The sequence below is a fragment of the Eleutherodactylus coqui genome, chromosome 4, assembly GCF_035609145.1.
Source record: "Eleutherodactylus coqui strain aEleCoq1 chromosome 4, aEleCoq1.hap1, whole genome shotgun sequence".
Taxonomy (NCBI): Eukaryota; Metazoa; Chordata; class Amphibia; order Anura; family Eleutherodactylidae; genus Eleutherodactylus; species Eleutherodactylus coqui.
Window position 1 is genome coordinate 273,805,727 of NC_089840.1, and position 72,089 is coordinate 273,877,815.

At 46.0% G+C, this 72,089-nt stretch overlaps 3 protein-coding genes across 3 annotated transcripts in view; all 3 read right to left on the reverse strand.

Moving 5' to 3' along the window:
• Positions 1-3,689: 3,689 nt before the first annotated feature.
• On the reverse strand, positions 3,690-12,101 carry LOC136626706 (zinc finger protein OZF-like; the record flags this gene model as incomplete). The annotated part of the gene is made up of 3 exons (XM_066601719.1): positions 3,690-5,127; positions 11,025-11,127; positions 12,009-12,101. Coding segments are annotated over 3 exons (1,206 nt in total), but the record flags the coding sequence as incomplete, so codon positions are not given.
• Positions 12,053-20,472, reverse strand: LOC136624471 (gastrula zinc finger protein XlCGF66.1-like). Its single transcript, XM_066598450.1, has 4 exons — positions 20,415-20,472; positions 15,747-15,879; positions 12,369-12,548; positions 12,053-12,279 (listed from the first exon to the last, which is right to left on the reverse strand). Exons 2-4 carry the CDS (start codon positions 15,822-15,824, stop codon positions 12,139-12,141), a joined length of 399 nt encoding a protein of 132 aa, XP_066454547.1. The 5' UTR covers positions 15,825-15,879; positions 20,415-20,472; the 3' UTR covers positions 12,053-12,138.
• Positions 20,473-35,187: 14,715 nt separating this feature from the next.
• LOC136624367 (oocyte zinc finger protein XlCOF7.1-like) overlaps positions 35,188-72,089 on the reverse strand; it is a 160,077-nt gene continuing 123,175 nt past the window's right edge. The window contains exons 6-9 of the mRNA XM_066598333.1: positions 49,822-49,924; positions 45,709-45,860; positions 44,321-44,423; positions 35,188-39,771 (exon numbers count right to left, since the gene is read on the reverse strand). Of these exons, the coding sequence (XP_066454430.1) occupies positions 38,849-39,771; positions 44,321-44,423; positions 45,709-45,860; positions 49,822-49,924 (1,281 nt within the window). The 3' untranslated portion in view covers positions 35,188-38,848. The remainder of the gene's footprint in view (positions 39,772-44,320; positions 44,424-45,708; positions 45,861-49,821; positions 49,925-72,089) is intronic.

A 72,089-nucleotide genomic window follows, 5' to 3' on the forward strand; every position in this document is an offset into this window, starting at 1 on the left:
TTGTGGTTTGACACCTCTTCCATTTGACTTAATAGTAAGATTTCAGTTTCTTCTGTTACTTTTGGCCAATAGAAAACCCCTATCAGTATGGCTCAGTGGAGGTCTTCCCCCTAAGCTTGGATCCTAGGTCCCTGAAATCGTTTTTGAGGGCCCTCCATTGACCTCTAATTTGTTCATTAGTGCCAATGTGCACCATGACCGCTGGATCCTCACCAGCCCCTCCCACTAATCTGTCAATCCGATCCATGATGTGTCGAACTCGAGCACGAGGAAGACAACACACCGATCGACGATACTGGTCTTTGTGGAAGATTGCCCTATCTATCCCTCTTATAATTCAATCTCCCACCATTAGGACCTGTCTATCCTGCCCTGCACTCCCTGTCCTGTACTCACTAGAGCAGTCATCTCCCTGGTGTTCCAGAGGTCATGTCGGGCTGCAGCGGTGCTGGCTCTGTAATGGCATTCCCCTCATCTGCCAACTTTGCAAACTTGTTGTTCAAGACTAGCCTCCCTGGTTCTTTTCCCCTTACCCCTTCTATCTGTCACCCAACTAGCTGCCTGCTTTTCCGAACTACCATTCTCCCCAGCCTCTATCCCAGCGAGTGCCTGCTCAGTGAGCAGCAAACTCCTTTCCATGTTGTCAATGGCTCTGAGTATTGCCAGCTTCACATTTAAATCCAGGATTTGGGCTACCAAATGTGACAAGCACACATCTTGCATAACAGTATGCACCCTCGATCTGCTGATCAAGGACTACATACATTGCACAAGCAGCACACTGGACGGCATTGTCAGGCATGGAACTCATCCCAATGGGGGATTTACGATTTACTTCTGGAAGTAGTGAAGATAGATTAGATCACACTCCAAATGTACCTTTGCCTTTTTTGCAATCACTCACCCTGTTTTTTTTAAACGTTCACACTTTTACTGCTTGGTTTCACTCAGTCACTTGATTCTGTGTCACTTGGAACTTACACACTGACACTTACTGACAGGCACTTATCCACGGACACTTACTGACAGGCACTTATCCACGGACCCTTACCGACAGACACTTACCCACAGACCCTAAAAACAGACACACGCTGGCACATGTATTGTGATTTTACATTTTTACATACATGCAAGATCCTTTTTTTTATTTGTGTGCAAAACCTACATGGTTATTATTCTGACGAGCTTGTTCATGTTTTCTCTGTGTAGTAGAATTACCCTCTCTTCCTCCGATACCCGGCGCAGCGCTCCTCTGTGTTCTGCACATCCTCAGGGTAGGTAATCCGCACCGGAGCTCTCAATGGGTTTCCTTGATGATGGAACTACAGCGCCCAGCTAATTCTTGTATAGGTTCACACCACATACAGCATCTGCTGACTATCACATGGTGTGAGGAGCGAGGAGAATCTTCCAGAGAAAAGACTGGTTTTCAATTACGACCATTGTAGCAGCAGTAAAGTGACTCTGGATTGGCTACATTTTGAGGAGCACCGGACCCTCTTTATCTCCTCCAGATTATAACTGCAAGGTAGTGTGCTATGGGGTCTTATTGATGGATAAGTCGATAAGTTTCTTTACACTTTTAAGCCTTTTTAGCCTCGGTGGAGTTCCTACATCACAATGTCATTGATAACAGAAGATGGGTGCTGAGCTTATGCTGCTTAAATGGCCCCGTTCCAGAATTTGTACCTTCTGGACTGAGTTAATCTTCTCTGTGAAGTGGTCGCCCTCCAGCACCATCTTTGGGTATAACTGTTGGCTCCTCCTAATGAGAAGTAGTGGAAACATCACACCTATATATTGTGATACACATAACTACAGTGATGAGATGGATGGAGAGGAGACTCTGTAGTCGGTCTCAGTGATGTAATAGGTTTAATTATCCCCAATGAAATTATCTTTTTGAAAACCAGAAAGTGTCCCAACTAGTTCCACAAAGTCCAGGATCATTGGTGTAATTCTCTCCTAAGGCCGCCTGCATACAAACGGGTCGGATTCCACATGCAAAATCCTGCAATGGAATCTGGCCCTGACTGCAGCATGCGACGCTGCGTACCCGTCAGTCATCTTCATTTTCTGTACTGTGGATTGTCCGGACAACTTGCTGTCGGATACGTGCAGTACAGATTTTCCCATGCTGTCACTATTTGATGACACGGTTTCCGTAACCTTTTCTGCAATGTTAATTGGGCCACAGGTCAGACGGCTTTCGATCACTTCAATAGAAGTCGTCCGTTACAGACACCACATGAAAATGGATCATACTGCGATTTTTTTTTCCCCTCTGCTTGAGGAAACAAGCACAGAAACTAGGCACGGCCTGGGAAATGTTAAATCTCCCTGATCCTGGCTACTAAAGGTAACTGAGAGCCTGCAGCAGTGACCGAGGTTCGCGATGAGCGGTCCCTGGTCATGTGATCACAGTTATCCAATGCATAATGGCGATAATGTAATTTTAAAAAAAAGTTGAATTTAATCTCCCTCCACCGATGCAATCAGTGAGGGGAGATGAAACTTACCGGAGGCCTCCACATTTGAACCTAGATGCGATCCTCCTCTACGAACCTTTCCCGCTTTCTGTGCATGTGCCTGCCGGACACATGCACAGGAGCCGGAGAGGGCCCAAGAAAAGTAAAATCTCCTTGCTCCTGGCTACTACTTTGGATTCCACATACAGCCGTGTGAGCCTGGCCTTATTCAGATCGCTACCTGTAATATGTAATTTAAAAGAAGCCCCGGGAACGCTCGCCTTCCTGTAGTTCCAGGAGCAGCTTGTTTAGCTCCTTCTGTGTGAGACCGCTGCACCTCAGCAAACTTAAGCCTCACAGAGCGACACTTTTAAAACACCCTATCTCTGCCACTGAGGTCAAGAAGTACTGCCCAAAAAAGTTCATGGTTTGCAGGAAGCATTAGAGGAGGAGGGATACCCAGTTTTTTTGCCCCATGTGCAGATCCCAACCGGGCCTCCGTAATTATCCCTGTTTTTAGACATATCACACAGTTTACATTATTACTTTTGTCTAAGACTTAAGGAATGCTAAAAAGAGGGGAAGGGCGGGGTTGAGATTATTATTAGGGAGTCCACTTTTTTTCTCTGCACAAATTGGGCCTGGAATTATTCATTTGTGCCCTGAAATCCAATGGAAGTTCCCTCCATTACAGGCCTAGCCATGTGTCTAGTAAGAAAATTGGGGCTACAATGGGTATGTTTCTGAACACGGGACAAACAGGGGTATCCATTTTGGGGTGCAAGTCTTCATTTATACGTGTGCTGTACAAAAAAACTGTTTTTAAAATGACACAATTGCCCCAAAAATGTAAATCATATCTTTTCCTTCTGCTTTGCTTAGATTCATTCAAAAACTGTGCGGCCAAAATATGCAGTAAACCCCTAGATGAATTCGTTACGGGGTCTAGTTTTCAAAATGTGATCATTTGTGGAGGTCTGTTTTAGCCGCTCAAGGACTCTACAAGTGGGCAATGTGGCCTAAAACGCCTTCAAGGAAAATGTCTCTTCTGAAAGCCAGCGGCTGATCCTTTCAGTTTGGGTATGCTTCTGAACACAGGACAAACAGGGGTATCCATTTTGGGGTGCAAATTCTAATTTTCATGTGCATTATAAAAAATAAACACTGTCTTTACAATAACTCATATGAAAAAATATGAAATTTTATTTTTTCTCCTCTAGGTGTTTGCACATATTTGACATATTGCAGTTGAATATGTAAAAAAAAAGGACAATTTTTTTTCCAAAATGTTCCCAATTTTGCCATTTTTAATAAACATACACAAATTTTATTGGTTTATTTTACCACCTAAATGAGGAACAATATGTGGTGAAATACTAGGATCTGCAAAACCTTTATGGAGTTATTCTATGTTAATGTGACATGTCAGATTTTCCAAAATATGGCCTGGTCATTAAGGCGCAAACAGGCTTTGTCACTAAGGGGTTAACAGATGAGATTTGCGTGTGGAGCATTTGCCAAATTCAAAACAGGATTTGAGTAATATATTCCCAACATTCAAGATATAAAAATGGTTTCTGCCCTGAGTGACTTCTCTGATATCTAAGAAGCTTTAATTTAGCTGTAAACATTTCCCACATTCAGGACATTTATAAACTCTTCACTGTGTGCATTTTCTGATGTGCAGCAAGATTTGATTGATTGTTAAAACATTTCCCACATTCAGAACATGAAAATGGTTTTTCCCCTGTGTGGATTCTCTGATGTATAGCAAGATATGATTTCAGCCTAAAACATTTCCCACATTCTGAACATGAAAATGGCTTCTCCACTGTGTGTATTTTCTGATGTGCAACAAGATTTCTTTTCAGGCTAAAACATTTCCCACATTCTGGACATAAATATGGCTTCTCCCCTGTGTGAAGTTTCTCATGTTGAATAAAAGCACTTTGATGTGTGAAAGATTTCCCACATTCAGAACATGAATAAGGCTTTTCTCCTGTGTGAATTCTCTGATGTACAGCAAAATATGATTTCTGCTTAAAACATTTGCCACAATCGGAACATGAATAGGACTTCTCCTCTGTGTGACTTTGCTGATGTGCAAGAAGATCTAGTTTATAGTTAAAACGTTTCTCACATTCCGAACATGAAAATATCATCTCTCTTGCGTGAATTTTCTTATGTAGAAAAAGAGCAGATCGATGTGCGAAAGATTTCCCACATTCAGAACACGAATACGGCTTCTCCCCTGTGTGAATTCTCTGATGTGTAGCAAGATATGATTTCTGCTTAAAACTTTTCCCACAATCAGAACATGAATATAATTTCTCTCCTGTGTGACTTTGTTGATGTGTAACAAGATCTGGTTTATAGTTAAAACATTTCCCACACTCAGAACATGAATATGGCTTCTCCTCTGTGTGAACGCTTTGATGTTCAACATCTGTTCTATAAATTTTATTTTGATTAACATTCTGTAATGAATCAGAAGATGGAACCTGATTAGAAGGATCAGAGAATAGATCTTTGCTGTGAATGGCTGAGGGTATATTTGGGATAATAGCAGGCTCCTCATATGTATGTTGTATGATACCAGTATCTTCCACTTTACAAACTGTTGTTATCAGATGTCCCTCTGAGCTCCTGGTGTCGTCATCTGTTAAGGATGAAACAGATTTGAATATTTTTGAATATAACATTACAATTATACTGATAGTTTATGACATAAAATGTTCATACAAATTCTAAGGCACACATTAAAATTCAAACAATAAAAGGTTTTCCCATTTACAGGAGCCACAATGGTTTTTGGAGCACCAAATCTACTGACAACCATCCTAATAGACCCATTATTTTAGCGAATAAGGTTACTTTTGTATTTTTCATTTCTCCATTGAAACTGAGTATTTACGTGCCGATTTCCTTCCGTGCGGTGACGGTAATTTAGTACATACAGCTGGAGCTCTCAGCTTCTGCTCTTATCCTCGGCTCATACAGCTAGTAAGGTTACAGAGAACAGGAGCTTTTAGGAGAAAGTATCACATATTATTCAGGTTTCTTGGGAGAGAAGGAACACCTTCAGTTTTCATTCCATGGACAGAGGACAAACCGTACAAGAATCACAGAGAAGTGCAATGTATTTTGGAGGGCTTATAAACAGATTTGCCTCCTTTTTCAAAATGAAAAAAAAAAAAAGGTTTGAAGCTATTAAAAATGTATGTTTCCCAAAATGGTACCAATACAAACTACAGGTCACCCTGCAAAAAAACGAGCCCTCATACAGTCCTATCAACTAAAAATTTCAAAAAGTAATGTGGGTAAAACATAGCGTTAGAAAAATTCTTTTTTCAAAAAAGTATTTAATTTTTAAGTATTGCTACATATAGAAGAATTGTATACATTTGGTATCACTGTACTCATACCTTTTAATCTGTGGGTCAGTAAGTCATTTTACTGTATCAAGAAAACCGTAGAAATGAACCCCCTCACACACACACCAAAGTTGTGCAGCTGTCGTCTTTTTCCACTTAAAGATTTTTAAAAGTCTAACAATGCATTATACGGCACATGGTATAGATAGGTCACCAAAAAAATAAGAAAAGTTATGATTTTTTTGAAAGTGGGAGTACTGGAACTGCAGAATGTGTCCTGCACGCAGGTGCATCAATGACTCCAAGTCCCAAAAGAGTTACTCAATATTAAATACCAGACAGTCCCAAACTGCAGAAAGACTGCATACTCTATGATGCTTTTCAGACCAACACTTCGTCCTTAGTCATCTCCCGTGGACAACCATTTTTAAAAAGAACATGACCAATGTTTTTTTTTTGCCTTTCTCTGGATCAACAAGGGGGTGGCAACAGGCTGAACTAGATGGACATTGTCTTCTTTCAGTCCAACGTACTATGCTAATAAGAGAGTATGTTACCAGGCAATGAGAGGTGAGAGTCTGACCCTTGGCTGCAAAGGGAATGGAAAGATCCCTACCTACAAGCAAGGTGATCGCCCTGATAAAGACAGTCCTGTGCTCGGGTCTGACTATCCTTGAGAGACTGACAGCAGACAGACGTTCATGCAATATGTTGCCATGGAGCTTCAGGTTTGGGCAGTAGACATGGCAGGCCTGCAGGCTTTGACTCCGCAGTCTTATTCTGGGCACAGAGGGAACAAGACAAGTCATGAATATCTCTTCCCTTGGCCACCAGTATTGCCACCGAATGAGTTCACTGGTCTTCCATTGACCACAATGTCTGGCCAACTTGGAGCAGTGACCCCAATACAGAACACCTTTTCTTTTGGCCCACGGAACAAAGTTTTCCCCAGAGGTAAATCTTTCATGTGAACAGGGGCTATGGTTATCAATTTAGCAGGATCAATAATGAATTGTGGGCTATCCTCAGCATTGGTACATTCAAATGCCCTGGATAGAGCGTCAGCTTTAGTATTCAGACTGGCAGGACGAAAATATAATGCAAAATTGAAGCGTGCAAAAAACAGAGACCCTGTGACAGTCATTGATTGAGCTGCTGAGTGGTCTGCAGGTAGGTCAAGTTCTTATGATCGGTATAAATTATAATGGGATGGCAAGCTCCCTCCAACAGATACCGCCAAAATTCTAAAGCCATCTTGATAACCAGCAGTTCTCGATCCCCAATAGAATAATTCCGCTCAACTGAAGAGAAACGCTTCGAGAAGAAACCGCAAGTCTTCTTGCGGCCAGCTGCACCCTTTTGCAACAAAACTGCTCTGGAGCAAGACGAGGACGTATCAATTTCCAAAAAGAATTGACTCTGATCATCTGGTCGGTAGAGTACTGAGGCAGGCGAGAAGGCCTCTTAAAGCGCCTGGAAGGCGGACTCTGCCTCCGGCGGCCAATGCTTGGCATCTGCCCCTGTCCATGTGAGGGGAGAAATTGATAATTGGATTGCCCAGAGTCCTGAGGGATGAGGCAAATTCAGATCCGCAGAGAGTTTTTCAGGATCCATCTCCAACCCCTGCTGGGAGACAATATATCCCAAAAAGGGGAGTGAATCATGCTCAAAGCAGCATTTCTCCAGTTTGGCAAATAGGTGATTCTCTCTCAATCGCTGTAAAACTGTATGGACGTGCCTCTGATGGGAATGAATATCTGGGGAAAATATAAGGATATTGCTCAGATACACGATCACACATATATGAAGAAGGTCCCGAAAAATATTGGTAACAAAGTCTTGAAATACAGCTGGAGCATTAACTAGCCCGAATGGCATCACCGGATATTAATAATGGCCATTGCGAGTATTAAACACAGTCTTCCACTCATCTTCCTTGCGAATACAGATCAAATTGTAAGCACCCCTCAAGTCGAGTTTGGTAAAAACTCAGGCACCCCGGAGACGATCAAAGAGCTCCGAGCTCAGCGATAATGGATATTTATTTTTTACCGTGATCACATTAAGTCCTCGATAGTCAATGCAGGGGTATAAAGATCCGTCTTTCTTCTTGACGAAGAAAAACCCAGCCCCAGGTTTGATTGTCCCTTATGTATTCGGCCATAGCCTGAGTCTCAGGAAGAGACAGAGAATAAACTCTTTCCCGAGGTGGAGTAGTACCAGGCATAATTTCAATAGGGCAATCGTACCGGCGGTGTGGTGGAAGACATTCAGCCTGCTTTTTATCAAAAACGTCCCTAAACCCCTCATAAGCCTCAGGTAAACTCTGTAGTTTGGGACGTGTGGATTCTGTACAGATTGGACGAACCGGGTGCAAATACCTAGTGTGGTATGCATTACCCCAACTTGTCATCTTGCCAGTAGTCCAGTTTAAAAATGGATTTGGATCACGGAGCCACGGCAGTCCTAAGAGCAAATCACTGGTGAGCCTAGGTGGAAGCGTTGCCCGGCTGGCATGGACAGTTATGCACCAAGTGACCAGAGGTTCCGCAATAAAGGCACATCCCTTTGCAGAGTCTGAACTCAAGCTCCCATTTAGACAGGCCAAGACGATCCACCTGCATGGGATCTGGCTCAACAGATGGAGTAGCAGACCGCATTGGAGAAATCGGACGCTGGAACTGAGGAGTCGAGTAACTAGAGCTCCTCTGCTGCTCGGCTTCCCAAGATCTTTCCTGAAAACGAAAGTAGATTCTAGTAGCCAACGAAATCAGGGAGTCTAGGGTGGTGGGTACCTCCATCCCACCAGCTCATCTTTGATACGGCCAGTAAGCCCCTCCCAGAATATGCCTACCAACGCATCATTATTGCACCCTAATTCAGACGCTAAAGTGCAAAATTGAATAGTATATTCACCCACCGTGCGATTATCCTGATGAAGGACAAGCGCCCTGGTTCATCAAAAACTTAACAAAATGTTTCCATGAAGAGAGCCAGATTATTTACTAGTGGATCACTACACTCCCAGAGAGGATTAATCAATGCTAGAGCCTGACCAAAAAAATGGGACATAATAAAAGCGATTTTAGCGTGATCGGAGACAAAGAGGTGAGGCAACAGTTCAAAATGTAGAGCGCACTGATTAACAAAGCCCCGACATTATCTGAGATTCCCCTCATAGTGAGATAGCGCCGCTAGTCGAGGACCTGAAGCAAATGCGGCGCCTATAACTGGAGTTGGTGCAGCGGCAGCCGCAGCTCTGGGATTCTGCGTCGATGTTGCAATAACTGATGCAATGCCAAGATGAGCGTTCACATTGTAGATGTAAGCCAACATCTGATCCTGCCCCCGTCGCTGAACTGACAGTTTCTGAAATAGTTCAGACAGACCTGCGTTTTTTAGGTCAGCGGGATCCATGGCTTCTGGGTACTGTTAAGTATTTTGGTGTGGAACCACTGTGTCATTCCTCCGAGCAGGAAAACTACTCAGCAGGACTGATAGCCAACCCAGGGACCAGATGCTCAACCCTCGGCACGAAGCTTTGTATGAGGCAGAGACTAGAACTGAGCTATCCCTGAGCTGGTGAGGGGTAATGAAGTCCCTGCCCAATAGAGCAGAATGATCGTACCGACAAGGACGGCCCCGAGTTGGAACCCGGGCACTGCATAACCCTGTCAAGGTTGTAACCAGAACAGGAGGTACCAAGCAGAAACCGGAACCAATGATGTGAGCAGAAACCTAACATCAGGAAAAATCACAAGTAGCTTACAGCTACAGAAGACTTCAGATCAGTTGTAACAGAGATACTGCAGGAGCAGCAGCCATGAGCCGTCATAGAAGAACAACCAGACAGAAATACTGGATAGCAAATCTGGGGAAGCTATATAGTGGAGTGATTGGCAAACAGCCTCCAGCTGAGTGGAGTAGTGAGGAACTGTTAACTCTGGAGATGATGGAGCAGAATAAACATAAACTCAGATAACAGGGCAGAGCAGCAAAACCCGTCTGCTATACTTAACACTTATTAATCTCCTGCTGGACGGTATTATTTGTGTTTGCAGGCATTTTACTATATTGCTGGTACATGGGCCGCCCACGGATCTGTGATTGTATGATGTGGGGTGACTCCATTGTCAGAAATGGTTGTTCAGGGATGGTTTACATACACTATGACTAAAGACTGAGTGTTGGTCTGAAACACGTCATGGGGGGGGCGGCATTCTTTCTCCTGTTTATCACTATTTTTTGAATATGAATTTTAAAAAAGCTGGTATCTGGAGTCTCCATGCGCGGGATTGATAGTTTTATACTTCATGTGATTGAAAAGTTCCTTTAACCCTTTCCAATCCATTTATTTTTTCTCACCCATTCTCCCCAGCTCCAAATAAATTGGAGCTGGGGAGAATGGTTGAGAAAAAATACATTTTCTCTGCACCCTCCTGAACTGACAGAGTTCAGGAGGGTGCAGGGAGGGACCTGCTTACCTGTCCGGCATCTTCCGCATTCTCCTTCTGCCTCCCGGCTCGGCGATCATGTGACCGCTGGGGTCAGGTGGCACCTGGCGGTCACATGATCGCCGGGCCGGGAGATAGAAGGAGAATGCGGAAGATGCCGGTCAGGTAAGCAGGTCCTCCCACAGTGCAGGCTCCCAGCTCGGCGTTCATGTGACAGCCGGGGGTCAGGTAACACCGGCGGTCACATGATCGCCGGCCAGAATCTATGCATTGCATAGAGCTAATTGAGCGCTACGTAATGTGTAAAGGAGAAGGCAGAAAGGGTTTTTAACCCTTTCTGCCTTCTCCTCAGGGGTCCTCGATGAGGATCAGTGTAGGAGTGTATCTGCACCCGATGTGTCTAACGATCGGGTGCAGATCCACTCCTGCACTGCAGTGTTGGGCCTGCCCCGACATCGGAGCTGTGGAGGGAAATTAGGATTTTATCAAAGAAGTTGAATCAGCAGCACAAAAAAGACATCCCAATAGGGGTTAGACCTATGTGCAATCGCCAGTAAGGAGATCCAAACCAATACCTCCAAATGGGAAATGATGATGTCGGGGCAGGCCCGACATTGGACTGGAAAGGGTTAAGCATTTTTTTTCATTATGTACTATTCAAAAAAAATTTCCATTTTCTTTGGCTGAAAACCCAGACAACACAGACTCTTCTCTACATGTAGTCTCACCTGGAGGCTCATCTGTAGTAATCTCCTCCTTACACGGCTGATCCCCCCTCACATGTGTCTCTGTAGCATCAATAGGGATCTCATCTTCCTCTAGTTTCACCAGCTGTGAAATAAATATTGTAAAAGTCATCAGACAGTTGGAGAAGTCGTGTTGAAACACCTATGAGTAAGAGAACCTCAGTAAATGTACGATACAGCAACACTGATACATGTCGGCTCGTTGCTTTTGCATATGAGCTTCATGTGATTTATGAACTTCAGCAGCTCGCTAAGGAGACATGTTCGCCTGTTGATGTTGGCGGCATTAGCACTGGAGATTACATGATATCCTGTTCAGGAGATGTGAAGATAGTGGTGAAGGACTGAGCTTCAATGTTGTTGGTCAGTATGCACCGCCAGCTACGTATGTGGACATTAATGATGTGTCATTTATTGGAGTCTCCACACAGGTGTCCAGCTGTCTCACAACCAGCTACAAACTGCCAGACTGAGTACTGCTGTATCTACAGCAACTGCGGCTGCGTGGGTTTGCTGTGGGATGCAGTCTGCCTGTAATCCCTCATTTAGTGACAGCAATGAAAAACCTGTGGTGACATCACCGTCATATGATATGGGGTGGAGCTCCGAGCCCCGGTGAATATTCACATAATGGTGACATCATCACATGTAACTCACACAGTCACTCACAGACAGGTGGTCGTTAGTATTTTGATTTAGTTATATATAGTGGTTGTATAAATAGCATAAAATCAGTATGAGTAGCCAATGACACTGCTTATAACTTGAGAACCCGACGTCCTAGGCAAAATCCACTACAGATTTGGAGTCTACACACTCAGTTTAGTGTATAGGACACTTGAAATACCCCAAGTAGCACATCATTTTTTTCCCCCTGTGATCCAATGTAATAAGCCTGAACACAAGACCTTCCCAGCCGTCCTACAGACCAGAGGAGAGATTTCATGAGACCTTCTCTCCATCTACCTGATCATCCTGTGGAAGAAGAGGACAGGGACATCTCTCTGCTGCTATTCTCTTACTGGATCTACCTGCAGAAAACACAGACAGCCACTGAATTCATTCTCTACATACTAATAATAAAGGCTGTGTGGATTTAGTCCCGTCTATTACCCGGGGATGGGGGGGACTGGTGGTCCTCCATCATGGCGTCCTTGTACAGATCCTTGTGTCCTTCTAAATACTCCCACTCCTCCATGGAGAAATAGACAGTGACGTCCTGACACCTTATAGGAACCTGACAACACAATGATACCGTCATCACCCAGACACGTTATACTGCCATAGTGTTACTGTATAATGTCCCAGCATTCCCAGCAGTGTCACCTCTCCAGTCAGCAGCTCAATCATCTTGTTGGTGAGTTCTAGGATCTTCTGCTCATTGATCTCCTCCAGTATCAGGGGGTGAGGTGGAGGCCCTGTGATTGGGCTCAGGGGTCTTCCCCATCCATCAGACACCGGGGCCTGACAGCCATCACTAGAAGTCTTCTTCACTACCGTGTAATCCTGTTTATGGGGAGATACATCCAGAAATATCATTGCAGACATTCCAAGAGTCCTTCATGTCTCCAGTTACATCTAACAGTTACCGTATATACCGGCGTATAAGACGACTTTTGAACCCCGAAAAATCTGCTCTGAAGTCGGGGGTCGTCTTATGCGCCGGTAATACAAAAAAAAAAAAGTGTTAAAAAAAAATAATTCATTACTCACCTCCCCCGGCGTTCTGTCGCGCTCCGGCAGGATGTCGCTCGCTCCTCGTCCCCGGCGCAGCATTGCTTTCTGAATGCAGGGCTTGAAATCCCCGCTTCCAGAAAGCTAATACACACGCCGGCAGCCATGACAGCATTGAATGGCTGTGATTGGCTGAAGGCGCACGTGTTAGCAATCACACCCATTCAATGATGTCATTGAATAGTGTGATTGGCTGAAGCCACGTGTGTTTTAGCCAATCACAGCCATTCAATGATGTCATGGCTGCCGGCGTGTGTATTAGCTTTCTGGAAGCGGGGATTTCAAGCCCCGCATTCAGAAAGCAATGCTGCGTTGGGGACGAGGAGCGAGCGACATCCTGCCGGAGCGCGACCGAACACCGGGGGAGGTGAGTAATGAATTATTTTTTTTTCTCCACTGTATACCGGCGTATAAGGTGAAAGTTGGGGGGTCGTCTTATACGCCCCGTCGCCTTATACGCCGGTATATACAGTATTTAAGCTGTTGTCTATATCAGGACAATAATAATAATAATAATCTTTATTTGTATAGCGCCAACATATTCCGCAGCGCTTACAGACAGGGGGAATAAAGAAAGACAAAAGTACAAAAATTTCAGAACCACGGTTACATAGTAATCAGTTGATGGAAACAATAGGTGTGAGGGTCCTGCTCCAATGAGCTTACATACTACAGATAATGGGACGATACAGAAGGTAAAGGGGCTGGAGATGTGCACGGTATGGTGAGGTGGAGAGTGAGGGATACTATACACATAGACAATGGTCAGACGTTCAGCTGTGTGACGGCAGAATTGGTATGACGGCAGGGGCAGTTGATGGTGGCTACCAGGGATTGCAGTCAGTAGGTCAGGGAGCGTGTTATCAGGTGGAGTATAGAGGGGTTTGGTTTAGGGGATACGGTATGCCCCCCCTGAAGAGGTGTGTTTTTAGAGCACACCTGAAGTTTTGTGAGTCCTGGATTGCCCCGGTAGCCTATAGTAGTGCATGTCAGAAGACTGGTGCTGCTCTGGAGAAGTCTTGGAGGCGGGAAGGAGAGGTTCGAATTAAAGGGGCGCTCAGTCTGGTTTCGTTAGCAGAGTGGAGAGCCCAGGATGGGTGATGGATTTAGATGAGGGAGGCGATGTAGGGGTGCGCTGCACTGTGGAGGGCTTTGTGGATGAAGGTAGCGAGTTTAAATTGAATTCTGCATTTAACGGGTAGCCAATGCAGTGACTGGCACAGGGCAGAGGCATCCGAATAGCGACTGGACAGGAAGATGAGCCTGGCTGCCGCATTCAGGATGGATTGGAGAGGGTAGAGTCTGGTGCAGGGGAGGCCGATCAGCAACGAGTTGCAATAATTGAGGGAAACAGTGAGTGTTTTTAGCGTGTCCGCTGTGAGAAAAGAGCTGATTCTTGCGATGATGAAAACAATGTAGGTAACTGAATAAAGCAAGCCTTAACCCTTTCCAGTCCAATGTCGGGCCTGCCCCGACATCATCATTTTCCTCCACAGCTCCGATGTCGGGGCAGGCCCGACACTGCAGTGCAGGAGTGGATCTGCACCCGATCGTCAGGCACATCGGGTGCAGATGCACTTCTTTACTGGTCGTCATCGAGGACCCCCGAGGAGAAGGCAGAAAGGGTTTTTAACCCTTTCTGCCCACTTCTTTATACATTACATAGCGCTCAATTAGCGCTATGCAATGCATAGATTCCGGCCGGCGATCATGTGACCGCCGGTGTTACCTGACCCCCGGCGGTCACATGAACGCCGAGCCGGGAGCCTGCACCGTGCAAGGACCTGCTTACCTGACCAGCGTCTTGTGCATTCTCCTTCTGTCTCCCGACCCGGCGATCATGTGACCGCCAGGTGTCACCTGACCCCAGCGGTCACATGATCGCCGAGCCGGGAGGCAGAAGGAGAATGCACAAGACGCCGGTCAGGTAAGCAGGTCCCTCCCTGCACCCTCCTGAACTCAGGAGGGTGCAGGGAAATGTATTTTTTCTCACCCATTCTCCCAGCTCCAATTTATTTGGAGCTGGGGAGAATGGGTGAGAAAAAATAAATGGATTGGAAAGGGTTAATGACGATGACCCACCAATACTACTTATCCCCATATTTATAGGATAATTTGCCGATTGTGAGGGTCAGACAGCTTGGACCCTCTCTGATCCTAAGAATGGAGCCCCAGCATGTCCTAAAGCAGCGATTCTCAACTCCAGTCCTCAGGGACGCTTAACAGGTCATGTTTTCAGGATATCCTATAGTAAGAACACCCGTGGCAATGTCTGAGGCACCAATGATCATTACATCACCGGTGCAATACTGAGGAAATCCTGAAAACATGACCTGTTGGGAGTCCCTGAGGATTGGAGTTGAGAAACACTGTCCTAAAGTATGGGCAGCGGAGAAGCATACACTCTACTGATTCATTCACTTCAACTTGGCTATTTCTGGTGGTCCTCTTGATGATCAGCGAAGCGGCACTTCAGGATCCGCAGGTTTTGATTATCAGGATCAGTTGGGGTCCCTGTGATTAGACACCACCAATCAGCATGCTATTGCCTATCCTGTGTTACCGGCTAACTTGTTTGGTGGCATAACATCTTTAAGACCCTTTTCAGGGACAGATCATCCGGCTGTGTTACAACTGCTGATCGGCAATGATCATGTTAGTCAGTGATTGTTAATAATATTTAGATGGGCAGATGATCTCTGGGTAGTGCAAACAATCATTAGTAATTTCTTTTCTTCCCCATAGAGCTAACATCGGTTGGCTGCACATCTCCCTGATTACACAGGGCAATGTGCAGCAACCAACTGGTATTTTATGCAGAAGAGACAACGATCAGCCAACACACAAGCGTTCATAGTTATGTAAAGCTTATTTTATTCAATTTCCCAACATTGCACCGTTTGAAATCGGAGAACCCCTGTAACATAGATAAGACTGATGGAACGTGATGTCACCCCCAGAATCTCTCACCTCTCCTGTAAGCTGGAAGAGTATCTCTAGGGTGAGGGTGAATATACTCTCCGCCATCTTGTCCCTCTTCCTATCCATCCCTGTCGGGTCAATCAGGAATATTATCTGATATAGAAGATATCACCTCAGGTTCCTGAATGGAGAGAAGACGACACAATGTAACATCATACAAAACCCCCATAATAATACAATTACTGGAGAGAATAAGGGGAAACCGGCGAGGAGGTAATAAAGTGTAGATGTTGTGTTCTCTCTTTTATGAAAAAACAACATCTTGTATATGGAAATCAAGGCATGTCGCATCTTCACATGGCGGCTGCAGCAAATCAGGGGCCACAAAGGTGATGTTACTATATAGCAGTAAATCTGGAGCTCAGACAGCGATTTCCCAAGTCCTCTAAGCTGGAATCACAAGAGTTAATAAGAAATCTCTATTCCCCTCTAGGAAGCTGAAGATGCAAACGCCAAGAGTCTTCAGGTGATTTCCTACATAGGAGTAGATTTATGAAATGGTCTAAAAAATCAGAAGTGCCCTTGTTGCCCACAGCAACCAATCAGAGCGCAGCATTCACTTTTCAATAGCAGAATATGAAATGAGCTGAGCTGTGATTGGTTGCTATAGTTGTTCTTTTAGACATCTTAATGCATCTCCCCCATAGTGTTCCAAGGAACATTCTGTGTGTTTTGTGAGGTTCTTCACGCCTGCAGCGGCCAGATGTTAGTTTTAGGTTAACGGGGAGTTATGAAATAATCAAAAATACATGCAGTTTTGCTTGATGAAATATATATTTCCATTATGTTTACTTTATTGTGGAAGCACATTGGAAAAACGTTTAGGTTTTTTTAAGCAAATTAGGAGACGTACAAATGTAACATTATTTTTTCAGAAGTTAATGTAATTTAGTAAAAATAAAATGTCAGATATTTACAAATATGTCATTTTAAAAACAGTATATTTTTTTATAGTATACATGAAAATGAAGACTTGCACCCCAAAATGGATGCCCATTTGTCCTATACGTCGTATATCGGCTCGGTTTTCACGATATACGTCGTCCTCATGTGCAGGGAAGGGGGGGGGGAGGATGGAAGAGCCAGGAGCAGGAACTGAGCTCCCGCCCCCTCTCTGCCTCCTCTCCACCCCTTTGCACTATTTGCAATGCAAGGAGGCGGGACGGGGCGGGGCTAAGGTCCGAGAATTAGCCCTGCCCCCGTTCCGCCTCTCCCCATTGCAAATAGTGCAGAGGAGCGGAGAGGAGGCAGAGAGGGGGCGGGAGCTCAGTTCCTGCTCCTGGCTCTTCCTTTCTCCCCCCCCCCCCCCCCCCCGCACATGAGGACGACGTATATCGGCTCGGCGTGAAAACTGAGCCGATATACGTTCGTGTGAATGCACCCTAAGGCTGCATTCCCTTCAAACGTATAACGGCTCGGTTTTCACGCCGAGCCGATATACGTCGTGCCCATATGCAGGGGGGGAGGATGGAAGAGCTAGGAGCAAGAACTGAGCTCCCACCCCCTCTCTGCCTCCTCTCCACCTGTATTATTTGCAATGGAAGGAGGCGGGATGGGGTGGGGCTAATTCCTCGGAACTTAGCTCCGCCCCGTCCCGCCTCTCCCCATTGCAAATAGTGCAGAGGGGCGGAGAGGAGGCAGAGAGGGGGTGGGAGCTCAGTTCCTGCTCCTGGCTCTTCCACCCCCCCCCCCCCCACCTGTACACGAGGACAACGTATATCGGCTCGGCGTGAAAACCGAGCCGATATACGATCGTCTGAATGCAGCCTTATCTAGAGGAGGCAATGGTGCTGTTTTAATCATCATTAAGTCGCTCATCATTTAATAGCTGTGATTGGCTCATTGAGCGCTGGCTGTGATTGGCTGATGCAGCACTCGATGAGCCAATCACAGCAATCTCTTGCTGGAATGGGCGGTATTCAAGTTACCTTACCAGGAAAAGATCGCTCAACGCTGAGGAGGATCCAAAAAGCCTGCCGGAGCACCTGAAGAGCAGCTAGAGCTCCTGGGACAGCGGCTGCAAGGTGAGTGGTTTTTTAATGTAGTGTAGCTTAGAGTTTATTCTTGGGGGAGGGCTTATATTTCAAAGACCCCCTCCCCTGAAAATCAGGGTAGGCCTTATTATCAGGGTAGGGCTTATTTTGGGGGAAACAGTATATGCTCAAAACAGACGAAGAGACTAAAATTGAGGAGTAGGTGGCTGAACTAAAACTTACTGAGTCCATAAATGAACTAAATAAATATATATATATATATATATATATATCTTGCTAGGCAGGCTGTGAGGGCAATGGTCTTTAGCCACTAATATATTCACACAGCATGCAGTGCTTGGGGAAATGATGTAACTGCTGGCAACCTGTAATGGGATACACAGGGTGTCAGTTAACAGAGGTGCTATGAAACAGCTGAATTATAAGCTTCCAGTGAACTGCTATGGTGATTATGCCTCAATCACACTTGTGACAGAGGCTAGAGATGTGGGAGAGATCTCTATCAGACCACAAAGGACGGCCACAACACCTAGCTATTTATAATCATTGTTTGCATATTTGAGCCATTCCTAAACCTAATCTGAAAAACACCCAACGCCTGCCCTGCCGACACCTAACACGAGGGTGGGACCATTAGAGTTCTAGCCAATAAGATGGCAGGAATCACAGCTCAGGGGGAGTAACCTACCCAATAGGATATAGTACCAATATGTGTCCCAAAATGTATTTTTTTAATTAATGTCATGCGATGAAGAAGCCAAGATACAAAATCACAGAAAATAATAACGAAGATGAATGTACAAGAATTATGGGGGAATTAGACAATGACGACGAGTTTGGCGCTGTGGTAACACGTACACCTTTTACAAATCTTAAGCCCCTTTCACAAGGACAACAAAAATGGCAGAATTTTCTCGCGATGCTACAAATCGCATGTATGTGGAGCCCCTGCGTCCCTTCGGGTTCCTGCACATTAGCGATGTTTTCTCTGATGCCGAATTGCAAGAAAAAAATTAAAAGCGCTGCGTGCGCGATACTGCTGCGATGTGCGATGTTTTGTAGCACCTGTTTCTCTATGGAGCCTCCTTGTTTATCACATCACAATCACGCGGGATTCATGAATTGGCCAAACAATGCCGATTTATAATCCCGCCTCCTTCAAATTCTGCTCAACCAATCAATGCAGAGCCGGATGAACTAATCGTAGCCCTTGCTTTGGTTTCTTAAGCTCTGCATTGATTGGCTAAGTAGCGCTGAATGAATCAATCAGAGCCATTGCTTCCTATAGGCAGGATTTTTAAAGCTTGAAACCAGGAAGTGATCTTCTGTGCGCGAACGAGGTAATGTATTTGGGTTGTTTTCAGGTAATTTAGCTAAAGCTTATTATAGGGGCGGGCTTAACCTTCTCATGATTAAAATATATATATATATATATATATATATATATATATATATATATATATATAAAGCTGAAAGCCCTCACTGACTCACTGACTGACTCACTCACTCACTCACTGACTCACTGACTGACTGACTCGCCAAAAGTTCTCCAACTTCCCGATATCGTAGAAACATGAATTTTGGCACGAGCATAGATTATCTCCAAAATAGGAAAAGAAATTGGGTCCCAACTCGATTATTCAATTCTAGCGCAAAAGAATTGGCATCGAAATATGTACATAATCTAAATCTGTCACTTCCCAATGCCTTAGAAACTTAAAATTTGGCACGGGCATTGATTATGTCATAAATAGGAAAAGCTAATGGGTCCCAACTCAATTATTCAATTCTATGCGCAAAAGAATTAGCGTCCAGATTTTACGTATGGAATGTAATTTTTTCACTTTCCGGTGTCAGAAACGGGAAATTTGGCACGAGCATTGATTATGTCATAAATAGGAAAAGCTAATGGGTCCCAACTCGATTATTCAATTCTATGCGCAAAAGAATTAGCGTCCAAATTTAACGTATGGAATCTAATTCTCTCACTTCCTGATGTCATTTTATATAAAGGAAATGTCACATGGTTACCTCCCCGTGGTGTTTCCTGGGTAACGCAGAGAATTATGCAAAATGGTGAACATATGTTTTTTCCTCAGTATCTCTAAAGTAACCACGACTTCATAAGATTTTCCGTGTGAACACCAGATAAACACCAGTACCAAATTAACTCGTGCGAAGCCGGGTATATCAGCTAGTCTATATGTATATATATATATATATATCGCTGTGATTTTGTAGCACCGAAATCGCTTTTGCCCGTGAGAGAGCCCTAAGTGTAAGAGCGCCCCCTCTCTTACGCTATTCAGTTATCTCAGTAGGTTTACGGGGCGCGTCCTAGCGGACATCATGAAGACCCGTCCCAATAAAGGATCGGTCCGTTCTAATCTCCCACCAGAAGACCTGAGGGGCGCGGGGCGGCTTCACAAGGCACAAACGTGATGGACTCACAAACTAATATTACTGACAGCGAGAGGAAGAATCAGCAGCTTGTAGTATGGGGAGCGGTGAGGAGAGAAAACACAGGAGGCGATTATACCAATTATACCAGGAAGCAGAAGAGCGAAAGAACAAAATACTGGTCTTACAATGAATGCCCAAAACTGGAAGGTGCTGAAGGGGTTAATGATACCTGCCCCCCAGTGGTGGTGACCCCACATACCTCCACCTGCAGCCGGACAGGAGCCGTGGGGTTGTTCTGTGCTTACAGGACCTGTGATGATGTCACCGTCATGTGATCAGTGTGTGGGAGGAGACAAGGGGTCACATGACCAGGTCTCTGCTCAGTGGATGCAGGACTCTGCTGTGTGACCTGCAGTTTATGTGTCCCATCAGGATGTATTCAGGGAGTGGATGGAGCAGAGCCGAGTGTGTGCAGGACGGAGGAGCCGAGCCGAGCGCGAGCGAGACGGAGGAGCCGAGCCGAGCGCGAGCGAGACGGAGGAGCGGAGCCGAGCGCGTGCGAGACGGAGGAGCGGAGCCGAGCGCGTGCGAGACGGAGGAGCGGAGCCGAGCGCGTGCGAGACGGAGGAGCGGAGCCGTGCGAGACGGAGGAGCGGAGCCGAGCGAGACGGAGGAGCGGAGCCGAGCGAGATGGAGGAGCGGAGCCGAGCGCGTGCGAGACGGAGGAGCGGAGCCGAGCGCGTGCGAGACATGGCGGAGCCGAGCGCGTGCGAGACGGAGGAGCGGAGCCGAGCGCGTGCGAGACGGAGGAGCGGAGCCGAGCGTGTGCGAGACGGAGGAGCGGAGCCGAGTGTGTGTGGTGACCCACACTGGACACTATAAACTAGTACAGATAGTCCCCGACTTGCGAACATTCGACTTACGAATTTCGCTAGATACGAACTATCTGTCCTGCACAGTATGATGTAATCCTATGGCATTACATCATGCTGTGCAGGGACCGGACAAGCTTCTACCAAGCCTGATAAGAAGCCTGTCCGGTCAGATCGCGGTTGCTAGGCAGCACGGGGCCTTCTGAAAGGCCCTAGGGCTGTCTATGCAGAGCGCCTATCAAGCCGTGCGCTTGATAGGCACTCTGCATAGGCAGCCCTGGGGCCTTTCAGGAGGTCCCCGGCTGCCTAGCAACCACACAGCGTCCCGCGATCTCATCATGGGACGCTGTACGGGCCCCCTAAACGTCGGGTGCAGGTTGTTTCTTACAGTGGGCACCCGGCGGCAGCAGTTCCGACGAGCCGTGCCGCTCGGCGGAACTGTTAACACTCTAAATACCGCTGTCAGAGCGGTATTTAAAGTGTTAACAGTTCTGACAAGCGGCGCGGCTCGTCGGAACTGCTGCCGCCGGGTGCCCGCTGTAAGAACAGCCGGCAACCGACGTTGTATGGAGCGGGATCCACCCGCTCCATACCATTTGTTCGACTTGCGAACAAAACGGACTTGCGAACGGGCTCCCGGAACGGAACCTGTTCGCAAGTCAGGGACCACCTGTATACTGTGTATGAGGTGATATTAGAGAGGTTTTATTGCAGGTTATATGTAATGTACATGTGGGTTGCTATATATGTATTGTGTGTGTGTAATGTACATGTGGGGTGCTATATATATATATATATATATATATATATATATATATATATATATATATATATATATATGTGTGTGTGTGTGTAATGTACATGTGGGTTGATATATATGTATTGTGTGTGTGTAATGGACATGTGGGTCGCTGTGTGTGTGTAGTGTACATGTGGGGTGCTATATATATATATATATGTGTGTAATGTACATGTGGGGTGCTATATACATATATATATGTGTGTGTAATGTACATGTGGGGTGCTATATATATATATGTGTGTAATGTACATGTGGGGTGCTATATATATATGTGTGTAATGTACATGTGGGGTGCTATATATATATATATGTGTGTAATGTACATGTGGGGTGCTATATATATGTGTGTAATGTACATGTGGGGTGCTATATATATATGTGTGTAATGTACATGTGGGGTGCTATATATATATGTGTGTAATGTACATGTGGGGTGCTAATATATATCTAATGGACATGTCATGGAATATAAAGTGTTACGTTTCAGAGTGCAATAAGTGTATGTTTCTTACCTTCTATTGGACTATTGACCCTTAAAGGGGTTTAGCCATTTAAAAAAAAAAAATCTAAACTTACCTATTAGAGATGAGCGAACGTACTCTTTTCTGGTGTTTTTGCACTCAAGCACCGCTTTTTCCTAAAAGCTGCGCCGGGGGTGAGCGGGGGGTTGCAGAGGGGAGTGGGGGGAGAGAGAGAGCTCCCCCCTGTTCCCCACTGCTACCCCCCGGCGCCCCCCGAATCTTTTCGTCCGAGTAGTCTGAAAAAGCAGTGCTTGAGTGCAAAAACACCCTAACCGAGTACGTTCGCTCATCTCTATTACCTATCCCTTCCCTGTCTGTCTCCTTATCACATCTTCTCCTGGTTAAAGGGGTTGTCCCGCGGCAGCAAGTGGGTCTATACACTTCTGTATGGCCATATTAATGCACTTTGTAATGTACATTGTGCATTAATTATGAGCCATACAGAAGTTATATAAAGTTTTATACTTACCTGCTCCGTTGCTGGCGTCCTCGTTCCCATGGTGCCGACTAATTTTCGGCCTCCGATGGCCAAATTAGCCGCGCTTGCGCAGTCCGGGTCTTCTGCTGTATTCAATGGAGCCGCTCGTGCAGAATGCCGGCTCCGTGTAGCTCCGCCCCGTCACGTGCCGATTCCAGCCAATCAGGAGGCTAGAATCGGCAATGGACCGCACAGAAGAGCTGCTGTCCACGGAGGGAGCAGACCCCGGCGGCCATCTTCAGCAGGTGAGTATGAAGAAGCTGGACCGCCGGGATTCAGGTAAGCACTCTCCGGTTTGTTTTTTTAACCCCTGCATCGGGGTTGTCTCGCGCCGAACGGGGGGGGGGTTAAAAAAAAAAAAAACCCGTTTCGGCGCGGGACAACCCCTTTAAGCTTCTCCAGTGCCCCAGATCAGCTCACTGCAGGCTGCGCCCAGCTTGTTATGAGGGCTGCATATCTCAAATTCCTTCTGGCTGGGTCAGTGAAGGTCACATTCCTGTGCTGTAGCTTCACTGCCTAGGAAGGAATTGTAATCTATTCCAGAGACAGCTCGCTTGAACAATCTCTGAAGAAGATAGGCAGTCCCCCTGCTGGCCTGTGAGCTGTGACGTAATATTCAGTGGTTGGCAGGCAGAAGACTGCCAACTAGAGATGAGCGAGCATACTTGCTAAGGACAATTGCTCAATCAAGCATTGCCCTTAGCGAGTACCTGCCCGCTCGGGAGCAAAGATTCGGCTGCGGGCGGGGGAGAGCGGGGAGGAACGGAGGAGAGATCTCTCTCTCCCTCTCTCCCCACTGCTCATGGCCGCAACTCACCTGTCACCCGCGCCGGCACCTGAACCTTTTCTTCCGAGCGGGGAGTTGCTCGCTAAGGACAATGCTCGATCGAGCAATTGCCCTTAGAGAGTATGCTTGCTCATCTCTACTGCCAACCAAATGTATGTAACCTCATAGGAAGGAGAAGAATCAGGCAGCTGGAGGTGAAGTGACCCCCTGGACTGCAGGAGATAGCGGAGGTGAAGGTCTGGTAAGTAGACTGACGGGAGGAATAGATAAGTATAGAATTTTTCTTTTTTAGTGACAGAACCCCTTTAAATAAAAGATTAGGACTAGAGATGAGCAAACGTACTTGTCCGAGCTTGATACTCGTTCGAGTATTAGCGTGTTCGAGATGCTCGTTACTCGTGACGAGTACCACGCGATGTTCGAGTTACTTTCACTTTCATCTCTGAGACGTTAGCGCGCTTTTCTGGCCAATAGAAAGACAGGGAAGGCATTACAACTTTCCCCTGCGACGTTCAAGCCCTATACCACCCTCCTGCAGTGAGTGGCTGGCGAGATCAGGTGTCACCCGAGTATAAAAATCGGCCCCTCCCGCGGCTCGCCACAGATTTGTTCTGACATAGAGGACGGAAAGTGCTGTTGGTGCCGGAGCTGCTATAGGGAGAGTGTTAGGAGTATTTTAGGCTTCAGGAACCCCAACGGTCCTTCTTAGGGCCACATCTAACCGTGTGCAGTACTGTGGAGGCTGCTTTTTGCAGTGTTGCACAATTTTTTTTTTCGTATATCGGCCGTGCAGAGCATTGCGCCCTGCAGTAATTATTCATACTCCAGGGCCAGAAGTGGTGGTTAGGCAGGGACAGAAGACATATATTGTGAGGCAGGGACAGAAGACATATATTGTGAGGCAGGGACAGAAGACATATATTTATGGAATATAGGCAGTGGGCCTTAGCAAAAACATTTGGGGAAACAAAGTCTATTTGGGCTGCCTGTGACTGTCCTCAGTGTACTGGGTCTGTGCTGGGTGTAGTTGTCCTCCTAATTCATACGCAGCCAGCTAAGTGTTACAGCAGGCTTGCGAAAAATTATTTCCTGGCTCTGTGTTGGCTGTTAAATCACCGCTGTATTCCAGTCCACAGTGCAACAGTCTGCAGTTATTTGACATACTCCAGGGCCAGTAGTGGTGACGCAGAGAAAGAAGACATATACAGTGTATATAGGCAGTGGGCCTTTCCAAAAACATTTGGGGAAAAAATCTATTTGGGCTGCCTGTGACTGTCCTCAGTGTACTGGGTCTGTGCTGGGTGTAGTTGTCCTCCTAATTCATACGCAGCCAGCTAAGTGTTACAGCAGGCTTGTGGAAAATTATTTCCTGGCGTTCCGTAAGCGGTCAGCCTCCAACCACAGGCCAATAAGCGGCACATTTAATTACAGCGTTCTGTTTCTGCATTACTAGTAATACAGCATGCTGAGGGGTAGGGGTAGGGCTAGAGGACGTGGACGCGGGCGAGGACGCGGAGGCCCAAGTCAGGGTGTGGGCACATGCCGAGCTCCTGATCCAGGTGTATCGCAGCCGACTGCTGCGGGATTAGGAGAGAGGCACGTTTCTGGCATCCCCACATTCATCTCACAATTAATGGGTCCACGCGGTAGACCTTTATTAAAAAATGAGCAGTGTGAGCAGGTCCTGTCGTGCATGGCAGAAAGTGCATCCAGCAATCTATCGTCCACCCAGAGTTCTGCGCCGTCCACTGCTGCAACTCTGAATCCTCTAGCTGCTGCTCCTCCTTCCTCCCAGCCTCCTCACTCCATTACAATGACACATTCTGAGGAGCGGGCAGACTCCCAGGAACTGTTCTCGGGCCCCTGCTCAGATTGGGCAGCAATGGTTCCTCTCCCACCACAGGAGTTTATCGTGACTGATGCCCAACCTTTGGAAAGTTCCCGGGGTCCGGGGGATGAGGCTGGGGACTTCCGGCAACTGTCTCAAGACCTTTCAGTGGGTAAGGAGGACGATGACGATGAGACACAGTTGTCTATCAGTGAGGTAGTAGTAAGGGCAGTAAGTCCGAGGGAGGAGCTCACAGAGGATTCGGAGGAAGAGCAGCAGGGCGATGAGGTGACTGACCCCACCTGGTTTGCTACGCCTACTGAGGACAGGTCTTCAGAGGGGGAGGCAAGGGCAGCAGCAGGGCAGGTTGCAAGAGGCAGTGCGGTGTCCTGGGGTAGAGGCAGGGCCAGACCGAATAATCCACCAACTGTTTCCCAAAGCGCCCCCTCGCGCCATGCCACCCTGCAGAGGCCAAGGTGCTCAAAGGTCTGGTAGTTTTTCACTGAGAGTGCAGACGACCAACGAACAGTGGTGTGCAACCTTTGTCGCGCCAAGATCAGCCGGGGAGCCACCACCACCAGCCTCACCACCACCAGCATGCGCAGACATATAATGGCCAAGCACCCCACAAGGTGAGACGAAGGCCGTTCACCACCTCCGGTTTGCACCGCTGCCTCTCCCCCTGTGCCCCAACCTGCCACTGAGATCCAACCCCCCTCTGAGGACACAGGCACTACCATCTCCTGGCCTGCACCCACACCCTCACCTCCGCTGTCCTCGGCCCCATCCACCAATGTCTGTCAGCGCACCCTCCAGCCGTCGTCCAAGTGTTGGAGCGGAAGCGCAAGTACGCCGCCACGCACCCGCACGCTCAAGCGTTAAACGTGCACATAGCCAAATTTATCAGCCTGGAGATGCTGCCGTATAGGGTTGTGGAAACGGAGTCTTTCAAAAGTATGTTGGCGGCGGCGGCCCCGCGCTACTCAGTTCCCAGTCGCCACTACTTTTCCCGATGTGCTGTCCCAGCCCTGCACGACCACGTCTCCCGCAACATTGTACGCGCCCTCACCAACGCGGTTACTGGCAAGGTCCACTTAACAACGGACACGTGGACAAGCACAGGCGCGCAGGGCCACTATATCTCCCTGACGGCACATTGGGTGAATTTAGTGGAGGCTGGGACAGAGTCAGAGCCTGGGACCGCTCACGTCCTACCCACCCCCAGAATTGCGGGCCCCAGCTCAGTGGTGGTATCTGCGGCGGTGTATGCTTCCTCCACTAAACCACCCTCCTCCTCCTCCTCCTCCTACGCAACCTCTGTCTCGCAATCAAGATGTGTCAGCAGCAGCAGCAGCACGTCGCCAGCAGTCGGTGTCGCGCGGCATGGCAGCACAGCGGTGGGCAAGCGTCAGCAGGCCGTGCTGAAACTACTCAGCTTAGGAGATAAAAGGCACATGGCCCACGAACTGCTGCAGGGTCTGACAGAGCAGACCGACCGCTGGTTGCACCGCTGAGCCTCCAACCGGGCATGGTCGTGTGTGACAACGGCCGTAACCTGGTGGCGGCTCTGCAGCTCGGCAGCCTCACGCACGTGCCATGCCTGGCCCACGTCTTTAATTTGGTCATTCAGCGCTTTCTGAAAAGCTACCCACGCTTGTCAGACCTGCTCGGAAAGGTGCGCCGGCTCTGCGCACATTTCCGCAAGTCCCACACGGACGCTGCCACCCTGCGCACCCTGCAACATCGGTTTCATCTGCCAGTGCACCGACTGCTGTGCGACGTGCCCACACAGTGGAACTCTACGCTCCACATGTTGGCCAGGCTCTATGAGCAGCGTAGAGCTATAGTGGAATACCAACTCCAACATGGGCGGCGCAGTGGGAGTCAGCCTCCTCAATTCTTTACAGAAGAGTGGGCCTGGTTGGCAGACATCTGCCAGGTCCTTGGAAACTTTGAGGAGTCTACCCAGATTGTGAGCGGCGATGCTGCAATCATTAGCGTCACCATTCCTCTGCTATGCCTCTTGAGAAGTTCCCTGCAAAGCATAAAGGCAGACGCTTTGCGCTCGGAAACAGAGGCGGGGGAAGACAGTCTGTCGCTGGATAGTCAGAGCACCCTCCTGTCTATATCTCAGCGCATTGAGGAGGAGGAGCATGAGGAGGAGGGGGAAGAGACAGCTTGGCCCACTGCTAAGGGTACACATGCTGCTTGCCTGTCATCCTTTCAGCGTGTATGGCCTGAGGAGGAGGAGGAGGATCCTGAAAGTGATCTTCCTAGTGAGGACAGCCATGTGTTGCGTACAGGTACCCTGGCACACATGGCTGACTTCATGTTAGGATGCCTTTCTCGTGACCCTCGCGTTACACGCATTCTGGCCACTACGGATTACTGGGTGTACACACTGCTCGACCCACGGTATAAGGAGAACCTTTCCACTCTCATACCCGAAGAGGAAAGGGGTTCGAGAGTGGTGCTATACCACAGGACCCTGGCGGACAAACTGATGGTAAAATTCCCATCCGACAGCGCTAGTGGCCGAAGGCGCAGTTCCGAGGGCCAGGTAGCAGGGGAGGCGCAGAGATCAAGCAGCATGTACAGCACAGGCAGGGGAAAACTCTTTAAGGCCTTTGACAGCTTTCTGGCTCCCCAGCAAGACTGTGTCACCGCTCCCCAGTCAAGGCTGAGTCGGCGGGAGCACTGTAAAAGGATGGTGAGGGAGTACGTAGCCGATCGCACGACCGTCCTCCGTGACGCCTCTGCCCCCTACAACTACTGGGTGTCGAAGCTGGACACGTGGCCTGAACTCGTGCTGTATGCCCTGGAGGTGCTTGCTTGTCCTGCGGCTAGCGTCTTGTCAGAGAGGGTGTTTAGTGCGGCTGGGGGAATCATCACAGATAAGCATACCCGCCTGTCAACCGACAGTGCCGACAGGCTTACACTCATCAAGATGAACAAAGCCTGGATTTCCCCAGACTTCTCTTCTCCACCAGCGGACAGCAGCGATACCTAAACAATACGTAGGCTGCACTCGTGGATGGAAGCATCGTTCTCTATCACCATCAAAAACGGGGACCTTTTAGCTTCATCAATCTGTGTATAATATTCATCCTCCTCCTCCTGAAACCTGACGTAATCACGCCGAACGGGCAATTTTTCTTAGGCCCACAAGGCTCAGTCATATAATTTTTCTAAACAATTTTTATACGTTTCAATGCTCATTAAAGCATTGAAACTTGCACCTGAACCAATTTTTATTTTAACTGGGCTGCCTCCAGGCCTAGTTACAAATTAAGCCACATTAACCAAAGCGATTAATTGGTTTCACCTGCCCTCTTGGTTGGGCATGGGCAATTTTTCTGACGTACATTAGTACTGTTGGTACACCAATTTTTTGGGGCCCTCGCCTACAGCGTAATCCAATTAATTTTTTGCCCACCTGCATTAAAGCTGATGTTACATCAGCTGTGTTGGGCACTGCACTGGGATATATTTATGTACCGCCGGTGGGTTCCAGGGAGCCACCCATGCCGTGGGTCCACACGGAGTTGTAACTGCATGTGTCCACTTCTAAAGAACCCCAGTCTGACTGGGGCATGCAGTGTGGGCCGAAGCCCACCTGCAGTAAGCACGACATTACCTCAGCTGTGATGGGCAATGCAATGGGGTATATTTGTGTACCGCCGGTGGGTTCCAGGAAGCCACCCATGCTGTGGGTGCACACGGAATTCCCATTGCGGAGTTGTACCTGGCTGTGACTATTTATAAAAAAACGCGGTCTGACTGAATGAATAGTGTGTGGCACATAGGTTCCCCATTGCTATGCCCACGTGTGCAGCTCCTGATGGCGGTGGCACAGGATTATATTTCTCATTGCTTCTGTACAGCATTGTCGGCTATCGCCCCGCCCCTTTTAAAGAGGGTCGCTGCCTAGCCGTGCCAACCCTCTGCAGTGTGTGCCTGTGGTTCCTCCTCATGGCAGACGCACTTATAAATAGACATGAGTGTGGCGTGGCATGAGGGCAGCTGAAGGCTGCGCCGGGACAGTTTGGTGTGCGCTGTGGACACTGGGTCGTGCGGGGGGGGGGGGGGGGGGGCAGCATGTAACCCAGGAGAAGTGGCAGCGGAGTGTCATGCAGGCAGGGATTGTGCTTTGTTGGAGGTAGTGTGGTGCTTAGCTAAGGTATGCATTGCTAATGAGGGCTTTTCAGAAGTAAAAATTGTTGGGAGGGGGCACTCTTGCCGCTATTGTGGCTTAATAGTGGGACCTGGGAACTTGAGATGCAGCCCAACATGTAGCCCCTCGCCTGCCCTATCCGTTGCTGTGTCGTTCCCATCACTTTCTTGAATTGCCCCGATTTTCACAAATGAAAACCTTAGCGAGCATCGGCGATATACAAAAATGCTCGGGTCGCCCATTGACTTCAATGAGGTTTGTTACTCGAAACGAACCCTCGAGCATCGCGATAATTTCGTCCCGAGTAACGAGCACCCGAGCATTTTGGTGCTCGCTCATCTCTAATTAGGACCTATGCTTTGTAGTGCCGGTAGCTAGGATTCTAAAATAGTTGGTCAGCAAAAAAGTTAAATAAGACTAAGCTGTGTTAACAGAGAAGACACACAGCTATAGCAGAAATAGTGTATAATACGATAACAATATCCTGACTGCACTGATTTCCATGTTTAAGACGGGCCTTAAGAACTTTGAGAATATTTGGTAGATGTCAATAAGCCTTATGATCAATAAGCTTTGTCACTTATGTAACACTAATCTTTGTCCCAAGTAACTTTTGAATCCGCCTTCTTCTCTCTGTATAAGAGTTGGTAATGTTGATAATAAAGTAGAATTCATTGAGATTCTCACTGGAGAAATGTCTTGACATAACATGGAGTGATTTCATGCTATTGATAGATAATTGCTAGCAAATCTTCTCATCACGGGCTTCCATATCTACCAATTTGGCACCTGGCAACGAGGTCATCAGATCAGTACCGGTGTGGTCTGATAACAGACATGTGGGGTGCCATATATATGTAATGGACATGTGGGGCGCTATATATCTACAGTATGTGTGTGTAATGGACATGTAGGGCGCAATATGTGTGTGTAATGGACATGTGGGGCGCAATATATATATATATATGTGTGTGTGTAATTGTAATAGACGTGGGGTGCTATATATACGTGTGTGTGTGTGATGAACATGTGGGGCGCTGTGTGTGTGTGTAATGGACATGTGGGGTGCTATATATATATAACAATTTCTTTATTCCTTTAGCCTATAGTGTTAAACACAATACTGGATTCTAATGGAATAAAGTAATTATTATTCACAAAAATCCATGACAAATCAAAAAATTCCATGACATTTCCAGGTTTTCTATATGAACCGTGAGTGTGCTATGGAGTCTTATTGAAGGATAAGTCGATCACTTTCTTCACACTTTTAAGATCTTTTGGACTCTGTGGAGTTCTTACATCACAATGTCATTGATAAGAGAAGATAGGGCTGAATTTATGCTGCTACAATGGTCCCATCCTAGAATTTGTACCTTCTGGACTGAGTTGTTCTTCTTTGTAATATGGTCGACCTTCACCACCAACTACCCCTGGGGTATGAATGATGGCTCCTGATGAGTAGTGGAAACATCAGACCCATATATATTGTGATACACATAACTACAGTGATGACATGGATGGAGAGGAGACTCTGTAGTCGGTCTCAGTGCAGTAATAGGTTTGATTTATCTCCAATAAAAAATTATCTTTTTGAAAACCAGAAAGTGTCCCAACTAGTCCCACTAAGTCCGGGATCCTTGGTATAGTTCTCTCCTAAGGCCACTTGCACATGAACAGGTTGGATTACGCATGCAAAATCTTGCAGCAGAAGATAGCCCTGGCTGCAGCAGGCGACCCTGCGTACCCGTCAGTCATTTTTTTCTGTACTGTGGATTGTTCAAACAACTTGCCATCGGATATGTGCAGTACAGATTTTCCTGTGCCATCACTATTTAATCACGCGGGTCCCACAACCTTTTCCGCAGTGTTAATTGCGGAAGGGCCACAGGTGGGACGGCTTACATTGATTTCAATGGAAGTCGTCCATGTGAGCACCTCACGAAAATGGAGCACACTGCATTTTTTTTGTTTGTTTTTTTCCCCTCCACTTATGGAAACGTGAACTCAAGGTATCTTCAGGTGTCCTTGGAAACTGTCTTTTTAGAAACATATATAATCTCACTGCTTGGGTACGATTTCCAGCCAGAAGTAACTGTTGAACATTACAGTATGTCAACTCTGGGTACATGTGAAAGCACAAAGTCCATATTGACACCTTTGTTTCTGTCCCAACTGGAAATAACACTGAAAACAAGAGGAATCACCTTGCGGAACAAGAAAAGGCGGTGTTTCCTCTTTAGGCCAAGCAGATGCAGAAATGGCTCACAACCATGGTAGTTCATTAAGTCTTTTGAAGCACAAGTGGCTCTACCTCAGAGGCAGTCCATGTTTTCACACATATATAGAACTTATTTTACAACAAAAGTCTCAACCTTATCAGGGAGGTCATGATTCTTTTCTGCTATTCACTAGCCCTCCCTTCTGCTCCCAGGATACTTCAGGGTCATCTCCAGAATTGGTGGTGAAACCAGTAGGAGTCACGTTGCTACTAAAGGAGTGGATTCCAATTGATGAATATACAGACAGACTGGGGTAATGGCAGTCTCTAGACCCTTGAGTCCATATTTGGACCAGTTCCTCCTCTTCAGAGGCCTGATCCATTTGGCCTTTCTTCTGGCTCCCGACATCAGACGGCGCATCCTCCAAGAAGGGCTGATACGAAAGCCCATAGGACGGGGCATAAACCTGCTGTTTCCATTTCTCAGGGTCATCTCCAGAATTGGTGGTGAAACCAGTAGGAGTCACATTGCTACTAAAGGAGTGGATTCCAATTGATGAATATACAGACAGACTGGGGTAATGGCAGTCTCTAGACCCTTGAGTCCATATTTGGACCAGTTCCTCCTCTTCAGAGGCCTGATCAATTTGGCCTTTCTTCTGGCTCCTGACATCAGACGGCGCATCCTCCAAGAAGGGCTGATAAGGAAGCCCATAGGACGGGGCATAAACCTGCTGTTTCCATTTCTCGGGGGCAGTAGTGACCGGCAGCTATATTCCTTCCCTCGGTTTCTTCTTACTAGGTTCCTGGTATACAAATGAAAAGCTACAGTCAAGGAACTCTACTACATAGCGTCTCCGGTGTTCTGGCACATACCTGAGAGCATTGGAAATGTCCTGGTGGATAAGATTCCATAGAGGGTAACAGGACAGTATATGTCCTATCAACGTGGCATATGAAGACAGTTCCCTACAGGCAAGCTCCCTGCAAGTGTTTGCTGCTCTGGCTGTTATGGGTGCAGTGGGTGCCTATCGAGGATCTGGGGAGAAATCTTCCTCTACAGTTATGGCAGGGCAGTGGCCTGGTTTCCAGGGGCGGCATCCACACGAATTCTCTCTGGGACTGTGCCAGTGTCTTGCTTCTCCTCTGGGGTGGACGACTCTGCTGCAGAGTTGGCTGAAGGCGGCAGCTGAGCCAGAACTTCTGGCTCCTTCCCAAAGTACCAGCAGGCACTCTCCTCATTGCCAACTCCAATTCTTTCTCAGTGTAGCAGCTTCTCTCTCTCTCTCTCTCTGGCTCCGTGCTCTCCTCCCTCCAGTTCGCAGGCTTTTGAGGGCCAGGAGACGGCAGACAGGCACCATCTTGAGAGACCATGGCACAGCACAATATTTCCTGCAGTTCACTGCCATCCTACACAGTGAGATCCCTGACCAGGGTTACACAGTCCTTCAGTAATGCATAATACACCAGCTTTGCATACATCATCATCATAGCTTTCTCCGCAATAAAATTTTGATTTTAGGTCCTTAATTTGTAATCCAGGATAGAAGTTCGAGAAGCACATTTTCCCACTCTCTGGGAACTAAGGCACAGAGGTATCATCCTGTTTGTGCCGCCAGAGAAATCCGTACTACAATTACCTGAAGTTGGCAGAAGTGAGGATTACACAAGGGTGATTGGTGTTAGCAAGTAGTTTAAATTCAATGTGACGCCAGTGCCTTTGCATGTGATGTGGTAATGAAAGAAAGAGACCAGTCAAAAGACTTTTAGTAATACCGAAGGCACACAGTTTATTAGCTCTTGAAAATGACAGTACAAAATTCACTTTGCAGTGTAGTAGGCAGTAAAAACTTCAACACTTCTCATGTACATGAAGGCACATACCGTGTTGGCTTGTGTGTATATCTCTCTCCCTCTTTGGTAGGTTAAAGCTGCCAGACTAAGTTAAAGGGGTTGTCCGGCCATAAACATTAGGTTTCATTACTTCTGTTTGCCCAATACAATGCACTTTGTAATATACATTGTGCATTGTAAATTAGGCAAACAGAAGTTATTCACTTACCTTTTGGAGTGCCCCCCCCCCCCCGTGTTGCTCCTCGGTTGCCATTGGTTCCGACAAGTCTCTTGTCCTCTTCTTGTCGGGCCAGCTCCAGGTGTTCTCTGCACGGGGACGCGCTTCTTCTACTCCGCGCATGCGCAGTAGATCTTCTTCTGCCGGCTGCTTCAGGAAGCTCTGGTCTGCCTGCAGGGGCTGCGTGGCCGCGGGATCTTCAGCTGACAGGTAAGGGGAGTGGAGGAGGGGGAGTGGAGTGCCGGTCTCTCACGGGGGAGGGGTGCTGCGAGCTGTCAGTAGTCAGGGGTGGGGGTGGGGAGGTGTAGGGTTGACAGACCTGTCAGTCAGTAGTCCCGGGATGGGGGTGAGGGGGAAGGTGGGGGAGCTGCTGGTCAGAGCTGTCAGCCAGTGGGGGGGGAGGAGGAAGCTGCTGGTCGGAGCTGTCAGCCAGTGGGGGGGGGGGGGAGGAGGATGCTGCTGGTCGGAGCTGTCAGCCAGTGGGGGGGGAGGAGGATGCTGCTGGTCGGAGCTGTCAGCCAGTGGGGGGGGGGGAGGAGGATGCTGCTGGTCGGAGCTGTCAGCCAGTGGGGGGGGGAGGGAGGAGGATGCTGCTGGTCGGAGCTGTCAGCCAGTGGGGGGGGGGGAGGATGCTGCTGGTCGGAGCTGTCAGCCAGTGGGGGGGGGAGGAGTGTCAGTCATGTTTGGTGCTACTTTCACTTTCAATAGCTGAGGATCGCGATTCTCTGCTATTGAAAGTGCTGCTACAGATCACGATCCTGCTAGAGCTGTGACAACTGTAACAGGAGATTCCTTCATCTCCTCAGCATGTCCCCTCATTACTGGACACTGTGACAGGGCTGTCACAGTATCCAGTGATGAGGGGACATGCCAGGGAGATGAAGGAATCTCCTGTTACAGTTGTCACAGCTCTAGCAGGAGATCGCACTGCTCTCCCTGCCCTCTCATTGCTCTGAATGGGGCCGGACGGCTGCCGGCTCTATTCAAAGCAGTGAAGCGTGCGTCTGCATTATGACGCCGGTCCTCCAGTCATGTGACCGGTGTCATCGGGAGCGCGCACGCTGAGGAGAGAGAGGCAGCAGTGCATCATGGGAACTACCCAGCGGCGCCATCTTTGAAGAATTCTTCAGGCAAACTTTATAAAGAGAAGAAAAGGAATGAAAAGGTAAGCAGAATATCGATTTTTATGGGAAAGGCTGTTGTGTGTGATGCTTCTACTCCACAGGGCATTAATGGGGGGAAGAAAATCAGTTTGGGCGGCGGACAACCCCTTTAAGGGCTTTCTGATTGAGGAAGTTATTCATGAAGGTATGGGAGGAATGGTACGGCTTTCCGAAGAATACACTGCCTGCTAGCTGCACAGGGATAGGTTAGACTCACGATTGGGATGGCTTCTCACTGTGCAACATCCGCGGTGTCTGCCCTAGCTCTGGGTTCTTCCACCAGGGTTGAAATAGACTCTGCTCCTGACCTCTAGCACTTAGACTTAGATGTAACCACCAGTTCACTTCTCTCTCACTTCATCTCTGTTCCTTCCAGGTTTTAACTTTTCCTTATTTCTTCCTCCATTCTCCTCTTTTTTGCCCCACCACCTCTCCAGTTCTAGCCCCAATGTTTTTTAGCTCCGCCCCCTCTGCTGTCACAATTTCCACTAACCAATCCCAATAGTAGACAGGGGAGACTGACAGGTAGAAAAGTGAGGTAGGGTACATTCTGCCAAGTCATGCAACGTTAGTGGAAGAAAATAGCAGACATTAACTCCTAATGACCCAGACAAGGCCAATACACATCACACAACAGACATTCATATCCATCCATGTATGCACATAAACACGCTACAGAACTTAGCTATGGCAGTGCTGTGGGACCCCCAACTCTGGGGCACTACGTGAAGTTTTGCACATTTATTAGTGATTGGTAACACATTTTGAGAGTTCATTATATATTAATGTCAAATATACAGTACATATGGTTGGTATATAGATGTGCTACCAGGGTTCTAGTTGAGTTTTAGAGAACAGACATTAATTGGCAGTTGCATATATTTCCTCATCATCTTGTAATACATGTAACTTTGCTTCGACTTTTATCAATAAAAAAAGGAAATTGGCTTCTTCTCTGATAAGTTATTTGCTGTTTAACCGCTTAGTGACCCACCTTTAGTGTTTTTATGTCCTGGCTTTGTGGGCTTTGGGCCGGTTTCACACGGGCGTCAAAAATCGCATGATTTTCTTGCAATGCAACAGTGCTACAAATCAAACGTATGTGAAGCCCATGCTTTCCAATGGATTCCTTCACATTAGCGATGTTTTGCAGGCTGCTACATTGCGAGAGAAAAAAATGTCAAGTTGCTAAATATTGCCGTGATTTGTGATGTTTTGTAGCTCATGTTTCCCTATGGAGCCTTCCTTCCTGTTGCATTGCATAAAAACGCAGTTTTCGTGTGGTGCAATGCAATCCTACTGCAGTACTCAGTTTCTGGTCACATGATTGCTATTATCCAATGGATAACGGTGATTATATAAAGTAAAAAAAAAAATAGTTGAAGCTTCTTTTTTTTTTTTTCCACGGAAATTACCTTCCCGGTAGAAAAGAATTACCTACCTAAGACCACCAGATTTATCATCGGGCCTTACGCCGGTTTTTCCACGCATGCCTGATGCCAATATGGTGTGAACGCAAGCGCAAAAGCCATAGATTTCCATTGATTTAAAATCTCCCTGCTCCCGGCTACCAAACATAGCTGAAAGCCTGGAGATTTCATGGGGGACGCGATATGCAGTCCCTGGTCATGTGATCGCTGTTATCCAATGGATTTTGGCGATCACGTAAAAAAAAAAAAAAAGATGAATTTAATCTCCCCTCACTGATGCGATCAGTAAGGGTAGATGAACCTTATTACCTGAGGCCTCCGCATCTGAACGCTGACGTGATCCTCCTCTACGACCTTCTCTGGTTTCTGTGCATGCGCCCGCTGGACACATGTGCAAGAGTTGGGGAGGACCTGGGAAATTTAAAATCTCCTTGCTCCCAGCTATCATTTAGGCAGCAGAGAGCCTGGAGCAGTGACCGGTGGCCTCGTTGAGCGGTTCCCGGACACGTGATAAAAAGGTAGCCATCTACAATTAGGCCAGTCTGAAACCATCAGATAGACATTATGGATCTCGCATGCGTTTTATCCGCAGTAATACACGGATCAATCAAATGCATTGAATTACATATTTCCACTCACATTAGCGGGGCCGATATATGTAACCCACTCGCAGAAAAAAGAACGCAGCATGTTCTATTTAATACAGATATTTACAACATAGAGCCCATTGTGTTCTATGGTCGCAGATATACCTGCAGCCCATATGCAGCTACATTGAGTGCGGTCTAAGCTGTAATGCTGGAAATATACTGCCTGTGTAAGTACGCAGCTATGTGCAGTACATTGCGCTGCCACCACAAGCAGATTCCCCATATGGCCGCGTGAGCCCGGCATTATTCAGACCGCTACCTGTAATACATAATTTACAAGAAGCCCCGGGAACGTCTGCCTTCCTGCAGTTCCAGGAGCAGCTTGTGATCAATTGGGCCTGGAATTTATTCATTTGTGCCCTGAAATCCAATGGGTGTTCCCTCCATTACAGGCCTAGCCATGTGTCCAGTGGGCAGATTAAGGTATTTTTCTGAACACGGGACAAACAGGGGCATCCATTTTGGGGTGCAAGTCTCCATTCATATGTGTGCTGGACAAAAAAAAAGCTGTTTTTAAAATGACACAATTGCCAAAAAATAATCGTAATCTATTCCTTCTGCTTTGCTTAAGATTCATTCAAATACTGTGAGGCCAAAATATCCAGTCCACCCCTAGATGAATTTGTTAAGGAGTCTAGTTTTCAAAATAGGGTCATTTGTGGGGATTCTCTATGGTTTTGGCTGCTCAAGAGCTCTACAAGTGTGCAATGGGGCCTAAAACGCCTTCAATTAAAACGTCTGTTCTGAAAGCCACCGGCTGCTCCCTTCAGTTTGGGCCCCGTTGGGCATACAGACATAAGATTAGGGCCACATCAGGTATGTTTCTGAATGCAGAACAAACAGGGGTATCAATTTTGGGGTGTAAATCCTCATTTTCATGTGCACTATGGGGGAAAAAAAACTGCCTTTATAAAGACTCCTCTAAATTGTATTAACTCCTAAAAAGAAGAAACTGTGGCGTCAAAATACTCATGACCCCCCTCAGTGAATACAATAAGATGTGTATTTTTTTAAATGGGGTCATTTGTGGAGGTATCTATCATTCTGACACCCACGAGCCTCTGTAATCTTGGCTTGGTGTAGGAAAACAAAATGTTCCTCAAAATGTTAATAATTAATGTTAAATTTGTATGTCTCCAAAATGGTTAAAAGAACTAAAGTTTTTCCATTGTGCTTCTAGAATAAAGTAAACAGATGGAAATAGATATCTCATCCAAAATATGTACACTGTTTGCACATATTTGACATATTGCAGTTGAAAATGTGAAAAAAAAGACAATTTCTTCAAAATTTTCCCAATTTGGGCATTTTTAATAAATATACACAAATTCTATTGCTCTATTTTTAACACCTAAATGCAGAACAATATTTGGTGAAATACTAGGATATGCAAAACCTTTATGGAGTTATTCTATGTTAGAGTGACACATGTCAAATTTTCCAAAATTTGGCCTGGTCATTTAGGCGCAAACAGGCTTTGTCACTAAGGGGTAAAAGATAAGATTTGCGAGTGCAGCATTTATCAAATTCAAAACATTAATATGGTTTTACATATGGTTTGTTTTTTGATAGTCAACAGGATTTGAGTAAAATATACCCAACATTGAAAATATGAAAATGGTTTCTCCCCTGAGTGACTTCTCTGATATCTAAGAAGCTTTGATTTAGCTGTAAACATTTCCAACATTCAGGACATTTATAACCCCTTCACTGTGTGCATTTTCTGATGTGCAGCAAGATAGGATTTCAGCCTAAAACATTTCCCACATTCTGAACATGAAAATGGTTTTTCCCCTGTGTGAATTCTCTGATGTATAGCAAGATATGATTTCAGCCTAAAACATTTTCCACATTCTGAACATATAAATGGTTTCTTCACTGTATGAGTTTTCTGATGTGCAACAAGATTCCTTTTCACACTAAAACATTTCCCACATTCTGGACATAAATATGGCTTCTCCCCTGTGTGAAGTTTCTCATGTTGAATAAAAGCACTTTGATGTGTGAAAGATTTCCCACATTCAGAACATGAATAAGGTTTCTCTCCTGTGTGAATTCTCTGATGTACAGCAAAATATGATTTCTGCTTAAAACATTTCCCACAATCAGAACATACATATGACTTTTCCTCTGTGTGACCTTGCTTATGTGCAAGAAGATCTAGTTTATAGTTAAAACGTTTCCCACATTCTGAACATGAAAATATCATCTCTCTTGCATGAATTTTCTTATGTTGAAAAAGACCAGATCGATATGTGAAAGATTTCCCACAATCAGAACATGAAAATGGCTTCTCTCCTGTGTGAATTTTCTGATGTGACACTAGATTTGATTTTTTGCTAAAATATTTCCCACATTCAGAACATGAATATGGCTTCTCCCCTGTGTGAACTCTTTGATGTACAACATCTGTTATGTAAATGTTATTTTGTTTCACATTTTGTAAAGAATCAGAAGATGGAACCTGTATAGAAGGATCAGAGAATAGATCTTTGCCATGAAGGGCTGAGGGTATATTTGGAATAATAGCAGGCTCTTCATATGTATCTTGTATGATACCAGGATCTTCCCCTTTACAAACTGTTATCAGATGTCCTTCTGAGCCCCTGGTGTCATCATCTGCTAAAGATAAAACAGATTTTAATATATTTAAATATAACATTACAATTATACTGATAGTTTATGACATTTATATATAAAATGTTCATACAAATTCTAAGGCACGTATTAAAATTCAAACAATAAAAGGTTTCCCCATTTACAAGAGTAATTTGTGGAACACCTAATCTACTGACAATAGAGTTGAGTGAACATACTCTGCCGAGCTTGATGTTTGTTCGAGTATTAGCGTACTCGATGGTGCTCGTTACTCAACTGAGCATCAAGCCGTGTTCGACCCCGCCCCAGTTTTTGCCTCCTCCCCGCTGTGACGTGCCCGTTTTGGCCCCTCCCCACCGCAGCACGCATCATTGACAAATTTTTTGGCAGGCGAGGAAGAGGGAGAGAGAGAAACGAACTTAAGGAAAAAAAATCTCGGCACCCGGCATCCCACATACAAAAATGCTCGAGTCTCCCATTGTAGTTAATGGGGTTCGTTATTGGAGTAGAGCTCTCAGATTTTACGAAAAGCTCGACTCGAATACCGCGGACTCGAGCATTTGGGTGCTCGCTCACCTCTAACTGAGGACCATCTTAATAAACCTATTATTTTAGTCAATAAGCTTATTTTTCTATTTTTCATTTCTCTATTGAAGCTGAGTATTTACGTGCTGATTTCCTCCCGTGCTGTAACAGTAATTTAGTACATACAGCCGGAGCTCTCAGCTGCTGCTCTTTTAGAAGAAAGTATCACACATCACTCAGGTTTCTTGGGAGAGTAGGAACACCTCCAGTTTTCATTCTTTGGCCACAGGACAAACAGTACAGGAATCACAGAGAAGTGCAATGTGTTTTGGAGCTCTTGTAAACAGATTCACCTCCTTTTTCAAGCATGGAACATAGAGATATAAAGCCCCCATACGCTTCAATATTTACTTCATAAGTGAACCTAGAGGCTCACTGGTGCCTGCAAACTCCTCATCCAAGTAAGTGCATCCTCTATTTTTCAGTAAACCACCCACTGATCACTGGGTGAATTGCTGATGTGCTGGACATTGGGGATATAAAGATATGTATCCTTGATTTCAATGGATGACAGAAATTCCCCTGGTTCCATGGATGCAGTGTGGAACCTTGAGATATTGATTTAACCTCTTCATATCCAGAACGGGTCGGAAAGTGCCATCCTCCTTGGGGGACTAGAAGAGATTGGAATATAACCCCCTGCATTGTTCTGTCGGAAAAACAGGGAGAGTTATACCCCTGAAATGAGAGTGTGTGTATCACATAAGTCAAAGAGGTGGCCTTTTGAAGGAGATACTGGAATTCTTGAACTGAATTGGCCATCTTGGGGGTGGGCAGAAAACTCTTTGGCATAGTTCAAAGAGATGACTTTCCCAACCCAGGTATCTAAGACATCCGTGAGCTAGGCCTAATAGGGAAAGTCGTCGTCCCCCCCCACACACACACACACTCAGGATGGCAGGGTTGAGGTCTGCCATGCACTCAGAAGATTTAGTAGAGGCGGACTTGGATTTTAGTGGTCAGGAACACAAGGGCAAATGCAGTTTGTAGAAGATCCTTTTTGGTTTTGGTCTTGCATGGATTTTTTGTTATCCAAGGTCGGGGGAATAGAGCAGCAAAAGGAACAAAATTGAGGCCTTTATTCTGTGCAGAACCATGCACGTCTAGCTTTGTTATATAGTAGATAAGAACTCTTACCACCAGTAGCCTCATAAATAATCTCGGCTAGTGGCGAAAGGGCAATGAAAATCAGTGCCACCTGGGATAAGACCCCAGGAGAAGTAGTTCTGCAGCATCTGCTTGGGCTGTAGCCTCATAAGACTCTTCTTCTCCCCCCTTTCTTAGCAGGAACACTGCAGCAATTTCTCAAGCTGTAAGGAGGAGTGCGAATGAGGGAAAATTGGCACCATTATCTGTAGGGAAGCTTTCATACCACCCAGGGGTATGCCATGCCAAGGAGCATCTGCTAGGGGGTTCATTATAGGTAAAAGAGTGGAATGAAGAAAGGAGGTTGTAGTGCCAGTGGTAGTAGCAGTGGGAAGAAGAAAGGGAAAAGAAGAGGGGGGGGGGGAGAATACTCACCTATCCACCATAGACTGTAGAGCTCTTGGACTCCAGCAGTGTGTGCCCCTGTGCTCACATGCCTTTGGTAGGAAGGGAGCGCTCTAATAGGAGGGGGGGGGGGGGGGGTCACTATAGCTGGCAGGTCAGGTCTTCTCAGGATCAAGCAAGCAATAGAAGACTTAATGCCAGATTGTTTGCCTTCTTTGATGGGGAAACGGAGGGTCAAGAGCCATCTCTGTACTCCCAGATCTTGAAAGAGTACAGCTGAATACCGCTGTATGAAGTCTGCCTCCTATAGACACTAAGCTAAAACTGAAGGAAGGGTATAGCTGGTAGTAGGAGCTAACAGTTTTTTTTTGCTTAGTGTACACCTCCTAGTGGCAGTAGTTATACCCATGGTCTTCAGCTGTGCCTCCCAATGCAATAGTCAAGAAATGAAGATTTTTTTAAATGATGGTTATTAAAATATAAAATAAAGTCAAAACTTAAAATTGGTATCACTAAATCCATAAAGGTCTATTTATGTCTCCATCAGAAAAAAAACAATACATACTAAAAGAATTGCATTTTATTGGTCACTCCAAGAAAAAAAAATAATGAAAACTATCAAAAAGTTATGTTCCCTAAAATGCTACCAATGCAAACTACAGGTCCCTCTGCAAAAAGCGAGCCCTCACACACTCAAGTCACTATCAAGTCAAGTCACTATCAAGTCAAGTCACTATCAGCGGAAAAATGAAAAAAGTAATGTGGGTAAAATACAGCATTTAAAGGACATTATTTTTTCAAAAAAGGTATTTAATTTTTAAGCATTACTACATATAAAAGAACTGTGTAAGTTTGGTATCAATGTACTCCTACTGACCCACAGAATAAAGATGTCATTTTTACTGCATCAAAAACTGTAAAAATGACCCCCATCCCCTCCCCCCACACACACACACCAAAGTTGTGCAGCTTTGGTCTTTTCCCACTTCACCCACCTAGAGATTTTTAAAAGTCTAACAATACATTATACGGCATGTTACCTGGTATAGATAGGTCACCCCAAAAAATGAAAGGTAGGATTTTGTTGAAAGTGGGAGAATGGAAACTGTAGAATTTGTCCTGCATGACAGGTGCATCAATGAGCCTTGGTTATAAAAGGGTTAATCAATATAAAACACCAGACAGTACCAAAGTGCAGAACCACCAAATACTCTATGACGCATTTCAGACCAACACTTCGTAGTTAGTCATAGTATATGCCTATCTCCCATTGACAACCATTTATAAAAAGAAAATGACCAATGGGGTTTCTTTTGCCTTTCTTACATCAACAATGGCGAGGTGGGGAATGGGCTGAACTAGATGGACATTGTCTTCTTTCAGCCTAATATACTGTTACTATGTTACTAAGAGGGACTGTTACCAGGCAATGAGAGGTGAGAATCTGACCCTTGACTGCAAAGGGAATGGGAAGACCCCTACCTACAATCAAGGTGATTGCCCTGATAAGGACAGCCCTGCGCTGGAACCTAGGGTCTAACTATCCTTGAGGGACTGGCAGCGGACAGACGTTCATGCAAATGCAGAAAGGGACAGAAGCAAACCACAAGACAGGAATGGGAAGTGACAAAAAGCAAACATATACATGGAAATATATACAAGGAGCCTACACAATGAGGCTGAAGGAGACCTACAAAACATAGAGCAGACTGAGCACACAGAGGTAGGTGACCTAGAAAAGGTGAGTGTCAGAACCTAACACACAACAATTCTCAGGCAAAGAGGAAATGCCACAACTCAGATTAAATAGAAGAACAATGCCTATTAACCCTACAGCTGGGGTTCAGCCAAAACATATTTGGATACATTAAATAATTTTCAAATTAAAGAATACACAAATTGTAATATTTGTAAGAATATTGTAACATTCTTGGAAGGATACCATGAGGCATATTGGATCTTCCATCTGTAAACACAGTGCCTATAGGGTTAAACCTTAGATAGGAAATAATGTTGCATTATTAATTGTATCAGTATGCACACGACTTGTTGATATGTCTGTAGTTGTCTTATTAATCTCCTGCCGGACGTTATTATTTGTGTATGCAGGTATTTTACTATATTGCTGGTACATGGGCCGCCCACGGATCTGTGATTGTATGATGTGGGGTGACTCCATTGTCAGAAATGGTTATCCAGGGAAGAGTCACATACACTATGAATAAAGACTGAGCATTTGTCCAAAACTTGTCACAGGGGGGTGCATTCTTTCTCCTGTTTGAGAGTGTTTTTTTATATGGATTTTAAAAAAGCTGCCATCTGGAGTCTCCATGTGCGGGACTGATAGCTTTACACTGCATCTGTTTTAAATGTCCCCTTAAGTATTTTTTTCATTATGTGCTATTCAAAAAAAATAACATTGTCTTTTGGCTGAATAAGGGAATATAGAGCTGAAACCCCGACAACACAGACTCTTCTCTACATGAAGTCTCACCTGAGGGGTCATCTGTAGGGATCTCCTCCTTACACGGCTGATCCCCCCTCACATTTGTCTCTGTAGCATCAATATGGATCGGATCTTCCTCCAGTTTCACCAGCTGTGAAACAAATATTGTAAAAGTCATCACACAGTTGGAGAAGTCGTGTGGGAGGTTTTATATGGCCAGAAAAGGTCATTAATTAGTATGAGGAGCCGGAATGACATGACAGCAGTAGTGATCTGGGCCAAATAGCTGCAGGTCTCCTGTATAACTCCAACCTGTTGCTTCTTTATTCCAACCAGAAGTCTCCAGAACCAGAAAATAGTGATAAGATGCGGAGATCTAATGTCTGCGGTCGGCTGTAATCCTGCCATCTCCAGCTTTCTCATTACACAAGTATCAGTCATATAATAAGACTGAATAAGACCTTCCCAGCCGTCCTACAGACCAGAGGGGAGATTTCATGAGACCTTCTCTCCATCTACCTGATCATCTTTTTTATTTTGATCACATTATTACCTCTACGTAAGATCTAAGGAATGCTAAAAAGTGTGTGTGGGGGGGGGGGGGGGGGGTAAGGGTGGGTTGAGTCTTTTTTTTTTCTGCACTAGTGAGCAATTAGGCCTATAATTTATTCAGCTGTGCCATGAAATCCAATAGATGTTCCCACTGGGGCTATAATGGGTATGTTTCTGAACACAGAACAAACTGGGGTATCCATTTTGGGGTGCAAGTCTTCATTCATATGTGTTCTGTACAAAAAAAAAACTGTTTTTAAAATTACACAATTGCCAAAAAAATGAAAATCATAATGTTTTCCTTCTGCTTTGCATATGCAAAACCTTTATGGAGTCATTCTATGTTAGAGTGACACATGTCAGATTTTCCAAAATTTGGCCTGGTCATTAAGGCGCAAACAGATTTGGCCACAAGGGGTTAACAGATGAGATTTGTGAGTGCAGCATTTGCCAAATTCAAAACATTAACATGTTTTTTTCCTATGTTTGTTTTTTGATAGTCAACAGGATTTGAGTAATATATTCCCAACATTCAAGATATGAAAATGGTTTCTGCCCTGAGAGACTTCTCTGATATCTAAGAAGCTTTGATTTATCTGTAAACATTTCCCACATTCAGGACGTTTGTAGCTTCTTCCCTGTGTGCATTTTATGATGTGCAGCAAGATTTGATTATTAAAACATTTCCCACATTCTGAACATGAAAATGGTTTTTCCCCTGTGTGAATTCTCTGATGTGCAGCAAGATATGATTTCAGGCTAAAGCGTTTCCCAAATTCTGGACATAAATATGGCTTCTCCTCTGTGTGAACTCTTTGATGTTCAACATCTGTTCTGTAAATGTTAATTTGTTTAACATTTTGTAATTAATCAGAAGATGGAACCTGTTTCGAAGGATCAGAGGATAGATCTTTGCTGTGAAAGGCTGGGGACATATCTGGAATAGCAGGCTCTTCATATGTATCTTGTATGATATCAGGATCTTCCACTTTACAAACTGTTATCAGATGTCCTTCTGAGCTTCTGGTATCATCATCTGCTAAGGATAAAACTGATTTTAATTTTTTTGAACATTACAATTATACTGATCGTTTATGACATTTATATATAAAATGTTCATACAAATTCTAAGGCATGTATTAAAATTCAAACAATAAAAGGCTTGCCCATTCTCAGGAGCCACAATAATTTGTGGAGCACCTAATCTACTGACAACCATCCTAATAGACCCATTATTTTAGCTAATAAGCTTATTTTTCTATTTTTCATCTCTCCATTGAAACTGAGTATTTACGTGCCGATTTCCTTTCGTGTGGTGGCGGTAATTTAGTACATACAGCTGAAGCTCTCAGCTGCTGCTCTTATCCACGGCTCATACAGCTAGTAAGGTTACAGAGCACAGGAGCATTTAGAAGAAAGTATCACATAATATTCAGGTTTCTTAGGAGAGTAGGAACACCTTCAGTTTTCATTGCATGAACAAAGGACAAAAAGTACATGAATCACAGGAAAGTGCAATGTGTTTTGGAGGGCTTATAAACACATTTGCCTCCTTTTTCAAGCATAGAACATAGGGATATAAAGCTTCTATATACTTAAATATTTACTTCATAAATGAACCTAGAGGCTCGCTGGTGCCTGCAAACTCCTCATCCAAGTAAGTGCATCCTCCATTTTTCTGTAAACCACCCACTGATCACTGGGTGAATTGCTGATGTGCTGGACATTGGGGATATAAAGATATGTATCCTTGATTTCGATAGGTGACAGAAATTTCTCTGGTTCCATGGACGCAGTGTGGGACCTTGAGATATTGATTTAACCTCTTCATACCATGAACGGGTAAGAAAATGCCGTCCTCCTTGCGTGACTTGAAGAGATTGGAATAGAACCCTCTGTATTGTTCTTCGGGAAAAACAGGGAGAGTTATACCCTGAGATGAGAGTGTGTGTATCGCATAAGCCAAAGAGTTGGCCTTTTAAGAAGATACTGGAATTCTGGAACTGTACTAGCCATCTTGGGGGCAGGCGGAAAGCTCTTTGGCATAGCTCAAAGAGATGAGCTCCCGAACACAGGTGTCTGAGACACCAGTGAGCTTGGTCTCCCTGAATAGGGAAAGTTGCCCCCCACTCTGGATGGCATGCTTGGGGACTGCCATGCACACAGAAGATTTAGTAGAGACAGACTTGGATTTTAGTGATCAGGGACACCAGGGGAGACGCGGTTTGTAGGAGAGCCTTTGGTTTTGGTCCAGGGGTTAGAACAGCAGAAGGAACAAAACTGAGGCCTATTCTTCTGTGCAGAACCAAACATGGTTGGCTTTGTTATGTGGTAGATGAGAACCCTTACCACCAGTAGCTTCAGAAACAATCTCGGCTAGTCACATATAGGTGATGAAAATCAGTGCCACCTGGGATACAGACCCACAAGAAGTTGTCCGGCAGCATCCCCTTGGGCTGTAGACACATAAGACCCTTCTTTTCCCCCTTTCCCAGCAGGAACACTGCAGCACTTTCCAAGCTATAAGGAAGAGTGCAAAGGAAGAGAAATTGGCACCATCTTCTGTAGGGAAGCATTTATACCACCCAGGGGTATTCCATGCCAAGGAGCATCTGCTAGGGGGCTCATTATAGGTGGAGAGGTCCCGGTGAGGAGTGGAATGAAGTAAGGGGGTTGTAGTGCTAGTGGTAGTGGGAAAAAGAAAGGGAAAAGAAAAGAGGGGGGGGGGGGGGAGAATACTTACCTCAGTTTAGGGGACTCCAGCACCGTGTGTCCCTGTGCTCACATGCCTTTAGTAGGAAGGGAGTGCTCTAATAGGGGGGTAACTATAGCTGGCAGGTCAGGTCTTCCTAGGGTCAAGCAAGCAATAGAAGGGTTAACACCAGTCTGTTTGCCCTCCTTGATGGGTAACAGGCAGAGTCCAGAGCCAGCTCTGTATTCCCAGATCTTGAAGGAGAACAGCTGAATACCAGTGAATGAAGTCTGCCTCTTACAGACACTAAGCAAAAACTTAACTACAAAATATAAAACAAAACTAAAAATTGGTATCACTATATCCATGAAGGTCTATTTAGGTCTCTATCAGAAAAAAACAATACACAGTGGAAGATTTGCATTTTTTTGGTCACTCCAAGAAAAAGGTGTATGAAAAGTTATCAAAAAGTTATATGTTACCTAAAAGGGTATCAATGCAAACTACAGGTCGCCTTGCAAAAAGCGATTTCAAACCAACACTTCGTCGTTAGTCATAGTATATGCCTATCTCCCATGGAAAACCATTTTAAAAAGAACATGAGCAATGGAGTTTTTTTTGCCTTTCTCTACATCAACAATGGGGAGGTGGGGAATGGGCTGAACTAGATGGACATTGTCTCCTTTCAGCCTAACATACTGTTATTATGTTAATAAGAAAGACTATTAGCAGGCAATGAGAGGTAAGAGACTGACCCTTGGCTGCAAAGGGAAAGGTAGGAAGACCCCTACCTACAAGCAAGGTAATCGCCCTGTTAAGGACGACCCTGCGCTGGATTCTAGAGTCTAATTATCCCTGAAAGAATGGCATTGGACAGACATTCATGGAAATATATACAAGGAGACAGATTGAGCGCACAAAAGTAGGCGACCTAGAAAAGGTGAGTGTCAGAACCTAACACACAACAATTCTCAGGCAAAGAGGAAGTGCCACAACTCAGATTAAATAGAGGAGCAATGCCTATTAACCCTACAGCTGGAGTTCAGCCAAAACATATTCGGATACGTTAAATAATTTTGAAATTAAAGAATACACAAATTGTAATATATGATTTGTGGTCTGTAAGAATATTGGAACATATTCTTGGAAGGATACCATGTGGCACATCGGATCTTCCATCTGTAAACACGGTGCCTATAGGGTTAAACCTTAGAAAGGAAATAATGTTATTAGTTGTATTAGTATGCACACGACTTTTTTGATGCGTTTGTAGTTGTCTTATTAGGGCTCATGTCCACGGGGAAAAGAAGAATTAAAATCCGCAGCGGATTTTAACTCTTCTCCCGCGCGCGGATCCACACCTCATAGGGATGCATTGACCACCCGCGGGTAGATAAATACCCGCGGATCGTCAATAAAAGTGATTTTAAAAAAAATGGAGCATGAAAAAATCTGGACCATGCTCCATTTTCATGCGGGTCTCCCGCGGGGACGGCTCCCGCGGGCTTCTATTGAAGCCTATGGAAGCCGTCCGGATCCACGGGACACAAAAATCATATTTTACTTACCCGCTCCGGTTCTTCTCTTCGGCGCCGCACCATCCTCTCTCAGCCGCGGCCGGATCATTTTGCTTCGGCCCGGCGCATGCGCGGGGCACGTCACCGACGTCATCGTGCACATCCGCCGAGCCGAAGAATGAAGATCCGGCCGCGACGAGAGGAGATGACGCCGCCGCGAAGAGAAGAAACAGAGCGGATGGGAGGTGAGTTTATTGTCATTTATTCTTATTTTCAGCGCTCATGTCCGCGGGGCAGGAGGGACCCGCTGCAGATTCTACATGTAGAATCCGTAGCGGGCCCGATTTTCCCCGTGGACATGAGGCCTTAATCTCCTGCCAGACGGTATTATTTGTGTATGCAGGTATTTTACTATATTGCTGGTACATGGGCCGCCCACGGATCTGTGACTGTATGATGTGGGGTGACTCCATTGTCAGAAATGGTTGTCCAGAGGAGATTCACATACACTATGACTAAAGACTGAGTGTTGGTCCGAAACGTGTCATAGGCAGTGCAATTCTTTCTCCAATTTGTGACTGCTTTTTAATATGGATTTAAAAAGGGCTGCTATTTGGAGTCTCCACGTGTGAGACTGATAGATTTACACTTCATGTGATTTAAATGTTCCCTTAAGCATTTATTCCATTATGTGCTATTCAAAAAAATTAACATTGTCTTTGGCTGAATAAGGGAATATAGAGCTGAAAACCCCGACAACGCAGACTCTTCTGTACATGTAGTCTCACCTGGGGGGTCATCTGTAGGAATCTCTTCCTTACACGGCTGATCCCCCCTCACACGTGTCTCTGTAGCATCAATAGGGATCGGATCTTCCTCCAGTTTCACCAGCTGTGAAATAAATATTGTAAAAGTCATCATACAGTTGAAGAAGTCGTGTGGAAGGTTTTATATGGCCAGAAAAGGTCATTAATTAGTATGAGGAGCCGGAATGACATGACAGCAGTAGTGATCTGGGCCAAATAGCTGCAGGTCTCCTGTATAACTCCAACCTGTTGCTTCTTTATTCCAACCAGAAGTCTCCAGAACCAGAACATAGTGATAAGATGCGGAGATCTAATGTCTGCGGTCGGCTGTAATCCCGCCATCTCCAGCTTTCTCATTACACAAGTATCAGTCATATAATGAGACTGAACACAAGACCTTCCCAGTCGTCCTACAAACCAGAGGGGAGATTTTATGAGACCTTCTCTCCATCTACCTGATCATCCTGTGGAAGAAGAGGACGGGGACATCTCTCCACTGCTGTTCTCTTACTGGATCTACCTGCAGAAAACACAGACAGCCACTGAATTCATTCTCTACATACAAATAATAAAGGCCGTGTGGATTTAGTCCTGTCTATTACCTGGTGATGGGGGGGACTGGTGGTCCTCCATCATGACGTCCTTGTACAGATCCTTGTGTCCTTCTAGATACTCCCACTCCTTCATGGAGAAATAGACAGTGATGTCCTGACACCTTATAGAAACCTAACAACACAATGATACCGTCATCACCCAGACACACTATATCGCCATAGCGTTACAGTATAATGTCCCAGCATTCCCAGCAGCATCACCTCTCCAGTCAGCAGCTCAATCATCTTGTTGGCGAGTTCTAGGATCTTCTGCTCATTGATCTCCTCCAGTATCATGGGGTGACGTGGGAGTCCTGTGATTGGGCTCAGGGGTCTTCCCCATCCATCAGACACCGGGGCCTGACAGCCATCACTAGAAGTCTTCTTCACTAGCGTGTAATCCTGTTTATGGGGAGATACAACTATAAATATCACTGCAGACATTCCCAGAGTCCTTCATGTCTCCAGTTATGTCCAACAATTATTAAAGCAGTTCTCTGTATCAAGACAAGAATGAAAACAGTGTAGATAACTGAATAAAGCAAGCCTAAAAGATGATGACCAACCAATCCTAATTATTCCCATATCGATAGGGATATCTTTCTGATTGTGAGGTTCAGACAGCTTGAACCCCCACTGATCCCAAGAATGGAGCTCCAACATGTCCTAAAGCAGTGATCCTCAGCTCCACTCCTAAGGAACCCCCAACAGGTCATATTTTCAGAATTTCCTATAGTAAGAACGCCTGAGGAACCAACAATAATTACATCACCTGTGCAATACTGAGAAATCCTGAAAACATGACCTGCTGGGTGTCCCTGAGGACTGGAGTTGAGAAACACAGTCCTAAAGTACGGGCAGCGGGAAAGCATACACTCTACTGATTCATTCACTTCAACTTAACTATTTCTGGTGGTCCTCTTGGTGATCAGTGAAGCGGCACTTCAGGACCCCCAGGGAATTCAGGATCAGTTGGGGTCCCAGTGATTAGACTCCACCAATCAGCAAGCTATTACCCATACTGTGGAACAGACTAACTAGTTTGGTGGGATAACAACTTTAGGGCCCTTTTCAGAGACAGATGATCTGGCTGTGCTTACAACTGCTGATCAACAATGGTCTATTTAGATGGGTAGATGATCTCAGGTTAGTGCAAACAATCATTAGTAATAGCTGTCCTTCAACATACAGCTAACATTACACGGGGAAATGTGCAGCCAACCAACTTACATTTTTATGCACAAACGACAACGATCAGCCAACACACAAGCGCTCATAGTTACGTAAAGCTTATTTTATTGAATTTCCCAACATTGCACCATTTTTCTAAAATCGGAGAACTTCTGTAACATAGAATCATAGAATGGCAGAGTTGGAAGGGACCTCCAGGGTCATCGGGTCCAACCCCCTGCTTAGTGCATGATCACTAAATCATCCCAGACAGATAATAATGATGTAACGTGACGTCTTCCCCAGAATCTCTCACCTCTCCTGTAAGCTGTAAGAGTATCTCTAGGGTGAGGGTGAATATACTCTCCGCCATCTTGTCCCGATTCCTCTCCATCCTCGTTGGGTCAATCAGGAAAATTCTCTGATATAGAAGATATCAGCTGAGGATCCTGAATGGAGAGAAGACCAGACAATGTAACATAATAGAAAACCCCTTGAATAAAACAATTACTGGAGATAATAAGGGAATACCGGTGAGGAGGTAATAAAGTGTAGATGTTGTGTTCTCTTTTTTTATACCTAAATCAAGGCCATTGCTCCATGCTTGATGTCAAGGCATGTCGCATTTTCACATGGCGGCTGCAGCAAATCAGGGGCCACAAAGATGATATTATTATATAGCAGTAAATCTGGAGCTCAGAAAGCGACTTCCCAAGTCCTCTAAGCTGGAATCACAAGAGTTAATAAGAAATCTCTATTCCCCTCTAGGCAGTTTCTTGTGGCTATTCAGCCAGAAAGGAAGCTGAAGATGCAAACGCCAAGAGTCTTGAGGCGTTTTCCTACATCGGAGTAGATTTATGAAATGGTCTAAAAAAGCAGACATGCCCTTGTTGCCCACAGCAACCAATCAGAGCGCAGCTTTCACTTTTCAATAGCAGAATATGAAATGAGCTGATTGGTTGCTATAGTTTTTCTTTTAGACATTTTAATGCATCTCCCCCATAGTGTTCCAAGGAACATTCTGTGTGTTTTGTGAGGTTTTTCACCCTTGCAGTGGCCACTATATTATTTGGGTCCATGCTAGAGATGAGCGAGCGTACTCGTCCGAGCTTGATACTCGTTCGAGTATTAGGGTGTTCGAGATGCTTGTTACTCGAGACGAGTACCACGTGATGTTTGAGTTACTTTCATTTTCTTCCCTGAGAAATTTGCGCGCTTTTCTGGCCAATAGAAAGACAGGGAAGGCATTACAACTTCCCCCCTGTGACGTTCAAGCCCTATACCACCCCCCTGCAGTGAGTGGCTGGCGAGATTAGGTGTCACCCGAGTATTAAAATCTGCCCCTCCCGCGGCTCGCCACAGATGCATTCTGACATAGTTCAGGGAAAGTGCTGCTGGTGCCGGAGCTGCTATAGGGAGAGTGTTAGGATTGATTTTAGGCTTCAAGAACCCCAACGGTCCTTCTTAGGCCATAGAAATCGCAGATCGCACCTATGTGCGATCTGCGATTCCTGTTCTCTTCTCTATATGCGCTCAATGGGGCCGGCGGCAGCAGCGCCGACCCCATTGAGAACATATAGAAGACAAATCATTCTTCTCTGCCACAGCTGTAACAGCTGTGGCAGAGAAGAACGATGTTTGCCCATTGAATTCAATGGAGCCAGCAATACAGCAGGTTCCACTGAAAGCATTGGGCTGCCGGCGATCGCGGGATGAATTGTCGGGAAGGGCTTAAATATATAAGCCCTTCCCTGCAATTCATCCAGAAATGTGTTACAATAAAAATATATACCGGCGTATAAGGCGACGGGGCATATAAGACGACCCACCAACTGTCACCTTATACGCCGGGAATACAGCGGAGCAAAGAATAAAAATCATTACTCACTTCCCCCGGCGTTCTGCGGCGTTCTGCGGTGCTGCTGCAGGCTGTCGCTCCCTCCTGGTCCCTGGCAGAGCATTGCTTTCTGGATGCAGGGCTTGAAATCCCCGCCTCCAGAAAACACACGTGCCTTCAGCCAATCACAGCCATTCAATGACATCATTGTCATTGGCTGTAATTGGCTGAAGGCATGTGTGTTTTCTGAAGGTGGGGATTTCAAGCTCTGCGTCCAGAAAGCAATGCTCTGCCGGGGACCAGGAGGGAGCGACAGCCTGCAGCAGCGCCGCAGAATGCCGGGGGAAGTGAGTAATGATTTTTATTCTTTGCTCCGCTGTATTCCCGGCGTATAAGGTGACAGTTGAGGGGTCGTCTTATACGCCCCGTCGCCTTATACGCCGGTATATACGGTATATATTTTTATTTTTACACATTTCTGGATGAATTGCAGGGAAGGGCTTATATATTTAAGCCTTTCCCTACAATTCATCCCGCGCACGCCGGCAGCCCATTGCTTTCAGTGGAACCTGCTGTATTGCCGGCTCCATTGAATTCAATGGGCTAACATCGTTCTTCTCTGCCACAGCTGTTACAGCTATGGCAGAGGAGAACGATCTTTATGCTGACAGAGCGGGGGGGGGCCCACTCTTGCCGCTATTGTGGCTTAATAGTGGGACCTGGGAACTTGAGATGCAGCCCAACATGTAGCCCCTCGCCTGCCCTATCCGTTGCTGTGTCGTTCCCATCACTTTCTTGAATTGCCCCGATTTTCACAAATGAAAACCTTAGCGAGCATCGGCGATATACAAAAATGCTCGGGTCGCCCATTGACTTCAATGGGGTTCGTTACTCGAAACGAACCCTCGAGCATCGCGAAAATTTCGTCCCGAGTAACGAGCACCCGAGCATTTTGGTGCTCGCTCATCTCTAGTCCATACATATATTTCTATATGTTTACTTTATTGTGGATGAACATTTGAAAAACTTTAGGTTTTCTTTAAGTAATTTAGGAGATGTACAAATGTAACATTATTTGTTGACATTTTGAGGAACATTTTCTTTTCCTACACCAAGCCAAGATTGCAAAGGCTCATAGGTGTCAGAATGATAGATACCCCCATAAATGACCCAATTTTTAAAAATACACTTCTTAATGTATTCACTGAGGGGTGTCATGAGTATTTTGAAAACACAAGTTTTTTTTCAGAAGTTAATGCAATTTAGAGGGGAAAAATAAAATTTCAGATATTTACAAATATATCGTTTTAAAGACAGTATTTTTTCTCTAGTACACATGAAAATGAAGACTTGCACCCCAAAATGGATACCCATTTGTCCTATGTTCAGAAACGTACGCATTGTGGCCCTAATCTGCCTACTGGACACATACAGAAACATAGAAAAGGGCGTTTTTAGCAGAAGAGGGAGGAAGAGCGCTCGGACTGCTGGCAGATGTGAACCGCCCATTGTATGGTCTCAGGCTAATTACCATATGATGCGGGAAGCCTTTCTGCAGTTTTATCTGTAGATGGGAATCCACAGTGCACAGAGCTAATGGTGCAGGTTTAATCATCATTCAGTCACTCATGCATCAGTATATTGAGTTTAATAGGCAAAAATTAGCTGACGGACTTCCTATAAAAGGCCACTATGGTGACTTTTATAAATTCATTTATTACTCAGCTATTTCCCAGTATATATAAGTGAGCTTGTGAAACCTTGCTCAGTTATTTCTTTCTGTGTGAAAATCCTGGCTTCTTTCTCCTTAGATGGCCATGTGATCTCAGTTCTGACCAGCTTCGATCTACTTGGGGTTATGCTGTCTAAAGCTAGTTAGTTTCTTAGTTTGTGTGATGCTATTACATGGAGTATACCACAGAAACTGCCTAAGGGGGAATACAGACACTCCTATCATAGTTACTGATTCTGATCACACAGCTCCTGTCACACAGTTATAATTGAGGAGATCACAGCTCATCCTTCTGACTAGGGTAAAGGGTAGTTATAATTAAACTATCCCCCTCCCCCAGCAGGCAGAAAGGACATAGCTTCTACCTAATGCTGTGCTAATGTGTCATGGGGTGGATGTAAAACTAAAACTTAGAAGTCTCATTCTTAAGATGTTGCCTAATAAGCATAATTTCCAAAAAATTGCCAAGGACAAAACAATACCCTAATGGTTATATCCTACCAAAAGAGACTAACATAAAATTACTAGTAATTATTAGGAAATTATCGCACTAGTGTTTTCAGCGGCACAATGTGCCACACAGCTCTACTACATGCACGTCACACACACATAGCTCTGCTACATGTACATCACATACAGCTCTGCTACAAACCTTTTTCCTCCCATACAGCAGGGATCACAGGCAGCACAGCAGAGTCCTGCTCACACTGATCAACCCTGGTCTTGTGACCCTGGACTCCTCCCACACAGGGGACTGATCACATGACAGCGATATCATAACAGGTGCTGTAAGCACACGGCTGCTGTCCGACTCTGCAGGTTTTTAAGTGAAGGACCTGCTGCCATGTGATCAGGTGGTGGAGCATGTAACTCACACAGTCACTCACGGACAGGTGGTCGTTATTATTTTGATATAGTTTATTGACATATATGTGCTCAAAACAGACGTAGACACTAAAATTGAGGAGTAGGTGGTTGAACTAAATCCTTACTGAGTCTATAAATGAACTAAATATATACCTTGCTAGGCAGGCTGTGCGGGCAATGGTCTTTAGCCACTAATATAGTCACACAGCATGCAGTGCTTGGGGAAATGATGTAAGTGTTGGCAACCTGTAATGGGATGTGCAGGGTGTCAGTTAACAGAGGTCCTATGAAACAGCCGAATTATAAGCTTCCAGTGAACTGCTATGCTGATTATGTATCACAGTGGTGACAGAGGCTAGAGACGTGAGAGAGGCCTCTATCAGACCACAAAGGACGGCCACAACACCTAGCTATTTATAATCATTTTTTGCACATTTGAGCCCTTCCTAAACCTAATCTGAAAAACATGTAACACATGCCCTCCTGACATTTAACACATGCCCTCCCGATATCTAACACATGCCCTCCTGACATTTAACACATGCCCTCCTGACATTTAACACATGCCTTCCCGATATCGAACACATGCCCTGCTGACATTTAACACATGCCCTCCCGATATCTAACACCTGCCCTCCTGACATTCAACACCTGCCCTCCTGACATTCAACACCTGCCCTCCTGACATTCAACACCTGCCCTCCTGACATTCAACACCTGCCCTCCTGACATTCAACACCTGCCCTCCTGACATTCAACACCTGCCCTCCTGACATTCAACACCTGCCCTCCTGACATTCAACACCTGCCCTCCTGACATTCAACACCTGCCCTCCCGACATTCAACACCTGCCCTCCCGACATTCAACACCTGCCCTCCCGACATTCAACACATGCCCTCCCGACATTCAACACATGCCCTCCCGACATTCAACACATGCCCTCCCGATATCTAACACATGCCCTCTTGACATCTAGCACATGCCCTCTTGACATCTAACGCATGCCCTCCCGATATCTAACATGTGCCCTCCTGACATTCAACACATGCCCTCCCAACATCTAACACGTTCTCTCCCAACATGTTTGCCTCACAGGCTTTATCAAGGGAACTCAGGTAGGCTATACTGAAGGCAGCGCCGCACTGACTGCTTTTTGAAAGAGAGAGGGTGGGATCATTAGATTTCTAGCCAATGTGAGACCATGAATGACAGCTCAGAACGAGTAATCTACCCAATAGAATATAGTAACAATTTGTGTTCCAAAATTTATTTTTTAATAAATGTCATGCGATGAAAAAGCCAAGATACAATATCACAGAAAACTAGAATTATTCTTCCCATTAATTCCTTTTTCCATGAGTCCATCATGACGGCACACATGGAGGTTGCCTTGCCTGAGCTCGTTGGGACAGGAAGAAGGAGAGGTCTGAAGGCCACCTCCCATCATCCATCTCCAGTGACTTCAAATCATCACAATGGATATGTGGCCCAATCTTTTATTGTTGCTGAAAAAAACAACACTATGTTACCTTCACATGCACAACATACATACAATTCATTTTATAAAGATGGGAAATGTATGTGCGGTCATGATGGACTCATGGAAAAGGAATTAATGGGAAGAATAATTCCAGTTTTACCATAGCGTCCATCCTGAAAGCACAGATGGAGGTAATACCTTATCCCCAAGTTTTTTAGGGGAGGACCACTGCCTGCAGGACCTTCCACTCGACGGCTAGCTCCCTATTGGAGATCTAATCTATAGTGCTTTGAGAAGGTATGAACATTAGACCATGTCGAAGCTTAACAAATTTGCTCTGCCAACGCACCCCTGCATTCGGCCCATGAGGAAGCAAGAGCCCTTGTGGAATGTGCTCTAATCCCCTCTGGGGCTGACAAACCTTTAGACTTGTAGGCTTCCTGTACTGCTATTCTAATTCACCTTGCTATAGTGTCCTTTGATACTGCCCTGCCTTTGTTGTATCTCTGGAACTGAAGAAAAAAATTATCAGACTTCCTAAATGCCATAACTGCTCAACGCACTTCTAAATTCTGTAGGTGCTGCTCTTTCTTGTTTTTAAAATTTTGACAGAAAGATGGCAGAAGTATTTCTGCTCCATATGAAAGGAGAATACAACCTTTGGAAAAAAATTATGGTCTGTCCTAAATACTACACGGTCTTCCAATACCTTCAAATAAGGTTCTCTGCAACAGAGCGGCCAGTAATATACAGTAAGAATACCCTGCCGGACGTCTTCTGACATCGGAGCTGTACAGGCTTTAATCAGAATGTTGGAAGATGTCAGACAGTGGATTGGAAAGGGTTAATGGATATGTTTTTTAAGGCCTAAGTCTATCTGTCCCTTGCTAGAATCTTTTTACCCATCTATTCTCTATGAGGCTGACATCAAAAAGGGAACTGAGGGCCGCTACTTGTACATGGAAGGTCCTAGGGCTAAAACCTTTGTCAAAATGTTTCCTATACTCTGGAATAAATACCAGAGGTAATGCTCTTATGACTCTTCAAGAGTGTGTTAATTATCTTGTGTCATAGTCCCTGGTCCCTTAATCTTTGCCTCTTAGTAACCATGCTGTTAACTTCAACCAGTGGATTTCCTGGTAAAACACCGGACCTTGTGACAGAAGGTCTTCCTTGAGAGGCAGCATTATTAGGGACTGTATCCATATTAATAGATACGCATGGGGACAGAGACCACTGGACTCCTTTCCTGAGTCAAGAAGGGGACAACCACCAGTTTAGGGACCTTTTCATTGAGTATGATAATTTAAATATTTTATCTATGGAGTGACTTCTATCCCAAATAGATAAGATCTTTTGCTGTAGGGGCCTACAGTGGAACTGTGCCCATGGCACCATAGGTAAGCAGGCTGTTATCTGCCCAAGGACCCTCATCACATCTCTTATGGAGACTCGGTTCTTTCTTTTAAATCTGTCCACCGAAAGAATAGTATCTGATATTTTAGATACTGGTTTGAAGGAACAGCCTCTTACGGAGTCTAGCAGGACCCCCAAGAAGAATTTCCTGGTATCTGGATTTAGGCTGGACTTCTCATAATTAATAATCCAACCTAAATACAAAAGGATATTAAGTGTCTGCTCTAAATGGGGTTCCATAGAACCAATATCTTTTGAGATTATTAGAAGCTCGTCCAGATCGGGAATTATATTAATGTCCCCCTCTCTCTCAGAAACCAGATCGGTTCAATCATAATTTTTTTTTTTAAAAGACCCTAGAGGTGGGCGAAATGCCAAAAGACAAACAAATAAAGTAGATGTGAGAAATTGCACCATTCAACAGCGAATCTGAGATACTTTTGGGAAGCTGTGTGAATGGATATATGGTAATAGGTATCCTTCAGGTCCGGTGTACACATAACATAGGAAGGCCCTATTAACGGAATTGTCGATCAAATGGTTTCCATTTTAAATCTGGATTTTTTGAAATAATCATTAAGGGATTTTAAATTAAGTATAACCCTAAACGACCCATTTGGTTTAGGGACTTTACAGGGACTGGCACAATGGCTAATCATTCTTGAAGTTGAGGGGTTTGCGTCGGGGTAGTTAAATAAATTTGAGGGGGGACGGATGAAAACTCTATTTTATACCCGACGCAATCACCCTTAGTACCCAGGGATTCCCAGAAATCTGGTTCCATCTACCTGAGTACTGAGAGAGTCTACCCACTACCAAACCTGTTGCTCTAGCTAGATTCAGGCTTAGGGATAAAGCTGGAACTTTTGCCCCTGCCTCCTGTCTGGTATGATCACCTACCCGTTTTCCCCTTGCTTCTCCATCTGCATTGGTATGTGTCTCTCCGGAAGAATGAAGCTTTCCTTGGTAAATAGTCTGTCGGAAACCCCTTTTTTCTATCACCTGCCTTCTCCAGGATCTTGTCCAGAACCGGGCCAAGCAGATATTCACCTTGAAAATGGATTGAGCACAATCTATTTTTCGATACCGTTTCTCCAGACTAGGCTCTAAGCCACAACGCTCTTTTGGTGGAGTTCCCTAAACCTGCATTCCTAGCAGCGAACCTCATGGACTAAGCTGAAGCATCAGCTAGGAAAGTTGTAGCTGTTTTACGTAAAGGGATACACTCTAGAATTTCTTCTCTGGACGTTTTATGTTTAGGTGAGACTCTAGCTGATGAAGCCATAAATACATGGATCTTGCTACTGATGTAGCTGCTGTGTTGGATTCTATTACAGTAGTTGCTGATTCCCATGCACCCTTAAGGAACCCCTCAATTCTTCTATCCATTGGGTCCTTTAGCTGAGAAGCGTCCTCAAATGGTAAAGAAGTCTTTTTGACCAGCTTCGCTACCTGCACATCTACTTTTGGGATCGTGTCCGACAGCACCGTATCCTCCGGTGCGAACAGGAACCTCTCCTTCAAGTCCCTAGGAATGGATAGACCACTTTTTGCCCTATGCCTTTCCTCCATAATGAGCTACTTTAATTTACTGGAAATCACTTTTTCGTCGGATCCGAGACCCCCAAACATTTTGTCTTGTATAGATCTGGGTTGAGGAACTTCGATCACTTCCATAGTATTTTGTACTGCTGTAATTAATTAATCCGGGTCTTGCTTGGAGAAATAATATTTTTTCTCACTATCATCCATTACAGTGGGCACTGAAAATTCCGATGATTCTTCCTCTGAATAGTCCGCCTCCGATGGTTCAGGTGAAGATAGTATGTAATCCCGCGTAATAGGATGGGGATAGGATAACTGCTCCGCTTGCACTTCTTCCCTGACCATTAATCGGATACCTTGCAATAAACTCTATTTTCACCGTGCAATCAGAACAAATTGGCTTTTTTGTGCGATCATCCAGCCTTTCTGTACATAAAGCGCATATTTCTATTCTTTTCTTATCCCCTTTCGCTTTTAATGCTTCCTCCTAAAATAGGAGAAGCCAATATACCAACATACCAACATACAATAGTCACCAATTTTTGGATTTGCCCAAGTGGACTACTTACAATTGGCACAATCCCCTTGTCACCATCCACACTTTCCATGGCATTCTGGAGGTGCTGTGGAGCTTGAATCCTGCTGGGAAGCTCCAGGGATTTGAACCTGGTGCCTTTTAGCGAGGAGACGCCGCCAGCAGCTTGTCTGATGTCATTCCACACAGTGCGGCACCGCGTCATCAAAGCGAGCCGGCTGCTGCTAGACGCCGGGACTTTAGCGCAAGATGCAGCAGCACCTGCCGTGGGTCCCGCGGTCTCCTGACTGCCTGAATGGGCCAGATCCTGGACTCCTGGTTGGTGAGTAGGAACACCTTTGTCTATCCTCCGGCCTGGAGAACTCCCTCTGTGTCCGTTGGGACAGGAAGAAACACTGGAGATGGATGGTGGGAGGTGGCCTTAAGAACTCTCCTCTTACTGTCGCAACGAGCTCAAGAGGGGGAACCTCCATGTGTGCTGTCAGGATGGACGCTATGGTAAAATAATGATGATGATGATAAATATGCAAGAATTATGGGGGAATTAGAGAATGACGACGAGTTTGGCGCTGTGGTAACACTTACACCTTTTACAAATCTTAAGCTTCTTTCACAAGGCCAACAAAAATCGCAGGATTTTCTTGAGATGCTACAAATCGCATGTATGTGAAGCCTCTGCGTTCCTTCGGGTTCCTGCACATTAGCGATGTTGAAAGAAAAAAAAAAAGCTGCGTGCTTTATACTGTGGCAAGGTTTTGTAGCTCATGTTTCCCTATAGAGCCTCCTTGTTTATCGCATCACAATCACGTTGTGGAGGCAGGATTCATGAATTGGCCAAACAATGCCGCAGTTTAGCCAATTTATAATCCCGCCTCCACAACTTGATTGGTTCTTCAAACTCTGCTCAGCCAATCAATGCAGAGCTGGATGAACCAATTACAACCCTCGCATTGGTTTATCAAGAATTGCATTGATTGGCTGAGTAGCGCTGGATGAATCAATCAGAGCCATCGCTTCCTGGAGGTGGAATTTTTGAAGCTCACAACCAGGAAGTGACCTTTTGTGCATGAACGAGTACTGTGGGACGCCCAGCGGAGCTCCGCAGTGCAGTGCGAGGACCCGGACCGCGCCTGCTAGGTAATGTATTTGTTTGTTTTTAGGAAATTTAGCTAGGGCTTATTATAGGGGTGGGGCTTATTATAGGGGCGGGGCAGAACCTTCTTGCGATAAAATCGCTGGCAGCAATGAAGCATGATTATTCACAAGAAAAACGCATCACTGCCACTACAAAATCGCGAGAACACAACTGCGTTTTGTAGAGTTGATATCGCTGTTGCCCGTGAGAGAGGCCTAAGTGTAAGAGCGCCCCCTCTCTCACGCTATTTAGTTTACGGGGGGGGGGGGGCATCCTAGCAGACATCATGAAGACCCGTCCCAATAAAGGATCGGTCCGTTCTAATCTCCCACCAGATCCCCTGAGGGGCGCGGGGCGGCTTCACAAGACACAAACATGTGTGATGGACTCACAAACTAATATTACTGACAGCGAGAGGAAGAATCCGGGAGAACAGCAGCTTGTAGTATGGGGAGCGGCGAGGAGAGAAAACACAGGAGGCGATTATACCGATTATACCAGGAAGCAGAAGAGCGAAAGAACAAAATACTGGTCTTACAATGAATGCCCAAAACTGGAAGGTGCTGAAGGGGTTAATGATCCCTGCCCCCCCAGTGCTGGAGACCCCACATACCTCCACCTGCAGCCGGACAGGAGCCGTGGGGTTCTTCTGTGCTTACAGGACCTGTGATGATGTCACCGTCATGTGATCAGTGTGTGGGAGGAGACAAGGGGTCACATGACCAGGTCTCTCTGCTCAGTGGATGCAGGACTCTGCTGTGTGACCTGCAGGTTATGTGTCCCATCAGGATGTATTCGGAGAGTGAATGGAGCAGAGCCGAGTGTGTGCAGGACGGAGGAGCAGAGCCGAGTGCATGTGAGATGCAGGAGCCAAGCCGAGCGCGACGGAGGAGCGGAGCCGAGCGCGCGCCAGACGGCGGAGCGGAGCCGAGCGCGCGCCAGACGGAGGAGCCGAGCGCGCGCCAGACGGAGGAGCGGAGGCGAGCGCGCGCCAGACGGAGGAGCGGAGGCGAGCGCGCGCCAGACGGAGGAGCGGAGGCGAGCACGCGCCAGACGGAGGAGCGGAGGCGAGCGCGCGCCACACGGAGGAGCGGAGGCGAGCGCGCGCCAGACGGAGGAGCGGAGGCGAGCGCGCGCCAGACGGAGGAGCGGAGGCGAGCGCGCGCCAGACGGAGGAGCGGAGGCGAGCGCGGGCGAGACGGAGGAGCGGAGGCGAGCGCGGGCGAGACGGAGGAGCGGAGGCGAGCGCGGGCGAGACGGAGGAGCGGAGGCGAGCGCGTTTGAGACGGAGGAGCGGAGGCGAGCGCGTTTGAGACGGAGGAGCGGAGGCGAGCGCGTTTGAGACGGAGGAGCGGAGGCGAGCGCGTTTGAGACGGAGGAGCGGAGCTGAGCGCGTTTGAGACGGAGGAGCGGAGCCGAGCGCGTTTGAGACGGAGGAGCCGAGCACATGTGAGAGAGGGAGGAGCGGAGCAGAGCGCGTGTGAGATGGAGGAGCAGAGCTGAGTATGTGTGTGACGGAGGAGCGGTGGCGAGCGCGTTTGAGACGGAGGAGCCGAGCACATGTGAGAGAGGGAGGAGCGGAGCAGAGCGCGTGTGAGATGGAGGAGCAGAGCTGAGTATGTGTGTGACGGAGGAGCGGAGGCGAGCGCGTTTGAGACGGAGGAGCGGAGGCGAGCGCGTTTGAGACGGAGGAGCGGAGGCGAGCGCGTTTGAGACGGAGGAGCGGAGGCGAACGCGTTTGAGACGGAGGAGCAGAGGCGAGCGCGTTTGAGACGGAGGAGCAGAGGCGAGCGCGTTTGAGACGGAGGAGCAGAGGCGAGCGCGTTTGAGACGGAGGAGCAGAGGCGAGCGCGTTTGAGACGGAGGAGCAGAGGCGAGCGCGTTTGAGACGGAGGAGCAGAGGCGAGCGCGTTTGAGACGGAGGAGCAGAGGCGAGCGCGTTTGAGACGGAGGAGCAGAGGCGAGCGCGTTTGAGACGGAGGAGCAGAGGCGAGCGCGTTTGAGACGGAGGAGCAGAGGCGAGCGCGTTTGAGACGGAGGAGCAGAGGCGAGCGCGTTTGAGACGGAGGAGCAGAGCCGAGCGCGTTTGAGACGGAGGAGCAGAGCCGAGCGCGTTTGAGACGGAGGAGCAGAGCCGAGCGCGTTTGAGACGGAGGAGCCGAGCACATGTGAGAGAGGGAGGAGCGGAGCAGAGCGCGTGTGAGATGGAGGAGCAGAGCTGAGTATGTGTGTGACGGAGGAGCGGAGCCGAGTATATTTGAGAGATGGAGGAGCAGAGCTGCATATGTGTGTGAGACGAAGGAGAAGAGCCCTGTGTATAATGTACACACAGGGGGCTACAAATGGACCTAGACAAGCTGGGGGCTTGGGTAGAAAAATGGCAAAAGAGTGTTCAATATTGACAAATGTAAGGTTATGCACATGGGCAGGAGAAACGGATGTCACCAATATACACTAAATGGGGCACTGCTAGGGAAAAGTGATATGGAAAAAGACCTGGGGGTACTAGTGGACTGTAGACGTAACTGGAGCAATCAATGACAGTCAGCTGCTGCAAAAGCTAATAAAGCCTTGGGGTGCATTAAAAGAGGTATAGGGGAGAGGGACGAGAACATTATCCTCCCACTATATAAGGCACTTGTCAGGCCTCACATGGAATACTGCGTACTGTTCTGGTCACCGATGCTCAGGAAGGATGTTACAGTGCTGGAGGGGGTTCAAAGAACTGCAACTAATCTAATACATGGAATGGGAGGACTGGAATACCCAGAGAGGCTATCAAAATAGGAATTATTTACCCCGGAAAAAAGACAGTTAAGAGATGACCATATATCTATGTATAAATACTAGAGATGAGCGAACGTACTCGTCCGAGCTTGATATTCGTGCGAATATTAGGGTGTTCGGGATGCTCGTTACTCTTAACGAGCACCACACGGTGTTCGGGTTACTTTCACTTTCCTCTGTGAGACGTTAGCGCCCTTTCTGGCCAATTGAAAGACAGGGAAGGCATTACAACTTCCCCCTGCAACGTTTAAGCCCTATACCACCCCCCTGCTGTGAGTGGCTGGGGAGATAAGGTGTCACCCGAGTATTGAAATCTGCCCCTCCCGCGGCTCGCTACGGATGTATTCTGACATTAGTTCAGGGAAAGTGGTATCGTGTTGGAGCTGCTATAGGGAGAGTGTTAGGTGTATTGTAGGCTTCAAGAACCCCAACGGTCCTTCTAAAGGCCATAAATCGTCTCTATATGCGCTCAGTGGGGCCGGCGGCAGCAGCGCCGACCCCATTGAGAACATATAGAAGACAAATCCTTCTTTTCTGCCACAGCTGTAACAGCTGTGGCAGAGAAGAACGATGTTTGCCCATTGAATTCAATGGAACCAGCAATACAGCAGGTTCCACTGAATGCAATGGGCTGCCGGCGATCGCAGGATGAATGGTCGGGAAGGGGTTAAATATATAACCCCTTCCCTGCAATTCATCCAGAAATGTGATACACTAAAAATATATACCGGCGTATAAGGCGACGGGGCGTATAAGACGACCCCCCCAACTGTCACCTTATACGCCGGCAATACAGTGGAGCAAAGAATAAAAAGCATTACTTCTTCAGACGATCTGCGCCGCTCCTGTAGAATGTCACTCCTTCCTGGTGTTCTGCGGTGCTCCTGCAGGCTGTCGCTCCCTCCTGGTTCCCGGCAGAGCATTGCTTTCTCTACGAAAGGCTTTAAATCCACGCCTCCAGAAACACACGTGCCTTCAGCCAATCACAGCCAATGACAGTGATGTCATTGAATTGCTGTGATTGGCTGTGTTTCTGGAGGCGGGGATTTCAAGCCTTTCATAGAGAAAGCTTTAGTCCGTGGACCAGGAAGGAGTGACAGTCTGCAGGAGCGGCGCAGATCGTCTGAAGAAGTAAGTAATGCTTTTTATTCTTTGCTCCACTGTATTGCCGGCGTATAAGGTGACAGTTGGGGGGTCGTCTTATACGCCCCGTCGCCTTATACGCCGGTATATATTTTTAGTGTATCACATTTCTGGATGAATTGCAGGGAAGGGGTTATATATTTAACCCCTTCCCGACCATTCATCCTGCGATCGCCGGCAGCCCATTGCATTCAGTGGAACCTGCTGTATTGCTGGTTCCATTGAATTCAATGGGCTAACATCGTACTTCTCTGCTACAGCTGTTACAGCTGTGCCAGAGGAGAACGATCTTTACGCTGACAGTGCGGGGGGGGGCCCACTCTTGCCGCTATTGTGGCTTAATAGTGGGACCTGTGAACTTGAGATGCAGCCCAACACGTAGCCCCTCGCCTGCCCTATCCGTTGCTGTGTCGTTCCCATCACTTTGTAGAATTGCCCAGATTTTCACACATGAAAACCTTAGCGAGCATCGGCGAAATACAAAAATGCTCCGGTCGCCCATTGACTTCAATGGGGTTCGTTACTCGAAACGAACCCTCGAGCATTGCGAAAATTTCGTGCCGAGTAACGAGCACCCGAGCATTTTGGTGTTCGCTCATCTCTAATAAATACATGAGGGGACAATACAAGGATCTCTCCCATGATCTGTTTATATCCAGGACTGTGACGGTAACAAGAGGTCAGGGGAAAGAAGGTTTCTATTACATGTGCTGCTGAGACATGTTGAACTACTGTGCTTCCAGCAGCACAGCACTTTCATGGTTAATGATTGAGCTGGCTGGGTGTGGTTCTTCCTGCTAGCCAATCTTCTGGGTCTGTGCTCACATATATTCCCAGCTCCTGGTCAGTCTCTGTCTGGTGTTCAGGGTGAGCAGTCATGAATCCTTGTCTGTTGAAGTTTGCTGTGTGAATTGTGTCCGGTGCTGCTGGACTCCTGGTTAGTGTAGGGACTAGCGGTATAGCCAGGAGCCGTGAAGTGGCCCGCTAGCTTTCATGTTTTGTACAAAATGTCAACTAATACCTGGTATTTATATTCAGCTTCCTATCTGTTACTAGTTTTTGCATTTTGGCTGCTGTATGATGTGTATTCTGGCTCTGTGTGTCCTGTTGTTCAGTCCCTGTCATGTGGCATGTGAATGCATCCTGCTCTGGTGCGTGGCTCCTAGGATCAGCTAGGGCCCAGATGCGAATATAAATGTGAGGTGTTAGTTCGTACATTGGCCAATGAACTTAAGCTGCAAGCCCCGGCAAGGCCCCTCGTATCTTGCAGTCCCTACACTAGGAAGGCACATCTACTAGAGGGCCCTAGGGGCCAACCTAGCGCAAACATAGCAAACAAAAGCAGCAGACCAAACTGACACAAAATAAACGTATAAACAGACATAAGCCACAAGGCACAGATCACACAGCAAGCTGCAACAGCACACAGATAGCAGGTCACACAGCATACTTCAACAGACAAGGATTCATGACTGCTCCCCCTAGGGGGCCATACAGAGACTGACCAGGAGCTGGGTTTATATGTGAGCACAGACCCAGGAGATTGGCTAGCAGGAAGTACACCCAGCCAGCTCGATGAATTAACCCTATGAGTGCTGTGCTGCTGGAAGCTTAGAACTACAGATCCCAGCAGCACACGTAACAGCTGCCCTTATTGGGGCAATGTCACCAGGACCAGGTCAACCTCCCGGTAGCACAGGGTCAGTTTGCCAGAAACACGTGTGCATACCCAGTCCGCTTTGGGTACGATCGTGTGGGCCCCTGTGCTTAGTTTTCCTACAAGATCGTAACAATTTCATCACCAACATTGAACAGGGTTCTTTACTGTAAGAGCAGTGAGACTGTGGAACTCTGTGCCTGAGAACTTGGTGATGGCAAAATCGATAGAGACGTTTAAGAGGAGAATAGATTCCTTTCTAGAGCGCTATGATATTACAGGATATAGACATTAATCAACCAGCAGGGTTGTTAATCTGGGTCTTGTAGTCAGGTAGAAACTTTGAAAATGTTGATTCAGGGATTATTCTAAATGCCATTATGGAGTTGGGAAGGAATGTTTTCCCCAAAATGGGCTAAATCAGGTTACACAAGTGTTTCCCCAATAGTATGTGATGTGGTTGTCTTATCGGTGTCCTGCACAGGTGTTATTTGCTCTTCCATTTGGTAGTCAGCTACCTGCATGGTGAGAGGAGGATGCATCTATATGCACTCCTTACTCAGTAAGTAACGGCCATTTTTCTGTGATTGTTTCCCCCCAAATGGGCTAAATCAGGTTACACAAGTGTTTCCCCAATAGTATGTGATTTGCCACATTGCGCTATTAATGAAAAAAACTTTGTAGGAAGCAAGGAGGCCTTTGTCAGTATGGAAAGCAGATTTTGCAAATAGCTTGCCTACAGTGCTGTGGTTCTCAAACTTTGACTTTAAACCTTGGAAAAATGAAATAGGCTTACCCACTTCGCCTAATTGCATTTTTGCAAGGTGATCACTCGGTCTCCAAGGCTTCATAGCTTCATTCGAAAATGCCATTTTAGAAATGAGGCACAAGGGAAGCTGTCCATTTGTAGGACAAGGGATGAATCCGTATTTCAAGTATTCATTTGACTACTGATGTTATTTCTTCTCAGCCATTTTTATAAAGTATGCTTCAAGAATGCACTGCTTATGTTCCTCTATCATATATCATAACTCTATGACTCTGCAGATTAATCACACTTGATAACCTAGAGAACAACCTAACCAGCTGTATTACATAATACCACTGATTGGCTGGTACTTTCAATTGCGTGGTAGTTTATATCAGTGTTCTGAAAAGACACTTGGCATCCACTAAGACAACAACTTTCAGAGAACGACACAAGTGAACGTTTGAAGCTCTTCCAGCCATTATGGAATACAGCAGCTTAGGTTGTGCTGTATGTTATCAAGTGTTATGAAGTGTGATTGATTTGTAGCAGAGTCATGGAGTTATAAAAATCATACATTATATGATAGAGGCTTGCAGGCTGCACACAACTCCCATTACGTGTAAATGATTCATATGGAAATAATTGCCTCAAATTTTCGATTGGTTTTCGATTTCATTGTTTTCGGACAGATTATCGACAAAAATCGAGGTATCACTACTAATCTTAAGAAAAATTTTGTTACCAGATGAAAAAAAAATTAACAAAGCAAACACAGAACGCCCCCCTTACCGGCCCCTTTATATTCCAATGCCCCTCTGACGCCCCTTTTCATTCCACCACCCCCTTGAGGAGTAAAATGCCCCCCAGAGGGCAATAACACCCTCGTTGAGAACCACTGGACTAGATGGGCCATGTGGCCTTTTTCTGCCATTAATTTCCTATTTTTCTCTCTGTGTGGGAGGATATGATTCTTTTCCGAGACACCATACTGCCAATCGGCCTTGAGATATTTTCACTGTGGTTTCTGTATGGGCCGGTTGAATGGGGATACATCCAGTAATCCATCTCAAAATCCAAAGCCATCTGCTTATTATATCGACGTCTTAACCAAAGATCACTCTCACCGTAACCTCTAGCAAACTACACCACGATAAACACTGCTGTAGAGCTGGTTCCTCCTTAAATACAGTAAAATCTATCCATTCTAGAGCTACAGAGCATATCTGCTCTTTGCTTGTCCCCTGCAGTCAGCTTGCGAACCTACTGCTGGAGCCAATGACAGAGCTCAGCAATGATTGCTAAGCTTTGTCATTGGCTACAGCAGCCTTCTTTTTACAGAATGGCACAGGCTGACTGCAGCCTACAAACATAACATCAGGAAGGAGACTTGGAGACAGAACTGGGGACAAGTGGAGAGTGGGGTGTATTTATTATGCTCTTTATTTTGTCACGCAGCCCGGGCTCTCCGCTCAGCAAACAAAACTAGACTGCACACCCCTCTAATTCGAACTTCTCACTCCCGCCTCCAAGACTTCTCCAGAGCAGCACCGGTCCTCTGGAACGCACTACCAAAGGATACCTGGGCAATCCAGGACTCGAAAAACTTCAGGCGTGCTCTAAAAATGCACCTCTTCAGGGAGGCATACCGCATGCTCTAAACAAACTCCTCTATACGCTGCCTGATAACATGCTCCCTGACCTACTGACTGCAATCCCTGCTAGCTGTCATAAACTGCCCCTGCAGTCATACCGATTCTGCCGTCACATGGCCAAATATCTGACCATTGTCTATGTGTATAGAATCACTCACTCTCCCCCCTCGCCATACCGTGCACATCTCCAGCCATTTTACCTTCTGTATCACCCCGTTACTTGTAGTATGTAAGCTCGTTGGAGCAGGACCCTCACCCCTATTGTTTCCACCAACTGATTACTATGTAACCGTGGTTCTGTAATTTTTTGTACTTTTGTCTTTCTGTATTCCCCCTGTCTATGTAAGAGCTGCGGAATATGTTGGCGCTATACAAATAAAGATTATTATTATTATGTTTGCATACTGGGTGAAAAATCTATGATGCTTGGTCAGATCAGCGGCAAAAGAAGACCCAGACGCCAAAGGACACGATGGCTGATACTGTTAAAGCTGCTACTGACATGGATATAACACAACTGAAAAAAATAGTACACAATCAAAAAACATAGAGGGAGCTCGCCTTCAGGGTCGTGAACGACTAAATGGCTAGCAACATCAACAAATGTAGAACAGTTTGTAAAATAAGTGATCTCGGAAGCCTCTTTAAGCAAAAGCTTCACTCTGGAGATATCATCACCACTATATCTAGACAGGGTGGTTGGCCGCTGTATTTCATAAGCAATCTACTCAAAATGACCATCAAAAGTCTCCCTCAAGCGAGCCCTCCAAACCTCTGCCATTCTCCTCCGCATCACACCCTATATCAACTGACATGCTGAAATCCATGTTTCAAGATTTAAAAGAATCCATACAAAAAGACATCAAAAGAAAGCTTCAAGAAAAAAGACTGCAGACCTGCGCTACTTTGTGAAAAAGATCAATAATGCATGTCTCAATAGCCAATATAGGTAGAGACAAATAAGGCTTTTTATTCATACAAATAAAAGAAGGAAAGAGGTCTCAGCCTCATATAATAATAAAACAATACTTGAGGAATCTATGCAACGCGTTTCGGCGAGATACACGCCTTTCTCAAGCATATAGATACACCAACAAACAGAGGTTTAAATAGAACTACATAAATTACATACCTATTGCCACGCATCTCTAATCATGAATGAACACGGTGCGTGGTGCTGTTATGGGTGAAGGAAGATGACGTGTTAACCATCGTCACGTGATATACGGCGCCCCGGAAACGACGTATGCAGCCGGCATCGGGGACCATCATGCGTCTCATATATTTTAAAGCCGCGCCTTATTTGTCTCTACCTATATTGGCTATTGAGACATGCATTATTGATCTTTTTCACAAAGTAGCGCAGGTCTGCAGTCTTTTTTCTTGAAGCTTTCTTTTGATTTTATCCGATCCTCTTGAGGAACGGAGGTTTGCTGTGACCTGCAGCTCTCCAGCAAGTTGGATTTTACTATACTATTTTATTCGTTTGTGGGACATCTTGGACAAAGTAATTGCTACGAGCACACCAGGATGTGGGGTGCAGGCATAATCACCTTAGGGTGATATGCCTGGCACCAGGTGAGTGATCACACGACTAGATTGTGGTCTACACACAAAGTGTTTGGCACTCTCCATGACTTTTATATTTCTCTTACAAAAAGACATGAGATGCCGTTTCAGCCATATATACAGACATTACAGCAATCAGAGAACACATGGCTCATCTGGAGGAGAAGATGGAGGAGTTTGTAGTAGCTCACAATTCTCTCGTGGATGCCCACAACACAATGGAAGACAACATCACATTCGTGAAACTCTAGCTAATAGATTTGGAGGATAGGTCACAGAGTAATAACATTAGATTCTGAAATATCCCAGAAGATATTTCACAACTCTAAGCTGGTAGAATTTCTCACGGATCTATTTTTGGCCATCCTTCCTGGCTCAG

Bases quoted from the DNA above. Each gene is read 5' to 3' on its own strand.
- LOC136624471 (XM_066598450.1), bottom strand. From the start codon at position 15,824: ATGGATAGGAAGAGGGACAAGATGGCGGAGAGTATATTCACCCTCACC. The intron at 12,549-15,746 runs GTGAGAGATTCT...CCCCATAAACAG, and splicing joins TCTTCCAGCTTACAGGAGAG to GATTACACGGTAGTGAAGAA. The intron at 12,280-12,368 runs GTGACACTGCTG...TTGTGTTGTCAG, and splicing joins TTGAGCTGCTGACTGGAGAG to GTTCCTATAAGGTGTCAGGA.